Source organism: Mirounga leonina, unplaced genomic scaffold, assembly GCF_011800145.1.
Source record: "Mirounga leonina isolate KUSES-001 unplaced genomic scaffold, KU_Mleo_1.0 Mir_126, whole genome shotgun sequence".
Classification (NCBI taxonomy): Eukaryota; Metazoa; Chordata; class Mammalia; order Carnivora; family Phocidae; genus Mirounga; species Mirounga leonina.
The window spans coordinates 23,704,739-23,765,686 of NW_023270314.1; the positions used below are offsets into that span (position 1 = coordinate 23,704,739).

A 60,948-nucleotide genomic window follows, 5' to 3' on the forward strand; every position below is an offset into this window, starting at 1 on the left:
TCCCTCCTCTCACCCATCTTTCCAGGACCCTCCCTCCTGCTGCCTCCACCCCTTCCCTTTCATCCTCCTGGCTCTGCCTCCTGAATCACTCTGCTTTTTCTGTCTTTATGTGGCCTCTCTGTCCACCCCTTTGCTCCTTTCTATCCCCATCATAGCCCGATGCCCCCTCCTCCTTCTTCTCCCTTCTTATTCCCCCCAGCATGGCCCACTGAACTTTGTACATAGTTAGCACTCAAAATGTACACTGATGTGGGTCAACCATACTTCTATGTGTCTTGCATGGTTCTCAGCACTTTTCAAGTAGACAGATCTCTACTGGTTAAAAGGCTGGAGCCATGGAAGGTTTTGAGGGAGGGGCGAAGTAGCATCATCAGAGCTTTGGTTTAAGATTAATTTGCCTGCAGTGAGTAGGGCAAATTGCAGGGGAAATGAGACCCGCTTTTCTCCTTTCCCCTCTCCCTCTCCAACTGTTTCCTTCTGACTCTTCCTCATCTTCACAGGCTTCCTCATGTGACCACAATGTCTCCCTCTCTCCCTTCCATGAATCTCCCCTCCTTTCTTCAGTTTTCCTTCCCTGCACCCCCATCCACCCAAGCTCCTTCCACCACCCCCCCTTTCGTGGCACATCTGTAAGCAATTGGCTTGTGGAGGGGGGGTAGGGTTGTGATCTTTTCCCCACCAGCTGTGGGGGTGTGGCCAGCTGTGCCGTGGCAGGCTGGGTGTGAGGGTGTGGTCTGAGGAAAGGGTTGATCTCCCTGAGGTGAAAGCTTAGAGCTCCATCCCACCTTTCCCTCCCCCAGCCACTCAGCCACCTACCAAACCCCATTTCCCTTCTTCCCAGGTCAATCTCCATCACATATCCCTCTATCTTAGAGACCTGAGGGCCTTAGCCTTACCCCCCACCCCACAGTTCTGTCTGCTGGGACCCCCTAGCCAAGCCTAGATCAGAGATGGGGACAGGGAGGTCTCTGGTGCCCAGCCTCTGAGCTGCTGGATAGCTATTGAAAGGGATCTGAGCCAATAGGTTGGGGAACTCCTCCTCTTGGCTTCTCCCCTGGGGCTTTGAAGTCCAGTCAAGGGTTGAGGCCAGAGGTGAGAAGGGATGGAGGCTCAAAGGGCAAAGCCCATTCAATCTTTGCTGCAGGTAAGGCAGGAAGACCCCCATATATTTTTGCACTCATAAATTGTATACAACACTATCTTCTATTATATTATTATCTCAACTCAATAAGCCACAACCTTAGAGTCCAGAGGCTGTTTAAGAATCTTTCCAGGGGGTGCCTGGGTGGCTCAGTCGTTAAGCGTCTGCCTTCGGCTCAGGTCATGATCCCAGGATCCTGGGATCGAGTCCCACATCGGGCTCCCTGCTCGGCGGGAAGCCTGCTTCTCCCTCTCCCACTCCCCCTGCTTGTGTTCCCTCTCTCGCTGTGTCTCTCTCTGTCAAATAAATAAGTAAAATCTTTAAAAAAAAAAAAAAAAGAATCTCTCCAGGTTTGGTTCCCCATCAAGCTGTAGGAGAAAGGGAGAGGGCTCTACTCCCCAGGAGTGCTCCGTATCACTGAACTCCTGAGTCTTGGCCCCAGAGACTTTCCATTTTACCCTTAGGGGCTGGCTGCTGGCAACACCTGGACCCCTTGCCAAGGTCACTGTACACCCCTTTTACCCCCAAATTCAACCCCAACAGGTTAGCTCTCCCTGAGGGGAAGGGCAAGGGGATAGACCTATTCTTAGCCCTGTACGTGATCCCTGGAAAACAAATGTGCTCATTACAAGGTGACGATGGACAGGGAGGAATTTGCAGCCAAGGAAGGAGTGTGTGTGTGTTTGTTTGAGGGTGGAGAGGTGAGGAGTGCAAAAGGTCCAGAGACTCATGGGCAGGACTTCTGTCCTTTCATGAGAAGCAAGCAGGGGGGACACGCTGGCCCCCATCCCCAACCTCATGCCAGGGCAAATTTATTATTTTGTCAAGAACAAATGGCATACCTATGCTATACAGACACACACACAAACCCTGATTCCTTCCTGATCAGAGATGTCATCTCTATACAGCCAGAAGGAGCTGAAGCTAATGAAACAGTCTGTCTGGGTTTGGGTGCAATCCCTGCGATCTCTTGCCTTGCTCCCAGCCCCTTCCAATGCCCTAACTTCCTGTCTGGGATTGGTAATCCTTCCCAGGAGAGGGCTAGAAATGGCAGGCAAACTTAGGGGGGTGGGAGGGAATGCCTGGCTCATCTTCAGCCCCGCACAGCCCCAGTCGGATGTGTATTGGGAATCCTGGTGTTCCAGGTCCCTCCCTGATGGGCTCCAGATGTGCTTACATCTGGGAAGGCCATCCCAGGAAACTGATGCTCCCGCCCACAGCTCCCACCCCGGATGGATCTCTCCTCCAGCCCCCAGGTTTTTGAGCACAGAAGCTTCAGGCACTCCTTTGCTCTCCAGAGGTAGTTCCAAGGCAGCAAGGGGGAGAAAAAGGATGGAAAGTAATGGGGGTGGGGTGGGTGAGCAAATAAAATGAGGTCAACATTTAGAACACCCCAGAGAATCATATTTCCCTTTTAACTTCCTATCTGGGGTTGTTACATTTTGCTGTAGAATTCTGTTCCAGAAAAAAAGAACAGAAAAACTGAAGAGGTTTTGGAAGCAAAGACTCTAGCTGGGATGGAGGAAATTCCTTCCCATTGATCTGCTTGTTTTGCACCCCTGGGTCTTATATTTTTTTCACCCCAGTGTCTCCTTAGCCCTGCCCCTCTCCCATCAGTGTCCTTCCCCTAATTCTTGTCCCTCTGTCTCTCCCTTACCTAGCCCAGCTTGGGAAATCTCCCAGTTTGGTTCCTTCCAGAGCTATCTGGTCACAGTCTCAACCCCTAGGTTCAGAGCCCTGGAGCACCAAGAGAACTCAAGCATCCTATCCCCCAGGACTGGTCTTGTCACCCTAGCAAACATCATCCACCCCTTCTGTGCTCTGAGCAAAGTGGGTGTGGAAAGGGGAGGGTAGTCTGGGTTTACTTTAGGTCTAGGGCATGGGGGAGGGGGTTCTTCCCACCAGACAGGGAGTGGGGGTGGTGGGTGGTGACTCACAGATGATGGAGCCATCAGTTCCTCTAGGCTGAGACCTGAGTCAGGGCAGTGACAGAGCCCAAGGGTTCAGATGGCTTGCTCCTGTACTTTCCAATTACTCTCTCTTAGATACATACACTCAGAGCAATGTCTCAGTGTTAGCAGGCTCTGGACCCAGACTCCTGGGATAACTGGGCTCCTACTCTATTTCCAGAGATCCACCCCCCACCCCGCCGCAGCTCCCCTTCTTTCCCTCTCTGAGAAGGACTCCCACTCATCACCCCACCACAGGGCAGAGGGATTGGGACCCCCAGGCCAAAGCCAGGAGCCACAGACCACCTAACCCCTCTGGCCCCTTTGTCCAGCAAGCTTTTCCCAGTCTTGCTTGTATCAAGTGACATTAAGAACATGGTATTTGCACAGTCCCCCACAGTAAGCGAGAGCCACCAGTCTGGGGTTTCTGGCAGTTCCAGGTCTCTCTAGACTACAAGGGTTGAGGGGATCAGTATCTGTCTCAGCACATCTACAACCACCAGTGAGGAAGTTTTATTTCATGAAGAGCTCACTCAGCCCAAACCACCCAACCAGGCTTCTTACAGACCTGACAAGGCTTGAGTCTATTCCTTGAAATCAGGACATCCAGCTTCAGTGTTCGTAGAATTTCCAGGCATTTGAGACTCTAAAAGAAACAACCGGGTCTCACCCCAGAGAAATCACATGCATACACACAAGAACTTCCATCCAGTTTCAGAGGACTAATGGATTGTGCACCCAGTGTTCCCACCACCCCACCCTGCAGACAGTGGACCTAGGTTAAGGATCCCTGCTCCAGAATCTTCCCCCTATAGAAACCCAGCCCAGTTTAGAGGGCTAAACTGACAGTACAGTGGGAAAAGCAGTGACTTTGTTATCAGTTGGGATTGAATTTGGATTCTACCTTGGCCCCTTTCTTTCTTTCTTTTTTTTTTTTTTTTTTAAGATTTTACTGATTTATTTGACAGAGACACAGCGAGAGAGGGAACACAGGCAGGGAGAGTGGGGGAGGGAGAAGCAGTCTTCCCACTGAGCAGGGAGCCCCACGCAGGGCTCGATCCTGAGATCATGACCTGAGCCGAAGGCAGATGCTTACCGGCTGAGCCACCCAGGCGCCCCTCAGCCCCTTTCTTTCTGTTGATCTTGGCTCAGTCGCTTCACTCGTTGGGCCTCAGTTTCTTCACAGTAAAATGAGGAATATGGTACATTCAAATGCTGGATAGCTGGGAAGATTAAATGGGATAAAGGCAGGTTAAAGGTCAAGTGCAGGACCAGACACATAGCACATGGGAAATAAACCATTAATACTCCTCATCCCTCTCCCACCCTATTGAAACTAAGCATGGTCCCTGGCTTTAGAACTTGCACCTCTACCCTGACCATCTCTGAGAATTTCCTCTTCTTGTTTTAAGGCTTCAGCCTTCAGGGCGGGCAGGCTGGTGACAGCAGGAGCCTGGTGAGTGTCCTGCCCTTGCCCTTCACTCCTTCTGCCCCACCGTCAAGCAGACTGTGATTAATAATAGTCAGTCATCACAGCAAATCATTCCTACTGAGCGTTGAAGGGACAGAGGGTACCAGAGAGGTCAGATCTGAGAGACAAAACAGAGACACTTGGAGACATACAGGCTGGGCCAGACAAGCTGAGAGATACACAGAAGAGAGAAAGCTGAGAGGAGACAGAGCATTCAGAGGTCAGCTGGCTGAGAAGAAAGGGCATTGGGTTTAGAGTCAAAACACTTAAGTTCTAGACTCACCACTGACTGCCTAGCCCTGTGACCTTGGATAAGTCACTTCATCTGTCTACACCCATTTCCTCTTCTGAAAGAGAGGGTTGGGCTGATAACCTCTAGATTAACCCCCCTCCTGGCAGACCTTTTAGGCCCCTCCTAGGCTGACCTTCCAGACCTGGAGGGCTATACAGAAGCAGCTCCAACTAGGAGGGAACCCTAAGCCAGGCCTGACCCGGAAGCAGAGGAAAGCAGAGCCAGGCAAAGGCAGACATGGTGAGAGGAAAGGCAGGAGGTGTTGGGGCCACTGGGAGAGGACTTATAAGGGCAGAGAGAGCCAAGAGAGGAGGGATATTGGGGAGAGTAGAAAAGCCAGCCAGAGAATGACTAAGGGGCTCCCGGTATAAACAGGAGCGGGGAATGGACAGGGAGGGGGCCTGTTTGAGTTGGCCAAGGCTGGGGGTGTGGAGTGAGGAGGAGGACTGGGGCAGGACACTCTGTCCCCTGTCCCCCACCAAGGCTCCTGGGAGGAGCTGAGTCACACACCTCCCTCCCCTATGCCCCTCCCCACCCCCCACCCCAAGCTCCCAAATCCTGGGAAAATCTGAGTTTATGCCTGGGCTGAAAAAAAAACGAGAGAGCTGGGTTCATACACTTGTGCTTTGCTGGGCTGTACAGCAGTCAGGCCACAGCCCCTCTCCTGCCAAAAGGGGTTCTCAGCCCTTGGTTCGAGCAGTTTTCACCTAGAGGTTACCTCGGAGGCAGTGGCATGCTTAGATTCTGACCCAGAGATTCCTTGGGTTCCTCGCCTAAGAAAGGCTCAGGACCCACAGATGTGAGAGTGGGATGGGGGCCAGCATCACCCCACAGTCTGACCACCTGGCCTCTCCCCTGGGCTGCAGCTGGCTCTGGAGAGGCGCTTTTAAAAAAACAGCTGGGTGATTTGGGACAGGAAGGAGAGTAGCAGAATGAGGAGGAAGACTCTGTGTGGAAGGAAAAAGCATTGATTCTGGGCACTTCCATTCTGAGTCCCCCAGGCCAGAGTGGGGCAGGGGCCTGGGGAAGAGAGGGGGCAGGGTTTGATTTGGGGGATTATTATTCTGGAAGGGGAGAAGTCCTGGGGGAAAAAAAGGCAGGAAGGGGGCTGGGAAGGAAAGGTTAGGAGAGAATCTAGGCCCCTTGGTCCCCCTCCCCCAGACTAAGATAAAGACTAGAATCCTGAAAGGTGATCTCATCACACAGAGCCAGAGCTGGGGGAAGGGGTGGGCAGGGGGTCACTGCCTTCCCTTGCTAAAGAGTCCTTTCCTCTACATCCACAGGGGATCAGGGGATAACGGGGTCCTGGGTTCCAGCTCCCAGAACTTAAAGGTTGGGTCCCTTTGCAAGACACCACCACCACCCTACCCCACTCTACAAATCTTCAGGTTTGTAGGAATCTGGCCAGTTTGATCAAGAAGACACTGAGGGGCCAAAGCACCCCCCTCCCAACCACTCCCAGGCTCTTGGTCAAATGCCAGATTCTAGGGAGGGTCTCAACAGAGGTTTCCATACCCTACAACCAAGAAGGGGGTGACCTGGAGCAGAATCACCTGGTGAGTGATCCCAAACTCCTGGGTTTTCAATTCTAGCAGCTTGGAGGGAGGGGGTGAGGGGGCAGGAGAACTCGAGGAGCCCCAGGCAGGTCCTCCATCAGATCAGGCTGCCTGGGAGCGCTCTGTACCTCAACTCCTGAATCCCAAATCCAGCTGGCCGGAACCCAGGCACCCAGTGGCCCCGGAAGGCAAGGGGGAATCCCAGTTGGCTAGATGCCAGAGATGTCTCCTATCTTTTTAGACCCCAAAATCTCCTTCCCGAAGGAATGAGGGAGACCCCCACACACATATACAGGCTCCCTTCTCCCTCCAGAGGTGATTCCTTTCCTCATTAGGAAATTCTCCGCTCCCTTTTTCCGACTCCTTTTCCGAGCGTTTACGTTGTACATCTGGAAAGGAGGGGGAGGAAGGAGGGGAAAGCAGAGAGGAGGGGGAAGAGCCCAAACCCGCTCCGTCTGACCCAGTCCAGACAACCGGCCTCCAGCTGGGGCTAGGGAGAGGGGAGTGGAGAGGTGCGGGGGCCCCCCCACGCCCCTTCGGGGTGGGGGGCGCGGGCTCAGCGTTCCAAGGACCCAGGAATGCCCCCCCGCCCGCCCCCCCGGCAGGCGGGGCGAGGGCTCAGCCGGGAGTTTGGCAAACTCCTCCCCGCGTTGAGTCATTCGCCTCTGGGAGGTTTAGGAAGCGGCTCCGGGTCGGTGGCCCCAGGACAGGGAAGAGCGGGCGCTATGGGGAGCCGGGCACCAGCGTTCCCTCTCCACGCCGTGCAGCTGCGCTGGGGCCCCCGGCGCCGACCCCCGCTGCTGCTGCTGCTGCTGCCGCCGCTGCTGCTGCTGCCGCCGCCACCCAGGGTCGGGGGCTTCAACTTAGACGCCGAGGCCCCAGCTGTGCTCTCTGGGCCCCCGGGCTCCTTCTTCGGCTTCTCGGTGGAGTTTTACCGGCCGGGATCAGACGGGTGAGCGAGGAGAGCTGGCGGTGGGATGGGGGGTGGGGGCTGAGACGGGGGGCGCGGCTGGAGTATGGAGGGGACCAAGGCTTGAGTTTGGGAGGCGGAGTTTGGAAGGACTAGGGCTGGAGTTGGGGGCCCACGCTAGAGTTGGGGGCCCGCGCGGGAGTAGGGAGGGGACAGTGGCCGGCGCGGAGTGGGCGCCTGGAGTTTGAGATCAGTGGGGAGACATGTGTGGGGTGGGGAGCGGACACGAAGCTGGAAGCTGGAGAGGTCTGGGCAAGGGTCTCGGGGCCAAGGGAAAGGAGGACGCGCGAACCGAGAGCAGCGGGTCTCTGGCTGAGATCTGTGAGCTGCGGGGACCCGAGGCGGATGCTGGCGAGAGGGGGCGCGGAGGCCGGGAAGGGCTTTTTGGAGCCCCGGGGGACCTCGGGACCCCTGAGGGCCATTGTGCGGAGGGAAGACGGGTCGAAGCAGAATGAGCTGTGTGTAGCAAGAGGGAAGTCGGACTCTGAGGGGGTCCGGAGGTTAAAGGGGGACCAGCTTCATCCTCCCCTCCCCCGCCTCCGCTCAGACTGGGAAAGACCCGGGAGGGGGATGGCGGCTCCCTCCCCTTTCTCCTCGGGCTCCTACTCCGCCCTCCACCCCCAGTCTCCGTTCGGACGAGGGGACCCGAGAAGTTGGGGAGAGTCCCGGGACACGGGCCCTGGGGGCGCCGGCGCTGGGGCGGGCTTGGCCAAGGGCGGGTGCTCGGATGTGTCGGGAGGGGTGTGTGTGTGCGCGCGTGAAGGGGGGTGGGCGGTTTCCCTCTTCCTCTAGCTCTTGGGAGGAAGAGAAATGCCGATTTCCTGTAGCTTGTAGGCTGGAGCTGAACTGAGACCGGACTCCAGGGCTGGGGTCGGAAGCTGGGGAGACGCGGGCTCGCTGGGCCCAAGAGCGTCATAACATAGGACATCAAGGACTGGGGAAGTCTCAAAGGAGGGTCCTTATTCCCAGCTCAGCAGGGTGACAAGCAGACCCGACCCTGAGTGCCTGGATAGGGGGGGAGCCCACAGACTTGGGGAAACCGGAGTTAGAGCTGAGGCAACATTGGAACAAGGGTATTTGTTTAAATGTGGGGGGTTGGGAAGCAAGAGAAGAAGGTAGCTGCTCCTGGGCCAAGCCAGGGACTCCCAGCTGCCAGATTCCTGATCCTCCACAATAACTGGGAAATCCTCCTTCTCCTTGTCTCTGGGCTCTGAGCTTCCCACTGGTGCCGACCACCACCACCCCAACCCCTAGTGTCTCGGGGTTTGATAGGACCTCTGTCAGAGGTGAGCTGTTTTTATACATGATACAGTTAACTTAGCTCTACTCATTTTCTTTAGTTTTTGGAGAAAAGGGGTTAATCTAGCTAATTCAATGGGGGGGGGGGCAGCAAATTTCTCCTTTGTCTGAAATGGGAAGAAAGAAAGATGGTTAGGCCCCAGCTGTTGGTTCTGCGCTATTCAAGGTCCCCACCCAACCCCCACCCCACCCCCCTGGCCTCCTGCCCAAACCCCATTGCATCACCCTGGCCTGGAGCCTCTGCCAGGCCTGGCCTCCCCCAGGCCCCCTCAAACTGCTTACCACAACCCTAATGGAGTAGAGAAGAGGGAGGCAGGGAGGGGATGGGATCTTGCCCCATATCAGGGTAAATCCAGTGGTCTGGCTCTTAACCTTCCTCACAGCCCACCCCCACCCCCACCTAGCCAAAGTGTCATCTCCCTTTTAAAAGACTCCTTTAAAACATCTGGATTTTCACACACTCCCATTCCCTAGGTGTCTGGCCCCTGGGCTGATCCTATAGTCCCTAAAGCAGTCTTCTCAACCAGGACCCAGCCTTCTCATCCCTCCTCCTCCCCCTCTGCTCATCTCTCCTCCCAAGAGAACCCAGGTGTCCAGCTTGCACTCCTCCCCTCTCATCTTCTCTTACAATACACCCTTAGAGTAGGACTCTGAACAATCCGCCTCGCGAGTGACCTCCCTCCCACCACAGCTGGGCCTTCAACCCCCTCCTGCCCACAGGGGACAAAAGTAGCTCCCAACCTGGGGCCATCTGTGGAGAGGGCAGGCCTCAGTGTTCTTGTTGTCCCTGAAACATCTCTCACAGGGGCACTGAGACAGCATCAAAGGGCAGGGTGAGGCCGAGAGGGGTTACATGGTAAGACAGGGCCACGCTTTGAGTCAGACAGCGCTGGGGGTGCATCCTGGCCCCACCATTTTGTTCTTTGTGTGACCTGGGGCGAGTTACTTTTGCTCCGTGTTTCACGGTGTTTCATGAAAATCAGACACCTAATGGATGAGACTGTTCTGAGGACTGAGTGAGACAATAGATACAAAAAGCACCTGGTCCATAGAGGGTGATCAGTACATGGGAGGCATGATTTTTCCAGGGTAGCTGTTTTCTATTTCTGGTTTTCTCCTCCCTGGATATCACCTGGTTCTTTGTCTACCTTATTCCCCATTTCTTACTTGCTTTTAGTATTTGTTTAGAGTAGTGATAATGGTCCTTCACATTCCTTAGCGCTGTCCTATCAATTTTTCCATTGGATTGTTAACAAAAACCCTTGCGTTGGGTATATAGGAAACACTATCGTGTCGTTTTATATATACATATAAACGGAAACTTCAGGAATCATAGAAATTGGCTTAGGGACCATTCAAGGGCAACCCGTCATTTTATGGGGAGAGAATCCAGAGCTTGGAGAGAAGTGACTTGGCCCAGGTCACAAGCTGGAAAGGCATCCAGACTTCTTAGCCCGGCTCCTCCTTCCCTTCTGGTACCGGCGCTGCCCCAAGTGGAGCCGACTCTTCCCCACCAGCCAGCCGGGCATTTCTCTTGGGAATACACTGGGGGATCTAGAATGTCCTCTTCTGACCTGGCCAGGGCAGCTGTAGGATCTGCAGGAGCTGGGCCCTGGTCCACTTGCTACTCCCCACCCCCGACCTTGCCAGGCCAACAGAGTCAAACAGTAACCATGTATTGAACAGGAATTTGGTTAATCAGAAGCCTGGCTGGGGAGATAGTAGAGGGGAGAGAAGGGGATATGTTGGCAGCAGGGTAGACCAGAACACTGGCCTAGGAAAGAGGGTTCTTAGCTTCTGGTCCTCATGTTGGGAAGGATTCTGAGTGACCTTGGACATGTTACTTAACCTCTCTGGGACTTAGTTTTCCCATCTGTAAAATGAGAACATGGGACTAGGTCAGCAATTTTTTAAGTAAAGCTTTTTCTTTATTTCCTTTATTTTGGTTTAAATTCAAAGGATGGCTTACCAGGGCATTCTATATAAAACCGGGAAAAGAAGTTGCTCTAAAAGAAGATGGGGAGGACTGTCAGGACCAAATGGGCCTCCCCAAACGTCCATGTGGCTGGCCTGAGGCATCTACGGGACAGTCGTCAAACTAGTGGCGCCTCGAAGCTGGGGTAGCCTGTGTCTCCACGAGCCAACTCTAGAATTTCGGGGAGCTGAGGCTTCAAAAGTAATTATGGCAATTATTTCTTCCCGTGAACTCCACATTTTAGAAGAGTTTATCTGCCAAACTGCATTTAGTAAGGCATAATTAATTCCTTTTCCCTGTTTTTTATCAACTAGAAGTTAGAACAAGAAGACAGCTATAGCTGCCAATCAGAGCTTCTGACCAATACGTGATAACCAGCTTCCCCAAATGTTGATATCATTTTAGCCAAAAGCAAATACACTTGAGGTTTTAATTAGCCCAGCCACCTTATCAGGTGAATGCATGATTTCCATTAGGCTTTCTGAAATACTGAAAATAGCCCAAGGTCCCTCCATTGTTACCTTCGTGGACCCCTAAGAGGGCCCAACTGCTGCAGGATTTAGGAAGCAAGAACTAGGAGTGGGGGAACAAGGATAAACTATGTGATGGGGCTACCCTGACACCAGGCACTTTGCTTGGCACATGGGGGAGGGTGCTATTTATTGGGATGCAAGGGCCACTGCAACCGCAGGTATCAGTCACGGGGTGGGGGTCTGGGTCTGGGTCCCTTGCCTGCTTGCCAGATCTCCTGATCTCTCGCACAGCCACAACGTATTTGCCCCCCAGCCCATGAGTCTGTGGGCTTCACAGGCTTTGTAAGGCCTCACTCACCTTCCAACCCTGCCAAACTCCAAGCTTCTTCTCCAAGCCATCCTAAGAGCCCTCGGGCTCAGTTCGTCATCCAGAGCAGGGGGTGTTGGAAAACTGGGAGTGGGAGCAGGGTCTCTTGGCTGCCGCCTTGTGCTCTCCTGGAAATGGAATATCAGAGCTCCAGGAGACTTTCAGGTAAACTGTTCAACCTCTTCACCTAGAGAGAGAGGGAAAGGGTATATCGCCCAAGTCCACACTGAGCTAGAGCCTGACCCGGAGCTCCTGACTCCTAGTCCAGTGCTCTTTTCACTGCCTCCTGTTCCACAGCTATTGTCTGGAGCTGCGCCTGCTAAGGGATGCTTGCACCCCGCTCTCCTCACCCAGTCCTGGGACAGTGCAACCTCTGCCCCCCCACCAGCCTCACCTACTGGGCCTGGCAACTGACTGTCACTGTGCCTTCCAAGTAGCCAGCTCCCACCCCCCAACTGGATGTAATGCCTGAGTGAGAGGGGTGGGGCCCGGCCAGCGGGTGGGAGACAAACGGAGAAGTGAGAGGTTGGAAACAGACAGGAAGCCACAGGCAGTAAACATTTCCTGTCCCCAGGGTAACCAGGGCTCACACCCCACCCCCCTTCACTCCAGGAACTCTCCCTCCCTGGCCCCCTCCTATTCCTCTGGACCCTGCCTTCTCCCTCCTCTGTTCTCATCCTCCGGCCCTCCCTGCCCACTCCACACTCCCCACTTCAGTCCCGTGACCCTGCCACCTTATTCTCCCCATCTCCTGTTCCTCTTGAACCCCACCCCTCTCACCCCTGCCCCACCTGGTCCTCTTGGAAGACATCCCTAGCTTTTGGGACCTCTACCATACTTACCCACTTGGGCTCTTTCCTGGTAAGGAAGGCTAGGGAACATACCCAAATATCAGGGAAGAGATGGTACAGGGAATGTTGAAAGCTAAAAGAGGCCAGAAACCAGTAGAGATGGAAGAGCCCAAGATCTGAGATGGAGAGAGAGACAGAGGACTCAAAAAACCGAAACGAAGAAGGCGAGTAGTCACAGGGGCAAAGAGACAGAGAGATTGAGAAGCAGTGCCAGAGCAGATATGGGAGGAGAATAGAGGCCAGGCTGGCAGGGACACTGGCCCAGGGGCTGGGTCCAGTTGCCCCAGGCTGCCAGATGCAGTCCTTGTGGGAGACCCTGGAGGAGAAAACCAACAGGGCTGATGGCTACACAGAGGCCTTGGAGCCAAGGGACCTCAAAGACTGTGGTAGAGGCAGAGCCAAAGGCAGGAAAGATTGCCCGGGACCTTCATCATGACCACCCCGTTACATAGGACCCCCAGCAAAGGCAACTTTCTCCTCATTGTCTCAAAGCAACATGTTCGGAATCAAGACCCAGTAGAGCAAGATCTGAATTCAGACTCCTAGGAATGGTGTGTGGGGAAGGGGTTGGGGGCTGAGCAGAAACCTAGCCAAGACGGGGAGGTCTACCCCAGAGCCCAGGGGCGGGCAGGCCCAGGGGAATCTGTCTTCACCATCCTCCAAGCTCCTCTCTCCACTTCTACTGACTGATTTCCAAGACTCACATTTTCCTCCTACACGCCCCAAGGCTGGGCGGCCGGGTGCCTGGGTCTTGGCCCAGAGAAGGGCTTTGGCTTGGGACAAGAGGGTAGAGGCTAGGTGAGAGGACCCTGGAGCTCCAGGGGCTGTGTGTCCAATCCCGGCAATCCACAGGGGAGACGGAGAAGCTGGGGTCCAGGCCCTCTGGCTCCTGTTCCCTTCCCAGAACGGACCCTGGTTCCGCCTCTCTAGAAACAGGGGAAGGTGGTGGAGGGGGGTGGTTGTGTTAGTGACAGCGGCACATGGGGACCACCTGACTCCAGCCTGTGCCTCTGGCATCTGTGGCATCTTCTGGGATCTAAATACAGCCCAGGGGGCATCTACCCCACCCCCCGCCAGCCCCTGGCCCAGAAGCCCGGGGGAGACTGGAGGAGAGCCAGCAGTCCTTCCGAACCACCTCTCCTTTCCCCTCCACAGGGTCAGCGTGCTGGTGGGAGCGCCCAAGGCTAACACGAGCCAGCCGGGAGTGCTGCAGGGTGGTGCTGTCTACCTCTGTCCCTGGGGCGCCAGCCCGGTACGCTGCACACCCATTGAATTTGACAGTAAAGGTAACCCCCTCGGGTGGGCGGGGCAGCTCAGAGAGGGCCCGGGGGTGGTGCGGCGGCGTGGGGGCGGGCCGAGCGGCGCCCGGAGCGAGGGGTGGAGCCGGCCCGGGTTCCGTGGCCACGTGCCGTCCCGGCGCTCCGGGCTCCGGCGCTCTGGGCTCCAGCGCCGCGCGGTAGCGGCGCAGCGGCTCCCCGTGGCACTCACACCGCGTTCCCAGTGCAGCCCAGCCCAAGGAGGGCGGGCGTGATTCAGAAACATGTGGCTCTCATTTCCCCTGAATCACCCACGACTCTGGGAGGCCGGGGCAGTAACGCAGACAAAGACCGCGAGAGTCACACAGACTTTTCAGTGCGTCCAGCTAAGCACTGACTAGGTGACAGACAGTGCACGGCACGCACTGTGCTGGTGCTGCGGGGACTGCGGCGCGATGAAACTACTGCCCGCAAGGAGCTCCAGGTCTGGAGTAGATGCAGAGGTGGATGGCAGCGAGGCACAGGGAGCCGGACGGACAGATAGACAGAAGTAACGGCTGACACATTCAGAGCACTTGCTCACTGTTGTGAGCACTTTGCGTACTTTAACTTGCTTAATCTTTTCAACCCCAGGGTGAGGTATTATCCCCATTTCATAGATGAGGAAACGGAGGTCAAGTAACTTGTCCGAGGTCATGCAGCTAGTAGTATATGGTGGATAAGGGACATGAACTTGAACAGTCTGGCTCCAGAGATAAAGACTGGGGTGAGGAGACAAAAAGAGGAGAGATAAAAAGATGGAGACAATGGCAGGGGCAGGGAGAAGATCATGAAACAGACTGCCTTTTTTTTTTTTTTTTAACCTGAAAGATGAGAATCAAAGGAAAGAAAAAAACCGTCCCATAGAGGGCAGAGATAAGACTTGGGGAGACAGACAAATGAAGGGAGAGAGAGAGAGAGAGAGAGACATAAGGGGACAGAAACCCAGATAAGAAAGGGGATGGAACAAGGTGCTTGCTGTTAAAGACACAGACCCAGGTACAGAGAAGTGGAGCCAGAGGACTACCCTCGAGGGAAATAGCCTTTCTTCCCCACCACCCTCCTGCCTCCCCCTTACCGCAGGCATCCCTGTCCCAGCTGGGTGAGGAGGCACGGGGATGAGGGGAAGGCAGCTCTAGAAAGCCTAGGTTCTGTGCGTGTGTGTGCGCGTGCGCGCGCGCATACCTGTGTCTGGGGAAGGGGTGAGTCAGGCTGCACAAAGGAGACTCTAAAGACCCTTCCCCACTCCTCCCAGTGAGTCATGGGGCTCGAGCTTTGCAAGCGCCTGGGAGCTCCCAGGCCGAGGGCGAGGGCCGCTCGAGGGCTCAGCCATCCACAGCCCAGCATGACTGCCTCTCTCACTTCTCCAAGGCTCTCGGATCCTGGAGTCCTTAGCGTCCAGCCCAGAGGGACAGGAGCCTGTGGAGTACAAGTCCTTGCAATGGTTCGGAGCAACAGTTCGAGCCCACGGCTCCTCCATCTTGGTGAGGGCCTGGCAGGCTCAGTGGTGTGGCGACTAGGGGATGGGCAGTGGTTGAATACAGTGCAGCACAGGCCCTCTCCCACAGAGGGAGAGAGGAGAGGCCCCGTTGGACTGACCTGAAGCCCCCTCCTCCCGGGCCCTGCCAGGCCTGTGCTCCTCTATACAGCTGGCGCACAGAGAAGGAGCCGCTGAGTGACCCCGTGGGCACCTGCTACCTCTCCACAGGCAATTTCACCCGAATTCTGGAGTATGCACCTTGCCGCTCAGGTAGGGCAAGAGGGGGCATGCGCCCCATGTCTGCCTTCGCTCTGTGAGTCCCCACCCCACCCCAGTTAGCCTTTCTGATCACTGTCAGGTCCAGGGTGGTCCTTTCTCTGATGCCCCCTCCCTCCTCCCTCCCCAAGCTCGCTCTCCTTTCCTGCGAGACCCATCTGTGCTGGGCTCCTTCCCACCACCTTCTCCCCCTCACAGATTTCAGCTGGGCAGCAGGACAGGGTTACTGCCAAGGGGGCTTCAGTGCTGAGTTCACCAAGGTGAGAGGGTGGTCTGGGAGGGAAGTGGCTGTGGGTGGCGTCACACGGGAGTCGGGACCAGATGTGGACTCCTCTCCTTCCCCCTATAGACTGGGCGTGTGGTCCTGGGTGGACCAGGGAGCTATTTCTGGCAAGGTAAGTCCTTCCTCTGCTGTCTTTGTCCCCTGGCACACAGCCCCTCATCCCTCTTCCCGCCTGAGATCACCTTCCCTCTTCTGCCCCCATCCCGATTCTCCGCTCCCTTCCTTAGATGTATATATCCTTTTCCTCCACCCTCCACAAGCTTCTCTTCCCTGAACCAGACTTCTGCAATGCCACCCCGTCGGCTCCCAGTGCCCCCCTCCCTGCCACCTCCTCCTCCATCCATCCAACTCCTCGTCCCCTTCCCCAGGCCAGATCCTGTCTGCCACCCAGGAACAGATTGCAGAATCCTATTACCCTGAGTACCTGATCAACCTGGTGCAGGGGCAGCTGCAGACCCGCCAGGCCAGTTCCATTTACGATGACAGCTACCTGGGTGAGTGAGCGATGGGGAGGGGTCTACAGGGAGAGAACCTCAGGTACTCTTGCCCCAACTCCCCCCACTTCTCTTCTCCCACTCAGGCATCCCCAGTCCCTCTGCCATACTTGTGTGCAGGCTGCATATGAAGGCCCAGTAGGGGTGGGGAAGAAACTGGAGGATGGGCCACAGCAGAGGGGTCCCCACAGGAATACTAATATCCACTCACCCTGTCCCCAGGATACTCTGTGGCTGTGGGTGAATTCAGTGGTGACGACACAGAAGGTGAGTGTGTCCCCCAGGCTGGGGCCAAGGGAGAGGGATGGATGGAGGAGACCCAGGACCTGGGGCCACAGGAACCGAGACCCCATTCTGGTCTGATGCCCCTTTCCCCATGCTTAACCCACAACTTTCTCTTCTCTTTGCAGACTTTATTGCTGGCGTGCCCAAAGGGAACCTCACCTATGGTTATGTAAGACGAAGCTTGACCCTCCATCCCTCCCTTCCCTTCTCTTCCCCTGGCTAATCACAAAGAACCATGCACAGCAGTTTGTGAGGGTTCAAAAAGTGGATCAGAACACAGGCTTGGGAGGCAGACCTGGGTTCAAGTACTGGCGCTTACTCTGGATGAATCATTCTGTTATTTATTCATACCCCACTTCATTCCATAAAATCCTTAAACCTACTTAGCCTCTCTGAGCCTCATTCTTCTCTGTATAATGGGATAATAATAGTTCTGACCTCACAAGGCTCTTGTAAGGATGAAATGAAATAATGCCGGTGAAAGTACTTAGTGAACTCTTTTTTTTTTTTTAAAGATTTTATTTATTTATTTGAGACAGAGAGAATGAGAGACAGAGAGCATGAGAGGGAGGAGGGTCAGAGGGAGAAGCAGACTCCCTGCCGAGCAGGGAGCCCGATGCGGGACTCAATCCCGGGACTCCAGGATCATGACCTGAGCCGAAGGCAGTCGCTTAACCAACTGAGCCACCCAGGCGCCCTACTTAGTGAACTCTTAGGCAGTGTACAACTGGTAGCTATTATTATTAGACCCTGACAAGTGCTTTAAAAAGGACATAGATAAGAATGCCACAAGAGTTCATTCAACTGACAGCGTTTATTAAGGCAAGGTAAGAGATGAGAAGATGAATAAGACACTGTACCCCATCTCATAAGGTGCTTCTAATCGAAGATGTAAGATAAGACACAGGTACAGTTATAATCTCAGGTGCGGCAACTTCCTGTACCCCTCGGTGCAGTAGGCTCTGCCCATTCATGATCCCACGGTCTTGGGATCGAGCCCCGCATCGGGTTCCCTGCTTGGCGGGGAGCCTGCTTCTCCCTCTCCCTCTGCTGCTCCCCCAGCTTGTGCTCTCTCTCTCTCAAATAAATAAATAAATTCCTAAAAAAAAAAAAAAAAAAAGGATATAGCAGATTAGTGGAGGAACGAACGGATCAGAGAAGGTTCTATGAAGGATCCTTGGAGACGAGGCAAGAGGGCATCTGGGACAGGAGCATGAAAATCATGGAAGAAGAGGAAAGTCAGGCCATTGTAGCAGACTTGTGGGCTGATTGAGGATGAGGAGAATAAGGAAAGGTTGAAGAAAAACAGGTTGGGGCCAGATTCTCCAGGGCCTCAGAAGAGGCCAGGAAGTTGAGAATTTGGGCAATGGCTCCAGGGAATCCCTGTGGATTTCCAAGCCAGAAGTGTCCCTCCTGGATCCGCTCTGGGATCATCAGTCCATCTGCTGCAGTAGAGGCAGGGTGCCGAGAGGCGGCGGGGGCGGGAGGGCAGCCAGGGGTCCCTCCCGCAGTCCTGGGAGAGGACTCACACCAGAGTAATAGCGAGAGTGAGGAAGAGGGCAAGGAGTCAAGGGCCAGTGGCTAAGGGCGGACAGGGGGGAGCCAGGAGTGTTGGTTTGGGAGGGCTGGGGGATGAGGAATGACTGAGGTCTCAGCGTGCATTCATCATTCAACTAATGCTCTGCTTCAGGCTCTGGGGCAAGAGCAAAGAAAACCCAAACTCCTGCCCGCACTGATCTTACATTCTAGTGGGTAGAGATGAACAATGGACAGATAAATATAAAATCCGTCAGTAGTTGATCAGTGATACGGAGAAAACCAGTGACGTTGCCATGTAGTGGAGCCACCTGGCATAGAGATGGGAACACGAAAGCAAAGTCTGGAGGGAATCAGGAGACAAGTGGTCTGTCTCTAACAAATGCTTCCCCCCGGGGAATCCCATACCCATTTGTCCTCCACCCATGGGATGGTCTGGGAGTCCACGACCAATGGGTGTTACCTCGTCATCCCCAGGTCACCATCCTTAATGGCTCAGACATCCGATCCCTCTACAACTTCTCAGGGGAACAGGTGAGGACACCCCCCACACACGACCCAGCTTGGCCCTCTGCCAACCAAGTCCCAGCCCTAACCCAGTAAGCTCAGCCCAACTTCTCAGGCTCCCTGGAGTCTCTGACCTCCCCCAACAGTCCCTGTTGATCCCGTTGAGTGACCCCCTAGTTCTGACCCAGTGCTGACTTTGTCGCCCCCCACCTCAGATGGCCTCCTACTTCGGCTATGCAGTGGCTGCCACAGACATCAACGGGGACGGGTGAGTAGTGGGAAAGAGGCACAACGCGATGCCCTTCCCAGATACAGGACTGAACAGTGGGAGTGGGACCGATAAATACAAGGAAGGTTTTTCTCCAGGCTTTTTCTCTGGATTCTCCCCCAGTGCCTGCCTTCCCCTTGCTCAGAAGCAAGGAGAGAGCTGAGAGCTAAAGACCTCAAGTCTTCTCGGTTGGGTGGGAGGGAGCCTGGGATCCAGGATGCCTGGGATTTCCTGGCAGTGGGACTGGGGAGGGGAGGTGGCAAGGCAGGGTATCAGGACACCTAGGTTTTCCCCCCTCCCCTCAGGCTGGATGACTTGCTGGTGGGGGCACCTCTGCTCATGGAGCGGACCGCTGATGGGCGGCCTCAGGAGGTGGGCAGGGTCTATGTCTACCTGCAGCACCCAACTGGCATGGAGCCCACACCGGCCCTGACCCTCACCGGCCAGGATGAGTTTGGCCGATTTGGCAGCTCCTTGACCCCCCTGGGGGACTTGGACCAGGATGGCTACAATGGTAAGTGCCATGGGCCCCAGGAGCTGAGGAGGACTCTGGGGCTGAGTCAGAAGGAATTTGGGGAGACGGTGGCTGTCAGCGAAGATACCCAGACCCCCAGTGACTCCCCAAGGAGGTTGTGTAAACTTTAATCCTGATGTTTAGGTCTTGGGACTTGAAGAGATTAGAAAACTGGGAATGACAGATGGGAAAGAGAGGATCCTGGGTTCTGGGATCTGGTGGTAGAGATTCAGACTCCTGCATTCCCGGCCCTCTGACTGGTGTGGGTTGTGTGTCTTGCAGATGTAGCCATTGGAGCTCCCTTTGGTGGAGAGACCCAGCAGGGAGTAGTGTTTATATTCCCTGGAGGTCCAGGGGGGCTGGGCTCTAAGCCGTCCCAGGTTCTGCTGCCCCTGTGGGCAGCTGGCCACACGCCGGACTTCTTTGGCTCTGCGCTTCGAGGAGGCCGAGACCTGGATGGCAACGGATACCCTGGTGAGTAGTGGCTGAGGCCCCTTTCACCTTAGAATTCTCCAGGTCACAGACCCCTCCCCCCTCCTCTGCACTTTCCGGAGCTCCTGGGTACAGTTCTAGAATAATGCCACCAGATGGCGCTGTTCCCTCACTTTTGCCTCCTTTGCGCAATGACCTAGAAGAGGTTTAGGAAGGAATGATCTTGATTTGGGGCTTGCTGTAAGGGGTAGTTTCTTGACTTCTTGCAGATCTGATTGTGGGGTCCTTCGGTGTGGACAAGGCTGTGGTGTACAGGTATGAATTCGAGGGGGGCAGCCTGGGAAAAGAAAAGGAGGAACTGGGGAATTTCTCAATAGGGCTGAGGCTGGGAAAGTGTGCAAAGGACACTGGCTTCCTGGGGCTTGCACATCAGCTTCCTGTGCCCGGATTCCAGCAAAGTCTTAGTTCTGTTGACCCCATATCCACTCTTGGCAGGGGCCGCCCCATTGTCTCTACCAGTGCCTCCCTCACCATCTTCCCTGCCATGTTCAACCCAGAGGAGCGCAGCTGCAGCTTGGAGGGGAACCCTGTGGCTTGGTGAGCTGGGGCCCAGGAGATGACAGGGAAGGAGTCTGAAATACCTCAGTCTGTGCCTGGGAGTGGGCAGAGAAACCAGGTCTGTGGTAGGGGACAAATGCGGGTGTCCCAGTCCGGGTCTGTCTGGGAGGTAGGTAGAGGATAGGATGCCTGTTCATTGGATACACCAGCTTTCCTCTTGGTCTTCCTCCAGCATCAACCTTAGCTTCTGCCTCAATGCTTCTGGAAAACACGTTCCTGACTCCATTGGTGAGGGAGACTGCCTGAATCTCATAGGCCTTGGGATAGGGGATGGAGGGGCCGGGGACTTTGGCACCTCCCTTCTCTCTGAATAGGTTAGGAGGGAGAGACAGATTCTCCTGAACATATGTTCCTGGCTGCAGGCTTCACAGTGGAGCTCCAGTTGGACTGGCAGAAGCAGAAGGGGGGCGTACGGCGGGCGCTGTTCCTGGCCTCCAGACAGGCGACCCTGACCCAGACCCTGCTCATCCAGAATGGGGCTCGGGAGGACTGCAGAGAGATGAAGATCTACCTCAGGGTATGGCCCCAAGGGCGGAGAACAGACTGGCCTAGGGAGGGTGTCACATAGAACTGGGGCCCGTCTTGAAAGAAAAGAGATTGGGAGATCCCAGAGAGAGGCTTGGGACCTTGTGGGCTGAGGAAAGGGGCCCTTCTGTCTGAGGAACTGGGAACCAGGCTGTTGGGGCCTCGGAAGTAAAGAGAATGGTCAAATTTGGGCACCTGGATTCTTGAGGGCCCTGAGTGGACAAAGAGAGATGTGTCCCCTGACACAGAGAACTCTCTCCCCCACCCCCCAGAATGAGTCAGAGTTCCGAGACAAGCTCTCCCCAATTCATATCGCCCTCAACTTCTCCCTGGACCCTCAATCCCCTGTGGACAGCCATGGCCTCCGGCCAGTCTTACATTACCAGAGCAAGAGCCGCATAGAGGACAAGGTGAGGAGAGGGGTGGGAGATGAGACCCGGGAGAAGAGAACCCTGGGCACCCAGGGCAGGGCCCTGGAGGGGGGACCCTTCAGCCCAGGAGGAGGTCTAAACTCCCCCTCTCAAAGCTATCTTGCTCCCCAGGCTCAGATCTTGCTGGACTGTGGAGAAGACAACATCTGTGTGCCGGATCTACAGCTGGAAGTGTTTGGGTAAGTGTAGGCCAACGTCAAGCTGGGGGATTCCAGATGCTAAGATCTCAGCAGGACATGTGGAGTTTGGAAGCACCTGGCACCTGAAAAGATAGACTAGGGACATACTAGCAAGCTGTGTGACCTTAGGAAGTTATTCAGCTTCTCTGAGCTTCATCTTCATCTGTAGAGTAGGAATGATAGCATCAATTTCTCAGCCTTTTTGGAAGGACTAAGTGAAATAATCTACATAAAGCATCTGGCTAGGGGGGCGCCTGGGTGGCTCAGTCGGTTAAGCATCTGCCTTCGGCTCAGTTCATGATCCTAGGGTCCTAGAATCAAGTCCCACCTTGGGCTCCTTGCTCAGCAGGGAGCCTGTTTCTCCCTCTGCCTGCTGCACCCTCTGCTGGTGCTCTTTCTCTCTCTCTCTCTAACAAATAAATTAAAATCTTAAAAAAATAAAAAATAAAATAAAAATTTGGGGCGCCTGGATGGCTCCGTTGGTTAAGCATCTGCCTTTGGCTCAGGTCATGATCCCAGGGTCCTAGAATCAAGTCCCACATCGGGCTCCTTCCTCAGCAGGGAGTCTGCTTCTCCTTCTGCCTGCCACTCCCCCTGGTTGTGCTCTCTCTCTCTCTCTGACAAATAAACAAATAAAATATTAAAAAAAATAAATCGGGGCACCTGGGTGGCTCAGCCATTAAGCGTCTGCCTTTGGCTCAGATCATGATCCCAGAGTCCTGGAGGATCGAGCCCCGCATCAGGCTCCCCGCTCCCACGCTCCACCGGAAGCCTGCTTCTCCCTCTCCTACTCCCCCTGCTGTCTTCCCTCTCTCGCTGTCTCTCTGTCAAATAAATGAAATCTTTAAAAAATAAAATAAAATAAAATAAATCATCTGGCCTAGTTATCCATAGAGTTGGAACTCAGTAAATGGTACCTATTATTATTGTATTATTATTATGGCTCATTGTCCTGGTTTGGGGATTAATTTCCCAGTGTCCCTTACCCTGTGTTTCCCCTCCAGGGAGCAGAACCACGTGTACCTGGGTGACAAGAACTCCCTGAACCTAACTTTCCATGCCCAGAATGTGGGTGAGGGTGGTGCCTATGAGGCCGAGCTTCGGGTCACAGCCCCTGCAGAGGCTGAGTACTCCGGACTCGTCAGAAACCCAGGGGTGAGAGGGGACTCTCAGGCTTGGCTTGGGAGGGGACCCGCCAGAGGGGCACCAAAACCTTACCCATACCCACCCCACCTCCAGAACTTCTCCAGCCTGAGTTGTGACTACTCTGCTGTGAACCAGAGCCGCCTGCTGGTGTGTGACCTGGGCAACCCCATGAAGGCAGGAGCGAGTGTAAGTCTGGCACAGGAGAGAGGAGCCGAGAGGGCAGTGACCAGCCTGTCCAGAGCACAGCTGTGGAATAGGGAAGGGGGCTGGAATTGGGGTAAGGCAAATGCCCAGTCTAAGAGGCTCCTTTGTCCTCCCTCCTTGCCCCACAGATCTGGGGTGGACTTCGGTTCACAGTCCCTCACCTCCGGGACACAAAGAAAACCATCCAGTTTGACTTCCAGATTCTCAGGTAGGGAGTTGGGGGCGGGGGGGAGGCTGGGTGGGGTGGAGCCTGGTGCAGGGGGGCATTCTCCCTGCCTGGGCTCCAGCACTGCCTCAGTCTCTCCTCCATCCTTCAGTAAGAATCTCAACAACTCACAAAGCGAAGTGGTTTCCTTCCGGCTCTCAGTGGAGGCTCACGCCCAGGTCTCCCTTAATGGGTAAGTGCCCAGGCAAACTGGGGCCTTTCTGGGAGGGGAGACACTTCTAGGAAAGGATGCATAGAGGATCCCTTCCACTGTCCTCTAAACCACCTTCCTCCTTAGTGTCTCCAAACCTGAGGCAGTGCTATTCCCAGTGAGCGACTGGCATCCCCGAGACCAACCTCAGGAGGAGGGAGACGTGGGCCCTGCTGTCCACCATGTCTATGAGGTGAGGAATGGTAGACGGGCTAGGTTCAGGGCAGGCTGCTGGGAGTGGAGGGGCTAGAGAGGATTTCATCTCCGCCTATTGATTTCCTCCTTCGCCTCTGAGATAGGAGACGTGCAGCAGGGGATATTGGGCCATGGTGACCCATGGTCTCAGGAGGGCAGAAGCCCTCCCTCCTTCTCAGGATGGTTGTGTTCCCCTCTCCTCAGCTCATCAACCAGGGCCCCAGCTCCATTAGCCAGGGCATGCTGGAGCTCAGCTGTCCCCGGACTCTGGAAGGTCAGCAGCTTTTCTACATGACCAGGGTGACAGGACTTGGCAACTGCACCACCAGTCACCCCCCTAACCCACAGAACCTGGAGGTGAGAGGCCTGGAGACTGATATGGGAGGAGGGCCCACAGCTGGGGAGGTTAGGGAAGGTCACTGGAGGCCTGGAAGAGCCCGAAGGATGTGCCTGAAGCTAAGACTGGAAGAGGGGCAGAAGAACCACAGACACCTCTAGGCCGTGGAAGGAAAAAGACTCTTTTATACACTGCCTGAAATATCCTTCCCTTACTTCTTGCCCTGGCATACTTCTAGGGCCCATCTCTGTCCCACCTTCTCTGGGAAGCCATCTTCAGACCTGTTTCTCTGGGCCCTAATGCCTGGTTTAAAGTTTGTTTACTCACTGGCAACATTTAAGCAAATGAGTGTCCTACGTTGAACACTGTTATAGGCTCAGGAAATATCTCACTGAACCAAACTAACAAGGTCCCCACTCTCATGGAGCTTACATTTTAGTAGAGAATAATAGACAATTAAAATTGAAAGAGGAGGGGCGCCTGGGTAGCTCAAGTCAGTTAAGCGTCTGCCTTCAGTTTAGGTCATGATCCCGGGTCCTGGGATCTAGCCCCAGAGCCCCACATCGGGCTCCCTGCTCAGCGGGGACCCTGCTTCTCCCTCTCCCTCTGTGCCGCTCCCCCTGCTTGTGCTTTCTCTCCCTCTGTCAAATAAATAAATAAAATCTTTAGAAAAAAGAAAAAGAGAGAGGGAACAGGTTGGAGCTGCTCTGGAACCCAGTTGCTGGCTGACTTGGATGCTGTGATGAGGTGGGAGAGGCAGCTAATGGTCTCTTCCTTCTTCCAGTTGGATCCAGAGGGTTCCCAGCATCACCGGCTACAAAGACGGGAAGCTTCAGGCCGGAGTCCGGCCTCCTCAGGACCTCAGATCCTGGTAAGTCATACTGGGACTTGGGTTGTTAGAGTCTCCAGAAGGGCAGAACTCCGGGTTCAAGCCTCTTCTTTCTTCCCAGACATGCCCCGAGGTGGAGTGTTTCAGGCTGCGTTGTGAGCTCGGGCCACTGCACCGGCAAGAAAGCCGAAGTCTGCAACTGCATTTCCGAGTCTGGGCCAAGACCTTCCTGCAAGTGAGGGAGCCTTACCTCCACCCTGACCCTTGACTTTCAGTCCGGCCTGATCATACCCTCCCTTTCCCTACTGCCCCAGCCACCTTCTTTGGTGAATGGGACCCAGACACTCCAGCTCCCCTCCTTCACCCTTGTTTAGACCAGGCTGTGTGTCCTTTGTGCCACCTAGTGGCCACTCTGGGAGTGACAGCTTCCCTCTCCAGGCCCATGCAGAAGAGGGAGAACTGGAGGGAGACCAGCATGCAGAGAATGATAAAAAAACAGATGGAAGATGAATCCATAGTGGAGAGGCAAGCAGATGTAGGAATAGTAAAGAGCAGTCATTTATTGAGCCAACGCTGTGGGCCAGGCAGTGTCCTGGGTGCTTGACCCACATTAGTGACTCAAAAAATTTTTTTTACTGAACTTGTAGCCATCTAGTTATACATTATTTAGTTATAAGTATTTAATTGCACATTTGTTATCTCATATAAGGAATACATATATTCAGGAGAGAATGAGTCCAGAATAGGGAAAGATCACAACCTGAGCCAGATCGCGGGAAGCCCTCTGTCCTCTAGATCCCAAGAGGGGCTGCCCTGAGCACCTCTTCCCCACCCACAGCGGGAACACCAGCCATTTAGCCTGCAGTGTGACGCTGTATATGAAGCCTTGAAGATGCCCTACCGAATCCTGCCCCAGCAGCTTCCCCGAAAGGAACTTCAGGTGAACCTGGGCCAGAGGTCTGGGCCAAGGAAGCTAAGGCTCAGAGTACTGGGCCTGGCACTAGGACTGGGACACGGGTGGGGGCTGGACTTGTTATTGTAAAAAATATGTATTGAGCATTCCTGTGTGCCAGGGCCTGTGCTGGGTCCTGGGGATATAACAATAAGCAAGATGAACAGTCTCTTCACTTTTGGAGTTCACAGGCTAGCGGGCAATGAGAACACAGTGTGACAAGTGCCAGGATATTTATGGGAACACATCAGAGGGACACTTAAACTCAGTCTTGCAGTGTCAGGAAAGGCTGCCTGGAAGAAGTGATGTTTCAGCTGAGACCTGAAGAATAAATAGGAACTAACTACGGGGCTAATCAGTCAGGAAAGGTATATTCTCTGGGGAGAGGAAATTAGCAGGTGTGAAGACTCAAAAGTACAAGATAATAATGCACATCTTGGGAATTTAAATTTTGAAGTTCAGAATTCTGTTAGCCCAACGTGGGAGGTGAGAGGTGGTCTAGGTCCGATAGCAAGTGGGAGCCAAGTGGTGGGTGGGGAGTACTAATGGCTTTTCAGTGACCTCTCCTGACTTGCTCCCTAGGTGGCCACGGCTGTGCAGTGGACCAAGGCAGAAGGCAGCCACGGCGTCCCACTGTGGATCATTATCCTAGCCATCCTCATTGGCCTCCTGCTCCTAGGGCTGCTCATCTATATCCTCTACAAGGTCAGCCACATCCTACCTGTGACTTGGCCACTCCCTCATCAGGTTCTGCCCTTAACCCAACATAGTCCCACGCATCTATCTCCAGACCAGGTCTCCAGCCTCAGGCCCCCTCCTCTGCCCTGGCCACGTGCATGCCATCCTGACCCTGCCTGTAGGATCCTTCCCTTCATTCCACAGCCCCTAGCTTAGAAAGAGTCTCTTGACTCAAGCTGAGAAGTTTGCCTAGACTTGCAAAATCAGTGACACTCACAAGTGGCAAATATGTGGCATTTGTGCCATTATCACTTCCCCCCAAAACTAATGGCAGCCATCACTAATTGGCCGTATCCTGGAAGTGGCCTCAGAATCCTTCTCAAGAGGCAGCCACTACTAAGCATTCAGACGTAGACCTTGAATTCAAACCTGTTTGCCATCCCTGGCCTAACTGGGGGCAATTTACAGCACTGATGAAAGAACCCCTTATACCAAAAGCACTCCCAGCTTTAGCCCTCCTGGCCCATTGGACCTATTGGAGAGGTAGTCTTAACAGCCAGGATTTAGGCCACTTTTGCAAAATGGGAAGATTGGAAGCACTAGAATCCTCTTCATTTCCTCTTGGGATAAGATATGGGGAGAAATGGAAGCCAGAATATCTAAACTCTCCCTCCTTACCCCCTCAATTAGCTCGGATTCTTCAAACGCTCCCTCCCATACGGCACGGCCATGGAAAAAGCTCAACTTAAGCCACCAGCCACCTCTGATGCCTGACTCCTCCCGATTCCAGACTCCCAATCCTCAAGGCCCAGTAACCCCACCCTCAGTCTACTGACAGGGAGGGGACTGGGCACTTCCTGAAGGTGCTGAGGGCCAGGGAGAAGCTCCTCTCCCCAGCCTAGAGACATACTTGAAGGGCCAGAGCCGGGAGGTGAGGAGCTGGGGATCCCCTCCCCCCATGCACTGTGAAGGACCCTCGTTTACACATGCCCTCCTCATGGATAGGGGAACTCATATCCAGGGATAGAGGCCCCAGCCTCCCTGTAGCCTTTGCATTTTGGAGAAAGTTTCCTGAAAACAACTTGGAACCAGCCCTGGGAAATCCGATCCCAGTTCTCTGGGCCAGATGTGCCACCAGGACTTCCTGTCCAGCTCCAGCCTGCAAAGATCTATCCTCAGTCTTGCCAGAGATCCACAGGAAGCCCCCAGTAAGAACCTGGAACCCGGGGAGTGAGACCTGGAAGCTCTGGACAGCCCCCACCCTGGTGGGCCAACAAGGAACACTAACTGTGGATGGTGCCCCAGGCCCAGCTCAGGACAGATCCCAAACAAGGATCATGCTGGCTCAGAACCAGCTCCAAGGGGATTCAGAACTTCAATGGGGCCAGATCGAACCTGGGGCCTGGGGTTGATCTGGGACCCAGACTCAGACGTTGGTAACCTAACCAGGCAGATCCCGGACTACATTTGAGCCTGTTCCAGACCTGGGCCTGGAGGCCCAGTCCACCTCTGACTAGGGAGAAGTCAGGAATTGCCCAGGACCCTGAAGGGGCCATGATGGTAACAGATCTGGAACCTCATCCTGGCCAGGAGCAGGCCCTCCCAGTCCCCAAGAAAAAGGGGAGCCCACTGTCCTGGGCCTGCAGGATTTGGGTCTGCCCACTAGCTGCACTGATGCTGCCCCTTTCTCCTGCCCAACCTCCCCTCACCTCAGCTCCGGACATCCGGGACTTATTTAAACTCTGTTGCAAGTGCAATAAACCCGGCCCGGTGCCCCCACTGACCAGAGCTGGAATTTGTGTCCTAACCTACTCTTTCCAAACCCATCCTGGAACCAGATGGCTTGATGCATAGGAAATGTCTGTTTTTCACAGCTTCTTTCCTTGGGAGTCAAGAGTATGACCCCCAGGAACTATGGAACTACTTTTTGGGTTTTAGATGAAAGAGGTGATGGAAGGGGTGAAAGGAGGACTTGACTCCTTCCCATCACCCAGCCCCCCACCAGATCTGGTTCCCAGCACCTCCCAGAGAGAAGAAAAAGAATCCCTTCTCCTTGGGTTTAAGCATTAAGGGAAGAATGAAAAGCAGGAGGTCCAAGTTGAAGGTGGGGGAAGATGGTCCAGAAGACTCACCTTGGCCTTCTCTAAATCAGAGTAATGAAATGGCTTGAGAGAAAAAGCCACAAAATGAAATCAGAAGAAAGCCAGTTAGGTTTTTGTTTTGTTTTTATTGCTCATTATACACTGGTAGGTAGAGAGGGTGTTAAATAGTTCACATACGTTATCATTTAATTTCTCTATCAATAATCCTGTGAAGTAGGTACAATTAACCCCATTGACACAAGGGAAGATTGAGGTCCAGAAAGGTTATATAACTTGCCCAAGGTCACCCAGTGAGTGCCGGAGCAGAGTCGAATCCAGCCTTGTCTGACCGTGAAAGTCCTCATTCTTAAACAACATGCCCCTAGGGTTTAGGTCTTTGAAAAGAAATCGAAGTGAGGGAGCCCCTCGGGGTCCTCTGTCTTTTCAAGGCCAGTCCTAATGCGCCACAAGAGGAAGGAGAGGGTGCTGAAATTCTAACGGATTGTTGGAGGCAAAGATGGCCATGTCATGCTAGACCAGAATTCAGCCACCAGAGGGCAGCATAGCCACAAATTTACGGGAATTTTGGGCGGGGGAGTGCTTGAAGTCCATCTCCTCTTTCCCCCACCACCCAGGCTATTCTTTTTTTTTTTTTTTTTAAAGATTTTATTTATTTATTTGAGAGAGAGAGAATGAGAGACAGCATGAGAGGGAAGAGGGCAGAGGGAGAAGCAGACCCCCTGCTGAGCAGGGAGCCCGATGTGGGACTCGATCCCGGGACTCCAGGATCATGACCTGAGCCGAAGGCAGTCGCTTAACCAACTGAGCCACCCAGGCACCCCACCCAGGCTATTCTTATTAACTTAGGCTTCTGCCTAGCAGTGCCTGCATCACCTTAAACATATCTCTTTCCTGGGAGATCAAGGCTGCTGCACACTCCCATCTATGACTTCTTGATAATTGTACCTCAGACCTTTCCAGAACCTATAAATGAAGAGGGACTGATAAGGAGGAAGAGACCTAGTAAGGCCAAGAGCCACCCAGTATTTCCAAGGATGGCAGCTGATGCATAACAAGGCACTGGGAATTCTCAAGGAAGGAAATCTCATATTCCCCTGCTTGGGGGAGGGGTGGGATTGGCCTCAGCCAAACTCCAGGGGCCAGATCTGAGATTTCTTACAGGGGCAGGAAGAAATGAGGAAGGGAAGTGAGCTGTGTGGGGTATTGGGCTGGTGTCATGGGTGTGTCTGTATAGTGCCTGTAACTGATTCTCAGAGAGTGACAAGGTCTCTCCTGAGGGTATACAATATGAGAAAGGCCACAGTTGCATCTAGCACCTGCCTTCCTGCCCCTGAACTGTACTCAGGCTCTGGTCTGTTTCCCCTTCCAAATCTCCCAGCCCCTCCAGAGGATGTCTGCCTCTCATCCTGAGACTTGAGCCATCCAGAGGGACAGGAGGGTAGGGGGCTAGGAGGCCTGAGCCCTTTCCTCATCTGTTTGTACAGAGATGGGAAGGAGGCCCAGGGAAGGGAACAGAGCAGCTGGGGGTGCAGGGAGGGGGAGGGGGCTCAGGAGAGGCAGCTGGCAGGCGGGAAGCTGATCTGGGGGTCTCAAGTTTCTTGACATCAATTAGAGCAACCGGCCTGGGCTCATTAGTAGCCCGGGGTGCAGGGCTCATCAATAATGAATTCACCCTGCACACTGCCCCCCCACCCCCTGCCCCTGGCTGCCTGCAAAGTCACCCCGCCCTCCAGCCAGCTGCCTCACCTTGGTAAGTTATGCAACCCCTCTTCTGAGATCTCCCTAACTCAGAGTCCCTGGGGGCAGTGTGGGAGGGTTGACAAGGCGGAGGGCAAAGGGGTCTCTATCACCAATCAACCACACCTACTGTTGATTCTTGTTTGTTCTGAGTCCACCAAGGAGGGGAAATGGGAAGAGGCAAAAAAGTTGGTGGGGGGGCAGTGCAGGAGGTAGGATGGATAACAGGGCCTGGGGAGAAGCAGGCTCTGTGATACTAGGGTTGAACAACACAATAGCAGGGTGGAGCTGGAGTAAGAGGACCTCCTCTGACTGGCTAGGAGGACCCCCTACATTCTCTCCCAAGGCCAGATTTGGGCAGCAAGGTCACAGTCCCCTGAGATCTCTGGGCCTCTGTATCAGAACAAGACCAAGGCATTGAAACCCCCAGCATTCTCTTGCCATTGACCTGGGACATCTTTTCTTCAAACCAGATCAGTGGGGTAAAGGCAAGAGACTGCTGAAGTCCAGAATCAGGAACTTGAACTTCTGGTACCTTAATTAGTCATCTAGTCCCACTTCCCTGCTGAACCCAGGAATGCCAGGCCTCAATCCCCCTTCCCCAAATGTTCCAAGACTCCAGTCCTGCCACCCTTCCACCAACCTCTTCCTCCCTGCCTCCACCCTCCTTAAATCCCAAGCGTTCTAGTTCCCAGTCACACCTTCTTTCCCTCTGGCTGGGACTGGCCTGAAGCTGGCTGCATGGCATTCTGGGAAGTCCTCCTGCCGCCCTCCCTCTTGGGGCAGGTATAGACAGGTCCAGGCTGTAGCAGCTGCATCTTCCCCAGACACTTCACAGACTCCCAGACTCCAGCCTCATGCTGGGGTCCCAGTTGCTCATCTCTAATCAAGTCCCCCTGTTAGTCCTTAAAATACATCCAATGTCCTGCACAGCCCCCTGACACTCTCCGCAGCCCATACATTCTGTCGTATTCCCCATTTTCCCCTCCACCTCACCAAACACCCCCACTAGTCCTCTTCAATCCAAGGTCACCTTAATGGGGAAGGCCCCGGGTTTGGGCCCTGATGCCTGATGGATGCTCCTATCCCCACCCCAGTTCAGGTCATTTGTATAGAATTGAGCCTCAGTTCTGGATTTTGTATCATCTTCTGGTTGCCCTAATGATCACAGTTGCAAGCTTCTTTTTCCACCTCATTGATTGCAATCTCTTCACTCAGACCTTCCCTAAGGACCTAGGCATTTGAACCCCAGCCAGAGATCAACCTGGGATCCATCTTCAGCCCCACATTTACCTCTGAAACCCAGCGCCCAAACATCTTGCTCCAAAGTCGGAGAAACAAAGGACCTTAACATTCTCTGCACTCCTCCACACGGACCCTGCCCAGCCTATCACTCTGAAGAGGACCCAGGTGTCCCACCCAACCCAGGACCCATCCCTCCCCAGAGTACTTAGGCATCCCTCACCCCATATCAGCTCATGACCAGACTTCCTGCCCTCAGACTCAGCCCTTCCCGGGAACCCAGGCATCTTAGTTCCCAGCTTCCTCCATCACTTCACACCGCCTTGTAGATGTGTTCCCCCAGCCCTGGCTGCAGTGACACCGTAAATCCAGGAGACCCAGGGCAGCAAGTGGGAGAGAAAGTGGGAGGGGCAAGGAGCCGCCAAGACGTCCCCTCATTGAGCCCAGGGTGCCCGGGTTCCCCCCTCCTCCCGTCTTCACCTGCTGCGGGCTCCGCCCCCGCTCCGCCTGGGCCGGCCTCTGCTCCTCCCCCGACTCCTCCCCCCGCACCCCCAGCCCGGCCAGAACGGCCCCCGGGACAGAGCGACGCGGAACCCCGGGCGCCTGGGTCCCCAGCATGATCCTCGGTGAGTGGGCTCTGCGGCTCGGGGCTCCGGGGCTCCTGGGTCCCTCTCAGTAGGTCACCCCCCCAACCTCCCGGCACCGCGGTGACTGCGGCCGCCCGTCAGCAACCGGTTCCCCCTCCCCCTTCATCTGGCTTCACATCTGGGGGTCCCCTCTTCCCCTTTTCCCCAAGCGGCCGCTTCTCTGGGTAATTTAGGGATCGGTGAATGGGAAAGCAGAGCCGAGTGAGACCCCCGCCCCATAATGAGGACATTGCGTATTCATGAGGCTCATGAATATTATATGACGGTCTACGAGAGGCTGGGGGAGAGGGCTGATCTTGGCCTGGTGGAGTTGAGGGAAAGGTTCTGACCCGTCCCCCCCCACACACACACACGCCCTCCCCCCACCCTTAGCTCAGACACTCCGACATCCTTCTGGGCCCAGGATAAGGGAAAGGAGGAAGTGGGGGGCGGGCGGGGAAAAGATGGTGGGTGTAGCTTCGAGGTGTGTGTGGTGGGAGGTGGGAACCTGAGGGCCGGAGATAAGGGGGCTGGGGAGAAGCAGGGGTGGGAAGCTGTCCATCCCAGGGCCCTGCGGCTCCGATCCTGCCTCCGCAGCCATCCTGCCCCAACACGCCGGGACCTGCCCCGCTCTCTCCTTGCTCTGGCTGCCTGGGCCCTTCCTTCCCGGCTTCCTTCTTCTTTCTTCTCCCACCCCCACCCCTGCCTTGGGCCAGGGGCACCAGGGGACAAGGGGCAATGGAGAGAGTAAGGAGGGGAAGGGGAGCCCCCGCGGGACTCTGACAACCCTTCAGCCACAGCCACCCCATCCTCATGACCTACATCGGAAGGGAGCCCCGGGGTGGGGGAGGAGAGGGACTAGCTGTGCGCCTGGACTCCTCCTCAGCTCCAGGGGCTCCAGGCCCCTGCCTCCACAATAGTCTCAGGCCTGCTCTGTCCTCTGACCTCTGACCTCTGCCCTGGTTAGGCCGGTTCCTGGGCCCTGCTTATGGTGGGAGACCCCCCACCCCCACCCACACCAGGCCCTCACACTCCTTACCTCCCACTGGGGACACCTGGCTCCATGCTGGTGCCGCAGGGCTTGCCTGGCTCCTGCTTCAGCCCTCTGCTGGGTCCCTCTGCTGTTTGCCTCCTTGGCTCTTTTGCTTCCCTTCTTTCCTTTGACCCCTGTTGACTTCCCACTAGTGATCTTTCTCCCCTTCTGCCCTCCTTTCTCCATCTCTTTCTCTCCCCTTCCTGTATCTCATCCCTCTCTTATCATGTTACACACTCCATCATAGTTACTCAATGAACGAGGGAACAGAGGATGAATGACTGGTTGCCTGCCTCCCTCCCACGAGTATCTCCAGCAAAGAAAAGACTCCTCACCCAAGTCTGAAGACTATCCCCACCCTAAAGTGATCCTCACCCACACATCTTGGACTCAGGCCCCCAGAGCATGGGCTCCACATTCCTCCAACCTGTGCAATCCCTGCATGTGGGCTCCATCCTGGGCTCCGGCCCCACCCTGGGCCTGGGCCCCAGGGGCAGCATCATGCTTATCCAGAATAGGCCAGTGTGAGCAGCACTTCCCTTGGTCTGTAGGCTCGAAAGACCACCTCAGGGACCTGCTCAAACCTGACCAAGACCCCACCACAGGAAAAATGCCTGGGTCCACCAATTTCACCCCCACCGTATCTCCTGGAGGACCCTGTAGTTAACTCCCTCCTTGTGCCCACCTACAGAGGGGCGGGAAGGGAAGCCTGCCAGCCAGGGCTCAGGCCCCACCCCCAGGGCCCATAGTAAGGTTTTCTGTTCCAAATGCTGAGGTCTACTGAGTCCATGTGCATGGTGGCCCTGACCAGCAGGTGGGGCCCCGCCTACCTGCTCAAGATCTAGACCATGGGCCTAGGTTTAAGCAGATGGTGGTTCTGGGCTCAATTCCCTGTTCCGGGCCTTTCTTACTGTCCTCTCCAACTAGGCCCTTGTGGGGAGGGGGCATTGAAGGAGGCCCTTTCCTGTCAGATAGGGAAGATTTCCCAAGGATCTTCTCTCTCTTCCCTTTCTGGCCACCTCCTCCCTTTAGCCCTGCCCCGCCTACATCCACCCTAGGGTTATTAAGGATGATGTTTTTAAGTAGTTGTTCATAATCATCCCCTGTTGCTTTCATCTTTGACTTCAAAGCTTTTCCAGCCCTCAGCCTGCCTCCTGTCCAGATGGGAGAAGTTGAGGCAGAAGGGAACAGATACATGGAATTTGGTCAAGAAGTCAAGATGCAGGGGTTCAAGGTCTCCCCTCAATACCCAATTTTAGGCATTGCTGGGGCTGGGGAGGGAGAAGAGGCCCAAAGTCCTAAAGAGAAAGTTGTATTAGAGATGATAACCCAGTCCAGACCCCAATCTAGCTCCTCCCTTGGCCCCAGAGTTTAATTCCCATCTTAACCCAGTGCTCACCTCATGCTTTTCACCACCTTAGGTTAGGGCCCTAATACTACTTGCAACCCTAATCCCAATACCTCTCTCTCATCTCACTCTCATCCTGGCACAACCTTCAGAACCAACACTAACGCACAGCCCTACCCTAACACCTTTCCTGACTCCTGTTCCTACCAGACATGACCACTCCCTGAGCCAGCTCATGGCAGACACTCCCATTCTTTACCACAAGGGCTTGAGGCCCCAGGCCTGACCTAAGACAGCCAAGGGGCTGGGACTCGGACCTGGCCAGAATTTCTGGGGCAGGGAGGAAGGAAAAGACCAGACCTCAGTGGGATGGAAGGAGTTAGATGTGGCTTGGTTATTGCTCGGTGCTAGAGAGGAAACCTGAGCAGGATCAAAGTGCCTAGGGCTAGGTAGGACAGAGAAAAGGACAGATGGACATCCACCCAAGGGTCTGAGAGTTCACCCCCTCTAAAGTGCATTGGCAACTGTCTTTAATAAAGCATTTGGCAATTCCCACAGAGCTGGGTGGGGCTCTATCTGTTGGAGGTAATTACTCTAACGAGCTTCCCTCTGGAGTGGCCTGCCCCAGCCAGACCCCAGCTCCTCCCTGCCCAGCCTGACTTGTGTGCTATGCATGCACACACTCCAGTTTGCTCTCCTCCCCCCTCCAAACCTGCCTAAAGCCCTCACCTAGCCAGATGTCAGAAGCCCTGGATTTCCTACCTCATTTCCTGCTTCCCCAGCCCTATGTTCCTGCCCTTCCCCACCCCCATACCCCATCCCTAGTCTACCCACAAAAGTGTGGTGCTTGAAAGCTCTGTCTCTGGAGCCAGACAGACAGGTTCAAGTCCCTCACTAGCTGTGTGACCTTGGTCAAGTAACTCCCCTTCTCAGAGCTGATTGTCATCATCGATAAGATGAGGACTCATTTATTTAGCATTTATTGAGCTCCCTTTGTAGCATGCCAGCAATTTCCACGGATTCGTTCAATCCTCTCAACAACTCCTTGAGGCAGTACTGTTGTTCTCTTTTGCCAAATGAGCTAGTCACCCAGCTCCTGAGCATTGGAGCCAACCTCAGGGAGATCATGTAGGTCCAGTGCCTGGCATATAGTAAGCCCTCAAAGAGTGGCCACTATTATTATTCCCAGAGAAGGGAAGAGGGGACTGAGGCTTGGGCCACCTGAAACGCCAGCCCTGCTTCTGCCCACTCTGCCCATGGGCTGCCATCAGTCCCTCTCCCCATCTCATAGCGCAGTAGACCCAAAAATCGGGAAGGAGACAGATGAATCTCTAGTTGCCCACTTTGCCTCCTTGCCTCACTCCATCCTCATTTCAGCCCTTGCTCCCACTTCCCTCTCCTGCCTCCTTCCCTCCAGGGCTCCTGTCAGTGGAAAAGATGAGTTGCTGGCCATAGGGAACTGAATCACTGCTGTTTGTTTTCCTCCAACCCCAGGAAGTGCAGGGATCTTGCTCTCCCCCTTTCTCTCCTTGAACAAGTTGGAAGCCTGTGCTTGGATCTCCAAGTGAGACTAGAGTCCTCCGGGGGTTATGTAGCTGCCAAAGAATTTGCTACAGAGTGCGACAGATCTTGGTTTAAATCCCAGCCCTGATACTTACAGGCTATGTAACATCAGCCAAGGTTTTTAAGTTCTCTGAGCCTCAGTTTCCTCATATGTCAAATGGGGAAAATAGTATCAGCTACCTCCAGAGAATCATAGCTGCCCCAGAGATTAAATGTGATAATACTCAGAACGCATTGCCTGGCACATAGTGGCTCCACATTACCTTTTTTTTTTCTACTGCCTTTTCCAGAACTCATCTCTGTCTTCTGAGATGGGTGTTTGAGTGGTGGGGGCTTCAGAGAGTCTAGAGTTGGGGAGAGGGTCAAGGAGCTGAGCTGCTCTGGGGCAGGGCAGTGCCAGCCCCAAACCAGCTGCTAGGGGTGGGTGCTGGGTGCCTGGGACTCTGGGAGCACTCAGGTTTCTCTCACCATTCCTGATGCTGCCTGGGGCTCGTTAAGGCTGCCCTGGTCTGGTGGGCCAGGCTTGGGGCGGGGGGAGGGGTGTGCACACAGAGGGGAACAGCCCTGAGGGGACAGACCAGGAAGGGGAGGTAGTCAAACTGCCCCTCAGATGTCTGTCTGTCACTTCTCTCTCCCATTCTTGCTCTCCCTGCTCTCCTTCAGTCTTTCTACCCTGGTCTCTAGCTCTGTGTCCAGTTTTTCAGCAGAGTCTCTTTTTTTCTCTCTCATTTCACTCTCCTCTCTCTGTTGTTCACTATCCTTTTCTCTCTCAGTGTCTGTCTTTTTTCTCAATCACTTACTCCTGCTTCTGTCACTCTTTCCCATTCTCTCTCATTTGCTTTTGTCTGTCTATCTGTCTGTCTCTTTCTCCTCTCCCCCTGTCCCATCCCAACTCTGAGGTGGCAGAGGAGGGAATACACACAGGGTTTACAGACCCCCAGCTGCCCAAGGGCCAAAGCCAAGCATCCTGCCATTTCCTTCAACCCTTAGCCATCTAGAGCCCAAGCTCCCAGCAGCCTTGACCTCAGGTACCCTGGCCACCCACCCTGGCAGAAGAGACAGACCCCTCCAGACCTTTCTGGACCAGCTCCCTGCCCCCAGCTGTGCCTGAGCCCTCCCCACCCCCTCCCTCTCGCCTCTGATTCCCTAATCCCTGCTCCCCCGCCCTCCCCTCTGCCCCACTTTTCCAGGACTCTGATTGGCTGATTCTACTGACTGGACTGGGGGGGAGGGGGCTGGCAAGGGAGGGGGCAGGGGGCAGAACCAAGGGAAGGGGACGCTGTCAGGCCCAGGCCCCTGGGGGGCCAGGGCCAGGCCACTGCCTGGGGGCAGCAGGCACCAGAAACTGAAGGTATGCAAAGGGGCAAGTCTCTATGGAGGGAGCAGGAAAGGATCCCGGGGTACCCTCTGCCCCAGTAAGGTCAAGGGAGGACGGGGCCAAGCTTGCAGGCTCCTAGCTTTGCCTTTGTTCCTGGGAACCCCTGTTGTTGGCAGGGGGTTGCTAGAGCAGTGAAGGGCAGACAGAATTCCCTGACTGGTGGACAGCTAGGTTGCAGAAGGGAGCTGGGCTAGCGGAAGCCCAGAGAGGTCCTGAGGGCCTTTGGCCCACCCCCTTTGGAGACTGGCAAGGTTCCTCCCATGGCTCTGGAGGGAGGAGAAAAAGGTTTCAGGGGTGGGTGGGTGGTGGAGTGGCTAGCCTGGACTTTCATTTCCCCCTTGGGTTCAGACCCAGGCATTCCCCTCCCAGAGGCCAGGGTGGCTGTTCCTCCTGCCGAGCTGGAGCTGAACACTCCCAGTGAGACAAAGGGGCACGGGGGAAGACAGGAAGGTTGGGGAAAAGGGGCTCTGAGAATAGACCCAGGCAGTCCACCTCCCAGAGCAAATGCCACTCACCTATTACCTACCCCCAGAGATGTCAACAATTAACTAGGATTTATGACTGGGACAAATCATAGCTCTTCAGGCAGCCTGACTCAGTAGCCCTCCTCCAAATCTAGGCCTCAATATTCCCCTCTGGGCAGTGGGATGAATCACCCACCTGACTCTCTTCTCCCTGGGGTGAGACCTAGCCTTTGGGATTCCTTGGGGGAAAACAAAACCAGAAGAAGGGAGTGACCAGAGCCATGGGGTTCTCGAGTCCTGCTGATCCAGCAGAGAAGGTCTGTGCTCTTCCTGGGTCTGTAAAATGCCTAAAGGTCTTGGGGGAGGGAGGCTGGAGAAGGGGGAAGTGAAAAACACCCAGAAGGAAAGGACTGGTCTGCACCCTCCCCTGGGCCCACAGGGCACTGTGCTCCATTGCTCCGGAGACAGCAAGCAGGGGAAGTGTGTGTGTACCACGGGGGTCACACTTCTGAGTGTGGGGGCCCCAGCTGGGGAGTGGGACGACAGGTTTGGGTGGGGCTCCCAAGCTTCAATCTTCCTGCCCCACGTAATGTTTTCTCTGCCCTTCAGGCAGCCTGAGCCGGGCAGGGCCCCTCCCTCTGCTTCGGCAGCCCCCCATCATGCAGCCCCCACTGGACCTCAAGCAGATCCTGCCCTTCCCACTGGAGCCGGCCCCCACCCTGGGCCTCTTCAGCAACTACAACACTGTGAGTAGCAGCCGGCCTACCTGCCCTACCCTCCTGAGACCCTGGCTCCTTCTTTCCCTCCGACTCACCCTTGCCCTCTTCTCTTGTATCTAATTCCTTCTCTCCTCTTAGGACCCCATCTCCCTGACTTCTAGCTGGTTATGAGCATTGTTGGCTATCTGGTAGACTATTAACAACAATAACAACAATAACTAATATCTGCTGAGGTCTCACTATCTATGAGCCAGACCCTGTGCTACATGTTTTATATGAATCCTCTCATTGAGCCCACCATCTAGAGAAGAAATGAGACCTAGAGTGGTGACTGTGACTACAGGGAGGTGGAAGGGGGGACAGGTGCTGAATCCAGAAGGAGGGAATAAGCAGGGCCACAAGCCTGCCTGTTTGTAAATTCTAGCTCTCTGGAACCCACACCTGGGTGGGTAAGGTCAATGGGGTAGGGCTTAGAGGGCTAGCAAATTTGACTAAATTTAATACAGCATGAAATAGGGAGCCATTATGCATTCCTGAGCAGGAAAGTGACTTGGTAAGAGCAGTGTTTGAGGAAGGTGGGTGGGACAGCTGGATGAAAGGAAGCAGAGCCTAGAGGAGGCTATCCCACCAAGTCGGGCCTGCAGGGAAGCCTGGAAGTCCAGACTTGGCCAGTGGTAGGGGCAGTGTGAGTGTATAGGAAGGCGGAGAGGCAAGGTGTTTCTAAGGAAGTATTCATAGGCCATGGTGACCAACTGGTATTTGGGGGTGGGGGAGAAGAGAGAGGATGAATAAAGGCTAACTCCAGGATTCAAACCTCTGTGACTGGAAGAAGTCACCTTGACGGGGGCAGGGGTTTGGAGGAGGAAGCTGGTCTGGGGTGAGGCTACTGAGCTCACTTTAGGACATGGTGAGTTGGTATACGAGTGGGACATTGAGCCAGAAATGTCCAGCAGACAGTTGGAATTTGGGTCCTGGAGAGTGGGCTCGAGCTAAAGGTTTGGGGGAAGTCAGCTTTATTCAGCTCCAATAACCCACCATCAAATCATATTCAGCTACAAACATGGACTGCGCATCAACTACGTGCCGGGCGCTGCACTAGGTGTTTCTATACCTGATCTCACTGCATCTTCACCACAACCCAACAAAGAGGACAGTATTATTCCTGTTTCACATATGGCAAGGCAGAAACTAAAGCTCAGAAGGGTTTAGTAATTTACCTCAGTTGACACAGTATGTGCTGAAGGTATGATTCAACCCTATAGGGAAGCTGTTGTTGTTGTTGTTGTTGTTGTTGTTGTTTAAGATTTTATTTATTTGTGAGAGAGAGAATGAGAGACAGAGAACATGAGAGGGAGGAGGGTCAGAGGGAGAAGCAGGTTCCCTGCCGAGCAGGGAGCCCGATATGGGACTCGATCCCAGGACTCCAGGATCATGACCTGAGCCAAAGGCAGTCGCTTAACCAACTGAGCCACCCAGGCGCCCGGGAAGCTGTTGTTTTATCCCTGTTCTACAGATGAGAAAATTGAGTACTGGCTATAAGCAAGGCACTGTTCTAGATATAATGGAGACGTGAGGGTAAACATGATAAGGTCCAATCTTGGAAGACCTGATATACAGGGGAGAAATATCAACATCTATGCAGCAATCTATAACACAAAACAGAGCAAGAGTTATAAAGATTGTGACAGAGAAACTGACAATGGTTCAAGTGAACAAAAAAAATTTTTTGAGCAGCTACCATGTGCTGGGCACTGTACCAGGCGTCAGGGATACGGGATTCAGTCTGTGCCCTTGGGGAGCCCACGCTTAGTAGGAAAGATAACAAGTTAGAGAGGTTAAGTGACTTGCCCAAGGTCACAAAGCTAGTCAATTCACATGGATAGTTCAGGCTTTCTGACTCCCACAGGGTTCATGGCTCCACTGCCTCTAGCAGGGACTAGCTATTTAAAGCCATGAGTGCTGATAAGCTTGGAGAGTGCAGCAGAGTGTTGAGCAGCACCAACTTTGACTGGCAGGATTCGAATTGACATTCCAAAAGTACTGGCTGTGTGACCTCAGGCAAATTGCTTCACTTCTCTGAACCTGAATTTTACCAGCTGTAAAACAAGATAGTAATAGTACCAACACACAAGGCTGTTGTGAGAATTGTATTGCATAATCATAATGCCTAGCCAAAGTAAGTGTTCAGTGTTAGCTGCTATGATTATTATGTTATTGCTCTTATTTTTATTTAAGAGAGGATCAGAGAGAGAAGGGTAGTATGGCCAAGGCCTCAGCCTTTTGGAATAAGCAGAATTAGGCAGCAGGAACAGGAGGAGGTGCCAGCAAAGGAAATGGAGGAGCCACTGGAGGGGGTGGGGATGCAACCTGGTTCCTGTAGAGTTAGAGAAGCCAAGGGAGAGAGTGTCGCGGGCTGCACCAATAGTGTCAAATTCTGCAGGGAAATGAGGACTGCAGAAAAGCTGCAGACAGGCCTTTGGCAGTAACTGTGCAGCAGTTAAGTACATGGCTTTAGAGTCAGGCTGCCCAGGTTTAAAATTCAAATCCCAGTTCAGCCACTTACTAGCTTATGACCTTGGGCAAATTATTTAACCTCTCTAAACCTCAGTTCCCTCATCTATAAAATGAAGATAATAATAGTACTTATTTTGAATAGTGGTTGTGAAGATTAAATTAGATAATCCATGCAAAGAGCTCAGTACCGAGGGTGGCACATTCCAAGGGCTCAGTCAACATTAGGTGGTGGTGGTGGTTTTATTATTCATCGCAGAGTCTCCCCTTCCCTGGACTAAGACCTCCAGATCTCTTTCCTACTGGGGCAGTTCCTACCTCTTAGACCCCTTGCCACATTATGCTTTCCTCTGCCCTTGGACATCCCTCATTGTCTCCCAAAGACAACCTCTACCTCCAGTCCCCTGCTTCACTCATCTCTCTGTCCTAGGTGGAATGAGAGAGGGTGAGATCCAGAGATGAGAGAGCGGGAAACCTAAGACCTGTCCAGAGAGGATGAGAAGGTGTCGGGGGGCAGTGGGTTGCTCTGCCCTCCTGCCCCTCAGCCCCAGTGCTGCCCCTACTTGACCGCCAGAGGGCAGCAAGTGCACGAAACATAAGCTCTTTGGGAACCTGGTTGTCCAGCAGGTGGCGGGCGAGGGGAGGAGGTGGGAAGAGGTTAGGGACGATGTCCCCAATCTGAGGTCGCTTATGCTCTGGGCGCCCCCGAGCTCCACCGTTCAGAGGAGTCGCTGAGAGAGCAGTGCCTGACACCTAGGTGCCTGGGCTCGATTTCCCCTCCCTAGTAGGGGAAGTGACATGTAAAAAGGGCAAAGGGGTCGTGTGCAGAGGGAAGAGGAGAAGGGTCGTCTGGGGACCTGGAAGAGAGGCTGTGAGCAAAGGAGCGAGGGCCAGGGCGGAGGGGATGGAAGAAAGGAGAAACGTCCGAGCTAGAGAAACAGAGTCGTCCATAGGATTGATGGGGACACTGGACCCAGCAAGGGTCCTCAGTGGAGGAAGCCGAGGTCACTTGGTCAACACCCGGTCGCCGGGCCGAGCGACCCCTCGCCAGGACAAGGTATACCCTGCAACGAGTATCTGGATACGGACTCCCCTCCTCTTTTCACCCTAGCCCCGCTTCATCTCTCGCTGGCTCCCTAGCCCCGCCCCCGTCTGCGGCCCGCCCTCGGCCCCGCCTCCGGGGCGGGCTCCAGTCCCGGCCGGCACCGCCTCCCCTTCTCGGGCCGGCCCGGCCGCACAGCCCGAGCCACCCGGGCAACGAGCGCCGCGTCCCCGGCCTGCCCGGCCCGGCCAGGCTCGGGTGCCCCGCCCGGGTCCGCCGCCCCGGGCCATGGAGTCGCGGCCCCCGGGGTCCCGCAGGGTAAGCCACCCGGCCCCTCCTCTCTCCCTGGCTCCCGCCGCTGTCGCAGCGCCCCCCCACCCCATCCCCGCCCGCCTCTGGCGGGCGGGCTACCTCTCCTTTCGCTTGGTCCTCGGGTTATCTGGCCCATCCCCCATAACAGGCGCGGTCCCAACCAATCTCTGGATCCCAGCTGGCACCCCCAGACTACTGCCACCACACTGGATACCCCCACCTCTGCTTCTCAGATCCTTGGAGTCCCCCAGATCTTCAGACTTCCCATCAGGACTTACATGTACCCTCAGATTACCACCCCGCTTAGATCCCTCATCCCATCCCGGCATCTCTCCCCTTCCCAGCATCCCTCCCCCACCAGCTTCCACCTGCTCTTTAGATACCGCTAGCTCGCTCTCTTTCCTATTTCAGTTCTTCCTGTCCCTCAGGTCTTCCCATCCCTGAGATTCCACCCTCCTTCCCTTTTCACCTTTATGTGGGGGGGGGGGAGGAGGGGGAAGTGGGGTGGCCAAACAAGGGGCAGCGGTTTCCATCAGATAAAGGGCAATGGAAGGAAATATAATCATGCCCCCCCGCGTGTTCCTGATCTGGTTTCCTCCCTTCCCTCCCCCTTGCCCTTCCTGATTCATTTTGCCCCAGCTTCAGGGAGCGATTCCCCTTCATGTCTGCTGTTGGAGGGCAGGTGGGAGAGGAATGTTTTGTGGACCTTTCCAGGCAGTGTCTAGGCCAAAATCCCAGGGAAGGGGCTCTGGAGTGGAATGGACTGTGGGAGATGTTGGCCTCCACCCCTCCCCAGAGAGCCCTCATCTAGGTCACTAGGGCCTCTTGACCTTGGCCTGGAGCGGCACTTCAGTGGCTCACATTCCACCTGCGCAGGGATTGGGCCCAGGAGCCTTCACCTTCAGCCTGGTGTCTCCTCAGTTCCTGGAGGAGGGGGTGGGAAGGACCCACCGCCCCAGGTTGGTGCCCTCTTCCCGGTGCCCCCCACCCCTAGTCGGTGTTTATGGACTTAAACCTGAGGAGGGGTGTGTACAAGAGAAAAGGCTCTCACCCCAGAGGAGGGACACAAGTGGGGCAGGGACCATTCTCCTGGGATGGATGTTGGGATGGTCAGCCCATAGGTCGTCCTCAGGGCACTCTGGGGAGCAGGCTGGGACAGAGACAGAACTGGGGTCTCTGCTGTCCCCTCTCCATCCCACTCCTCTCTCCCTACTGCTGTCATCGACTTAGGTTTCCTGGCCCAGATTGGGTTTCTGTTTGGGCTGAATTCCATTCCCCACCCAGCATGTGAGGAAGCCCAGGGGCTGAGGAGAACCCTGGGGCAGGGGGCGGCGGGTTGTCGCTGGATAGGGAGGACTGACGCCTAGAGACTGGGAGCTGAGAGCAGTCGTCTGTCTCCCCTTTCTGATTAAAGCCTGTCTCCAACTTGGTCTGTCTTTCTTTCTGCCAAACACATCATACATTCACACAGATAAACACACAGCTGAAGATTACACAACCTGACCATTCATGGCGTTGGCAAAGCCCCCAACACAGAAATGTTGATACATAAATGATGTACACACAGCACATGACACTCCTTCACACTCCACCCATGCACAGATTGATCACAGCCTGCCGAGACACACAGTCACACCCATTCTTCCCTTGTTTGGCTTTTCTTTGAATAGGACCTGGGTTTCCAGGAGGTGAAAAGTGAGCTACTGAAAGGGGCTGCTTCCAGCCAAGGACAGACCAAGTGATGGGACACTTGTCAGTCAGACCAGTCATCTGAACTTGGTCATGACTCCTGCCTCTACTACTATCAAATGAGGCAGCCCATTTCACAGGGATCTAAAGCCCCCTTCCTGACATTACCCCCAACCAGCCAGTGAGACTACTGGGGAGAGCGAGGATATGTGGACTTTGCAGATTCCAACCACCTTCTTCCCCTTGCTTCATGTTCCTGTCTCTCACTGATGTCTTACTGGGAACCATGAAGACCTGGGCACAGGAAAGGGACTCAGCTAAGGAGCTAAGGAACCCCAAGTCCCAGCAACCATTTTTTACTTGATCCTTCCACCTAGAAGACAAGGCTTCAACTTGAATTTGGTTCCGTCCTTATGAGAGGTCCCAGCCATCACTCAGTCCCCCTCAGCCTCGGCTACATTACAGTCTTGCCTCTCCCTGGCCGCCTCCTGAGAGGAGGACTGTGCAGGGAGGCAGTTTTCATGCCTCTAGGCCCCTGACTTCATCCCCTGATAGCTAAAGGCCTCAGAGAGAAACTCCCATCGTCTCCCCTCCTCATATGAACTCTTGGCAGGAGACTGCAAAGACATCTGCTGACCCAGGGTGGGGGCAGATACTGTTCCTAATCACGCCCAGCCCCACAGCCCTGCCCCAGAGAAAGAGTTCAGATCTCTCGGCTGCCTCAGGCCAACCCAGCTTCTTAGTTTCTCCCCACTAATTCCCCTTGATTCACTACAGCCACATACTCTCTCCTGAGTTCTATTACTACCTTTTAGACCTGCTGCCTTAAAGAGGTAGTCTAGGGAGTGTGTTAGGGCAACCCGGGGCCCAATGGGAAGCTGGGAATATCTGTCTCCTGGGACCAGAAGCTTGGCTTGGTAGACATCTTGACCCAGAGTGGGGCCAAAAGAGTTCAAAGGCCTCAGCTGAAGGCCCTAGGATCTGGGGTGCTTTGGGACTTCCCATCAGTGGGCTTCTGGTGGACTGGCCTAACTGTAGGTCAAAAAGAGAGATGGATCATCATGGTGTGATGAACTGAGACAGCAGTTCATGTGCAAGTACCAGCTCTGCTATTAACTCATCGTGTGACCTTGGGCAAACCACTTCTACTTTCTGTCAGATGGGAGCATGGGGCCAGTTGATCCCTCAGGTCCCTTCAAGTGCTGTGAAGATTGGGCTGGGAGGGAATCAGGGGACTGAGGCTCAGAGCCCTCAAGCAAACTGAGGGATAGAGAGGAGGTTCTGGGGATTTGGGTTCAACCCAGCTGCTACCAATGTGGGGGATGATGGACATGAGCTTGTGCTGGGGTTCCTGGCTCACCCCAGCCTGCCTCCATAGATGGACCCTGTGCAGAAGGCTGTACTCTCCCACACTTTCGGGGGACCCTTGCTCAAGACCAAGCGGCCCATCATTTCCTGTAATGTCTGTCAGATCCGCTTCAATTCTCAGGTAAGAAGCCTAACTGCTCAAGTGATTGGGGCAGCAATAGCCGGGGGATCTCAGGGGAGGGCAGAGGCTGGGAGCTCTGGTGGGGGGCAAAGATTAAGGGGATATCGGAAAGAGCAAAGAATGGGGATGCTGCAGGAGGGGCAGGGGCGGATGGAAGGCACTTGAGAGGGAAGAGCTGTATATTTCAACATGAAGTAGGCCAGTCCTCTATGGTTGACCCCTCCCTCCCTTGGCAACGGAGGCCTCCCTGGTTCAGAACTTCTTAGAACACAGATAGCCATCATGTCTGGGTGGGAGAGTGGCCTCTGGCCCCACTAGTCCTTGGGCACTGGGCTGAGTTAGGTCATTGACTCCCCTGCAGAGCCTGTGCCCTCCATGGCCTCTGCTAAACTCCTCCCCTGGCCCACCCAGTTCACTCTAACCTCCTGGCTTCCTCCCTGTCTACCCTTTCCCATGGGACTTTCCCATGGAGAGAAGCCACCCCAAACGCAGAACCTAGGTGTCAGGCCTCCCAGCTGTCCTCCCTCTGTGGCTCCCCTGGGACTTCTGTGTGGGTCTAGAGGGGACTTTGTGGGGTGCAAGTTCTGAGACTTTTGGAGAAAAACAGCATAGCCTCATTTTGCTGAGTAGGGGGAAATAAAGCATGTTCTGTTTCTCTACCCAGTCCACACACACACACACACACATACACACACACACACCATGATGCCAGGCTCCACACACCACTGCCCCACCCCTGGGCTGTCAGTCTTCTTCTCCTGCCCATCCACACTTTTTATTTCTACTCTATCCCTGTCTGGGTGGCCTTGTGGCTCCAGGATTGTATGTTCTTAGCAGGAGGTGCACATGGGAGTGGGGGTAGAGCCAGGACCAACCCCGCTTTAGGTCTTTCCTTTACCTTAATCCCAGGCATCCCCTCTCCCAACCCTGGCTCCACTCACTGGTGGAGGGTAGAGGACTAGAGGGGCAGGGGGCCAATAGTAGACAGCCCTCCCCTCTTTTGCCCTCCCCTTCCCTCCCCCACCAAGTGGCTCTGTTTTGACAGCTGTCTCTGCTGCTGTCTCTATCTCCAGAGCTGGGCTTGGGGCCAGGGTCCTCTAGGGTGTCCACAGAGGCTTCAGGAAAAATGAGGACCAGGGGTGAGTAGTCAGGATAGAGCCCAGACCTCAGAGCTCTTTGGAACTCCCAGCCTGAGTGTAGAAGGAGTGAAGGCTGGATCCCAGGGCCAGGAGACATAGGCAAAGAAGGCCAGGGGGCCAAGAGATTGCTGGCTGGATGAATTGCTAGGGCCCTCCCATTTAGGATTCTATTATAGGTTGGGGTAACCCTCCCTCACCCAGAACTAGGTGAGAAGCCTGAGTCAGCAGCCAGGCCCTGCGTGTGGTGGTAGGGGGCCGCCTGGGCTAGGTGAGGATCCAGGTTTCCATCTACTCAAGCTTGAGAAGCTAGTCTGAACCCCAGGAATAACCAGCACTCCTTGGCATGGGGCTTTACATCTCACTGGTACAGTGAGAGATTCACTGCAGCCTGCTGAGACCACCCCAGGACCTGAAGGAGCTCTGTGGGGAGAATGGTCAGATGAAAGGTGATCTCAGATTCCATTTTCTTCCTTCATCCCTAAAGAGCCAGGCTGAGGCACACTACAAGGGTAATCGCCATGCCCGAAGAGTCAAAGGCATCGAGGCTGCCAAGACCCGAGGCAGGGAGCCTGGCGTCCGGGAACCTGGAGACCCAGCTCCCCCAGGCAGCACCCCCCAAAATGGGGATGGTGTGGCCCCCCGTCCAGGTGTGTCTGAATCCCCCCCCCCTGCCACATTGTTCAACTGATCTTGTCTCCTCTGTTCTTTCCCCACTTCTTAGAAATCTCCTCTGCTTTCATCTCTCTCTTCCTCAGCCCCTACCCCACCCTGACCCAAGGTGAATCCTGGAGCCAAGCACAGTGATACAAAATTCCCATCCTGTCACCCCCACTCCCACCCCAGCTCCTCTTGACAGAGTACCCACTGTCTGTCCTCCCCACTGCCCAGTGACTCAGAGAGGGGCTAGGGTGAGGCCACCTGGCAAACTTCCTCAAGAAAAAAGGAACCATCAAATCCAGGGAGAGCCTCCTTCGTCTTGGGGAGAGGGGTAGGGAGGGAATCAGGACACCTCAGGGCCTGCCCACTGGGGTTCCCCTGAGGGAGGACTGAGAGCTCAGGAAACTCAAGCAACTCCCTGGGTGATCTTGGTTGATCTTTTGACCTCACTGGGCCAGAGTTTTCTTTCCTGGGAGTGAGACTTAAGATGTTTGAGGTCTTTTCCAGGTTCACAAAAAGCAGCTCTGAGATTCTTTCTCCCTCATGGCTGGTGGCCATCTTCAATCATACTCCCAAGAAATTGGAAGGAAGGAATATCAAGAAAGGAAGATATGAGCCACCCCCATCCTGGGATTACCACATCAGATAGCAGTCATGACCAACTCCAGAGAGACTGAATATCCCCATTTCCTCTTATCCTTGCCTGTCCTTTCTGTTCCACCCCAAGTAGAATGAGAACCAGGCATCTGCATCACCAGCTTGGGAACCAGGACCCCACTCTCAACACACACACACCCCTCAGGGAGGCACAGATAGGGCGGGCAGGTGAGCTGAGTTATAATTATGCTCTGGCTGCTTCTTAGCCTGATACCGTTTTTTAACTTGGCAACATCTCTGTAAAATGGGGATGATGATGATGGTGGTGGTGGTAGCTAGTATTTCTTGAATATCACTGTTCTAGGTGCTTTATGTATATCTCCTCATTTAATTAGTTCCAATGGTTTATCTCTAAGATCATGATACCTGCCCTACTTTTATAAATCATGAAGCCCTGTCCAGATTGAGAGGTGAGTGTGCTATCTGGATTGAAATGGAGGTAATGGATGACAAAAATGAGCGAGAGAAATAAAGGGAAAGATCCCAAAATGGACAAGCAGATGCACACCCTCAGGGGTCAGGAGGTCCCTTCTTACCAATGCCCCACCCCCACTGCCAGCCTCCCCATGACCCGGAAACTGGATCGGCCTCTGGAGCAAGAATGGGAGTGCTAGAGTTTCCCCTGTACAGAGGCCAGAACCCAGCGCTGAGGCCTGGGGCCTGTGCATCTTTAATCAAGCCATGAATTATAGAGCAGCCTGCATCCCTGTTCCCTCTCCGGTTCTGCTGTTTCTGTTTCCCTTCTGCCATGTCTGTAACTGTTTCTCCCGACCTCTCCTCGTGCTGCCTCTTCCCCTTCCTAAAGCTCTTTGGCATGCCTCCCTGGAGACTGGGCAGGACTCTGGGAAGGGGCTGGCCAGGCAGGAAGCCCAGGCTGGCTGGTAGGCCTTTGAGGGGTGAATCCTTGTTCCATGCCTCTCCCCATGGCTAGGCTGGGTGCCAGCTTCACCCTGAAGAGGAGGCTATTGGGGCTGGACCCCTCAACTATTCCCAGCTTCTGGAGAATGAGCCAGGCATTGGAGCCTCACACCCAGACTACAGCAGCTAGACCACATCTGGCTCTGGCCCAGGGCATGAGAGCATGCATGTTGTCACAGGGTGGGGACTCCTGGGCCCTTGCCCTCCAGGAAATGGGGGTGGGTTTCCTCCACATAAAGAATCTTCTCCAAAAACCATCTGGGGTGACCCCTATGTTTCTCTCCTAACAACAGTTTCCATGGAGAATGGACTGGGTCCAGCTCCAGGATCCCCAGAGAAACAGCCTGGCTCCCCATCCCCTCCCAGCATTCCGGAGACTGGTCAGGGTACAACCAAGGTTGAAGGGGGAACTCCAGCCCCAGCTTCCCTGCCTGGGGGCAGCAAGGAAGAGGAGGAAAAGGCCAAGCGGCTGCTCTACTGTGCTCTGTGCAAGGTGGCAGTGAACTCCCTGTCCCAGCTTGAGGCTCATAACAAAGGTATGGACTCTCCTACCCCCACCCCTACCCCTGTCCTCAGCCCACTCCTGCTCCCTACCTCCTAATTCCCCTGGTTTCCAACACGCTGGACGGTCCAGGACTTATCAGCCTATCTCCCTCCCAAATCATCTCCCCCCTTCCTTAGCCACTTACTTCCTCAGTTTCCCCTCCACCTAACTTCTTCACCTGTGACTCTCCCCAGACCCACCTTGTGTCTGGGGGCATCCCAAGGGGCTTGGAAAACCCCCACACTTGATGCTCCCCCATATTTTAATTGAGAGTGTATTTGTCACCTACTGGGCCTGGAAAATTTTTCCTCCACCCCTTACCTCTGCCCTCTCTGGGCTCCAGGTACTAAGCACAAGACAATTCTGGAGGCCCGAAGTGGGCTGGGCCCCATCAAAGCTTACCCTCGTCTGGGGCCTCCCACTCCTGGGGAACCAGAGGCCCCTGCCCAGGACCGAACCTTCCACTGTGAGATCTGCAATGTCAAGGTCAACTCGGAGGTCCAACTGAAACAGGTGGGTCCAAGGCCTTTCCCAGGAACTCTAGGGAGCTCTACTCACTAAGTGGGGAAGAGAACAGGGAGCTTGGGTGAGGGCGCTTCTTTCAGGGTCTGTCCTTGGTGCCACAGAAAGGGCGGAGCCAGGTGGTTGGGGCGTGCCTACCGGCTTGTCGGTTGCCCCTTTCCCCGTGGCTCACAGCCCCCTATCCACTCGCCCCCACAGCACATTTCCAGCCGGCGGCACCGAGACGGCGTGGCCGGGAAGCCCAACCCGCTACTGAGCCGTCACAAGAAGCCTAGGGGCTCCGGGGAGCTAGCGGTGAGGCCCGGGCGCTGGAGAATTCGGCCACGGGGAGACCGGAACTGGGAGGGGGAGGGGACGCGGGCTGGCCCGGGGAGAGGTGGGGTTTGTGGGCCGCAGAATGACTTCTCTCTTTCCCCGCCCCTCTCCCCCCCGCAGGGCACGCTGACTTTCTCCAAGGAGCTGCCCAAGTCCCTGGCCGGTGGCCTGCTCCCCAGCCCCCTGGCGGTGGCTGCGGTGATGGCAGCGGCAGCAGGCTCCCCGCTGTCCCTGCGCCCGGCCCCAGCCGCACCTCTTCTCCAGGGACCGCCCATCGCCCACCCTTTGCTCCACCCGGCCCCCGGGCCCATCCGAACTGCGCACGGACCCATCCTTTTCTCCCCCTACTGACCTGAACCCCAAACCCCCTCCCATTCAACCCCCCCCTCCACCTCCAGCCGGGACCCAGGCCTCCAGGCTCCAAGCCTGCCCCTACTCCCGGCACTCCCTGAATGATCTCTCTCCTTCCCCCCCACCCCGAGGTACGGGGTTCCAGGAAAGGGGAGGGGTAGCGGGGGAGGGGGGCTTCAGAAGGGGGGGAACACCCCAGATCTCAGGGAACCCCGCCCCCTGCCCTTCCCTCTCCCCTAGAAAAGGGGGGGCCGTCTCACCCCCGAGCCCCCTTGGAGACACCCCCCTCCCAAAAGCCATGTCCATTCAGCCCTTCCCCCCCAAACCTAGCACAAAACGGGGTTCACAAGCCATGGTCGGAGTCCGGGGGGCAGAAATGGATTTTCTTGGCAATAAGCGGACTCTGGGACTCCGGCCCCCTGTCTCCAAACTGAAGCGCTTCCGTGAACACCCCCGTCCTCCGCAGGGGGAGGGGAGCAGGCGGGATCCTGGGTCCCTCAAAAGCACTTTGGTTTTACCGCCTGCAACCTCACTGTGCCCGCCCCGCACCATGCCCCAGCCCCAGGTCTAGCTGGGCCCATCGCAGGGGGCAGCACTTGGGGGCATCTCTGGCACTTGGGTGGGACCAAGTAGATGCCCCTACAGACCCTTCCCTCACTTTCTTCCTCCCCAGTCTGGATTCCATTCTTTTCACCAGCACCCATCGCCCAAGGGGTACCGAGGGGGGCAAGGGGTGTCCAGTTCAAGCCCACCCCCGCCTCGCCTTCCGCAAAACTGTGAGCAAAAAGCAATAGAAGCCTCGCCCCCGCCCCTCCCCTTTCCGCAGGATTCGCTGAGTCTGTAGCCTCCCCCGTCCCAGCTCCTAGACCTCATGGCTGTCCCTCCCACCAAACACCTCGACTGCACAACTCGGGCGGGGGCGTGACCTCCCTCCCTCCTCTGTGGTTTCCGTATCGTCAGCCCTTACAGCAGCCGACCGGGAGGGGGACGGGCCCCCACTGGCCTTCCCGTCCCCATCAACTCTCAATGCTTGACGATGTAGCAACCCCGGCCCCCCACCCACGTCTTCCCTTTTCCCTCTCCCTGACAATAAAGTCTGGATTCGTTGCCCTCTGTCCCCCAGACTCAGACTCTCAATCTTGGCTCCCTGATATGGGAGCTCTTCCAACGCGAGATGGATCTGTATGGTGAGGGGGACCGGCACACGGGAAAGGGGGCCAGGAGGAGGGGGACGGAAAGATCTCAGGCTTGTAGAAAGCGAGCAGAGGCTCCCAATCCCACTCACCCCCACTCCCGCCCGCCCAAATGTAAACTTGGCCCTGGGGAACCATTTCTGAGTCCAGGTCTCGGATTGTAGACGCAGCTGTTGAGAATTCTCCGCAACTCCACCAGGCGGCGCCAACGACATGGAAAAGGAGTCCCCCTAAGTGTGTGTCACGATTCTGGGAAACAGGTCTAGATCCAGTCTCAGACAAAGGAAAGAATCCAGGCTTTTGTGCCTCTCTCTGGTGGGAAACCCACGCCAGCAACACGCAAGGAATGGAGAGAAGTCGGGGCAGGGACTAGGAATCTCAACTCCAGGCACTGCTGGGCCTCATATAAATAGTGACCTTGAGTTAGTCCTTCCCCTCTGGACCTCAGTTTCTCCGTATGCAAAATGAGCAGATTTGGGTCTCTTAAAAGTTCACTGAGACTTAATGTTCCAAGACTAAAGAACTGGGACTGTGCCATTTACAGATATGCAGATACACTAGAATACCTTCTCTTCTGGTCCCCTAAATGGTCTGTGGGACAGAGAAGCACACTCTGTTCAGCTGCCTCCCACATGATGTGGGGGAAGGCACTCCTCATTATCTCCAGAATTCAGTTCAACCACACACTCCCAAGAGCAGTATTGACTCTGTGACCCCGTCCCTCTAGCCCTGCTGAGTGGCAAGAAAGTAAAACAAAAAAGGCCAGACCAGAACCCAGCATCTCCCCGTGTCCCCCTGAATTGTATCCGCTTTGCTCACTTCCCCCTCTCCACCCACTTCACAGTTTTTCAGAGGAAAGGGGGAGGGAAGGTGAGATGATGATTGTTAAAGAGGAAGGAGAGGGAAATAGAGGCCTCCTGGGTTTGTCAATTATGAATTTGGGGGTAGGAGTTCACTGCGGGTTTAGAAATGGAACGCAACAAGGAGTTTGGGAGTGGCTGGATTTTTGTTTTTCGTTTTTTCAGACCTAGCTCAAAAAAATGCAGAGACTGGAGATCCAGAATTCTGAGGAGCAAGAGTGGCCCTCTAGGAGAGAGGGTGGTGAAAAGCAGGGGCTGGGTCACATGTGGGGACAGAGATAGCAGCTAGAAGAAACTGGAGTGAGAGGGGCTGGGATACATACCTCCAACCTGGTTTAAAAAGGAATTCATGATATACCCCATTCCCTAAGCCTGCTGCTCTGACCATTCCCTATCTTATTGATGCAGAACACCACCATCCACTGGGAAAACTGGGAGTCATCCTAGTCGTCCCTCTTCCTAAAACTTCATCCAGGGGCGCCTGGGTGGCTCAGATGGTTGAACATCTGCCTTCGGCTCGGGTCATGGTCCCAGAGTCCTGGGATCAAGTCCCGCATTGGGCTCCCTGCTCCGCGGGAAGTCTGCTTCTCCCTCTGCCTCTCTCTCTCTCTGTCTCTCATGAATAAATAAATAAAATCTTAAAAAATAAATAAATAAAACTTCATCCAATGCATCATTAGATAAATACTATTTCTTTTTTTTTTTTTTTAAGATTTTATTCATTTATTTGACAGCGAGAGACACAGTGAGAGAGGAAACACAAGCGGGGGGAGTGGGAGAAGGAGAAGCAGGCTTCCCGTGGAGCAGGGAGCCTGATGCGAGGCTCAATGTGGGGCTCAATGTGGGGCTAGATCCCAGGGCTCTGGGATCATGACCTGAGCCGAAGGCAGACACTTAACGACTGAGCCACCCAGGCGCCCCTAGATAAATACTATTTCACTTCTTAATGACCCATGCTTCCTGATCGTTGCTCTCTATTCCCACAACCATTGCCCTAACCAGGACTGGCTACATAGTTTGTGGGCCCAGTGCAAATGAAAAAGCAGGGCCACTTGTTCAAAATGGATCTTAAGACGGTGTGGAGTGTTAAAACAACCCCAGCCCCATGTAAGTGTAGGGCCCTGTGTGATTACACATACGGCACGAAGCTAGTCCTGGCCCCAGCTCAGGCCCTTCCTCACTCTTGTCTGAACGGGTACCTCTTTACTGGTCTCTCTCACTTTTTTTTTTTTTAAGATTTTATTTATTTGTCAGAGAGAGAGCATATAAGCAGGGGGAGCGGCAGGCAGAGGGAGAAGCAGGCTCCTCAATGAGCAGGGAACCCGATGCAGGGCCAACCTCAGGACCCTGGGATCATGACCTGAGCCCAAGACAGATGCTTAACCGACTGAGCCACCCGGGTGTCCCCAGTCTCTCTCACTTTTAGCCTGCATACTTTCACTCCTTACTCACAGCTACTAGAGTGCAAATCTTCCCATGGCCTTCCGGATAAAACCCCAGCTCCTTAGCATGATACACAAGGACTTCCTCGATTACTGCCCTGCTCACTGTTGCTCCCTACCTCCCAGTCTTTGTTCACCTCTACCTAAACCTCTGTGACACTATGCTTCCTGTTGCCTTTGCCTAGAATGTCTTTCTTCTTACCTCCTCCCAAAAAACTGTTCATCACTCAAAACCCAGCTCAGATATCTCTCTGTGAACCCTTTCCTGACCTCTTCCTTAGCAATCTCGCTCCTTTTCTCTAAGCCCCTGATACGCTGTAGAGTAAGGGTCAGCAAATTTTTCTTGAACGGCCAGATGGTAACCATTTTAGGTTGTGTTGGCCAAGAGGCAAAACTGAGGGAGGGAGGAAGTTGGGTAACTAGGGGATTTCTTATTCAGTCTAGTATAAGACCATGTCTTGAAGCCTGACTGTCCACCAGAAAGAAAAGCCTGCTCTTCAAGTGAGTTGGACTTCTTTCCACTGGAGTGAGAATTGAAGACTGGGAGACCCAGGTGAGTACTTTTTGTGGTAGGTGTAGGTACTTTTTTTTTTTTTTTTTTTTAAGATTTTATTTATTTGACAGAGAGAGATACAGCGAGAGAAGGAACACAAGCAGCGGGAGTGGGAGAGGGAGAAGCAGGCTTCCCGCTGAGCAGGGAGCCCGATGCGGGGCTGGATCCCAGGACCCTGGGATCATGACCTGAGCCGAAGGCAGACGTTTAATGACTGAGCCACCCAGGCGCCCCTAGGTGTAGGTACTTATATAACCATTTTAAAATGGAAAAAAACCTTCTTGTCTCATGGCCCATACGAAAACAGATGGGCATGGGCAAAGGATGGGGGTGCCTGGCTGGCTCAGTTGGTAGAGCATGCAACTCTTAATCTCAGGGGTCATTGGCTGAAGCCCCATGTTGGGCGTAGAGCTTACTTTAAAAAACAAAACAAGGGCGCCTGGGTGGCTCAGTCGGTTGCTCCTTTGCCTTCGGCTCAGGTTGTGGTCCCAGAGTCCCAGGATCAAGTCCTGAGTCGGGCTCCCTGCTCAGCGGGGAGTCTGCTTCTCCCTCTGCCCTTCACCCCATTTGTGCTCTCTCTCTCTCTCAAATAAATAAAGTATTTAAAAGTAAGTTAATTAATAAAAATAAAAAATAAAAAACAAAACAAAACTGATGGCGGCCCCAGATTTGGTCCATAAGCCAAAGTTTGCTGACCCCTACTTTAGAGAATCAATTAAATGTGTATATATTTACATATCTTATATTTACATATCTATGTCCCCTGCTAGACTATGTGCAAGCCCATGTACATTACCTTCTTGTATCCCCAGTGTCTAGCTCAGAGTCCAGTGCATAGTAGGCACTCAACACGTGTTAGTTGAGTGAACAGATGAATGAATGTTTGAACAGTGGCCTGTGCCCCTGTGTGGAGTGAAGCCAGAATCCTGGATGCTTTTTTTCCCACCTTTCTTCATCTGGCTCCTTTTATCAGATGTGTTAGGGTATCACATGCCCCCCACCCCCGATTTGAACCATCTCTGAGTCCCAGAGAGAGAAAAAAGGCAGTGCTCCCTCCTAACAAACTCAAGGCTTCTAGGGTGTCCACAGCTGCTCCTGAAACTTGGTTTTCTCTTTGGTCCCTAGAGAAGTGGCCCAGATATTCTGATGGTCTGTCTCCATGTCTGGACAATTCTTGGTAATGAACTTATAAGTGTCCTGCTATGCAAAGAGGGGAAGGAAACAGAGCTTAGGTCTTTAGGAAGGAGTGAAACAGCCTTGGTGTTAGTAGCAAGGGATTTTCGACAGAGAGGCCCAGATTGCACTAGCCAAAGCAAAGGGAGGTAAGGGAGGAAGTTGGGTAACTGGGGGATTTCTTATTCAGTCTAGTATAAGACCATGTCTTGAAGCCTGACTGTCCACCAGAAAGAAAAGCCTGCTCTTCAAGTGAGTTGGACTTCTTTCCACTGGAGTGAGAATTGAAGACTGGGAGACCCAGGTGAGTACTTTTTGTGGTGGGTGTACTTTTACTTTCTCTGTCTCCTCTTCTCCCAGGTGATAAAAATAGGAAAACAAAACAAAATACCTGAGGCCTGTGTGTGTGTAACAGACAAGGGCAGGGGGTCCTATAGTAGCATCCTGAATAGAGAGGGGGGACTCCTGGGTGGTCTTAGGGGAAAGGGAAAAGATTAGAAAGTCAGAGGGTGTTAGGGTTACTGAGAATATCTGGATGGATATTGAAGAGGCCTGGAGTTTGGAGTGGACAGACACTGAGAGATATTTAGATAAGAATTTGGGGAAATTAGAGAGAATCTTTGAGAATGGGAAAGGACTAAGAGAGCCTAAGGAGAGGGTTGGGAATCTCAGGAAGGGTTGAGGATGCAGAGGCCTGTCAATGGCTCAGGAGGCTGGTGAGCTTCTAAAACAGTTCAGGTGTCCAGGGGCCCAGAGCTGTTCAAGAGATCTAAGTCCAAGGCCAGGTTCTGACTCCTTCTTCCCCTTACTCCTTCCGCCTCTTTAGCCTCCATGATGCAGAACAACTCCGTCACCAACTTCTCCTGCTACCATGAGTCTGTACTGGGCTATCGTTATGTTGCAGTTAGCTGGGGGGTGGTGGTAGCTGTGACAGGCACCGTGGGCAACGGGCTCACCCTGCTGACCTTGGCCATCCAGCCCAAGCTCCGTACCCGCTTCAACCTGCTCATCGCCAACCTCACAGTGGCCGATCTGCTGTACTGCACCCTTCTCCAGCCCTTCTCTGTGGACACCTACCTCCACCTGCAGTGGCGCACTGGCGCCACCTTCTGCAGAGTCTTTGGGCTCCTCCTCTTTGCATCCAATGCTGTCTCCATCCTCACCCTCTGCCTTATTGCCCTGGCACGCTACCTCCTTATTGCCCACCCTATGCTCTTTCCCCAAGTTTTCAGTGCCAAGGGGATACTGCTGGCATTGGTGAGCACCTGGGTGGTGGGCGTGGGCAGCTTTGCCCCTCTCTGGCCTATCTATAACTTGGTGCCTGTAGTCTGCACCTGCAGTTTTGACCGCAGCCAAGGCCGGCCCTACACCACCATCCTCATGGGCATCTACTTTGTGCTGGGGCTCGGCAGTGTTGGCATCTTCTATTGCCTCATCCACCGCCAGGTGAAGCGAGTAGCACAGGCGCTGGATCAGTACAAGCAGTCAGGTGTCCAGTCCAACCACGAGGCTGGGACAGAGGCTATACCTGGTCATTTCCAGGAGCTGGACAACAAGCTGGCATCAGAAAGGCCCAGTGAGGGGATTTCGTCAGAGCCAGTTAGTTCTGCCACCACCCAGACCATGGAATGGGACTCATCAGAAGTGGGGAACCAGCGCAGCAGGGAGGTAGCTAAGCAGATGGCAGAGCAAAGCCATCCAGAAGCACCAGCCAAGACCAGGCCAACTACAAGAGCCCAAAGAACTCAGGAACCCCCATCAGAGTTTGGGAAGGTGACTCGGATGTGTTTTGCTGTGTTCCTCTGTTTTGCCCTGAGCTACATCCCCTTCTTGCTGCTCAACATCCTGGACGCCAACGCCACTGCTCCTCGTGTTGTCCACATGCTCGCTGCCAATCTCACCTGGCTCAATGGTTGCATCAACCCCGTGCTCTATGCAGCCATGAACCGTCAGTTCCGCCAAGCCTATGGCTCCCTCCTAAAACGAAGGCCCCAGAGTTTCTGTAGGCTCCATTAGAACTGTGTCCCCAGTCATCAGAATCCAAGACTGACTCTTCCAGAACTAAAATGGCCAGCTGGTAGGGAGTAGGTGAAAGTAAGACCCGTGGGCATTTTCACAGACAACTTTCCCCCCACCCTCAAACCAGGCTTCTCCCTCTTTTGATCAATGTTTCAGCTCTAGACTGCCCAAGGTGCATTATTATTAATAAATGAATTCTATCCTTTTAATGCTCAGGTGTGGTCTTTGGGGAATAATAGGTCAGGACTGGTTGCAGCTGGAACCTAACAGTTGAGAGTTTGTGGGGGACCTAGGTCATAGCAGGGTTAGGAAGCAGTAGGCCTAGGACACAGCCTTCAACTGAGGGGTTTCCAAGTATAAAACATGAGTTGGTTTAAGAGGATCCACCTGTCTTTTTGTTTAACTTCCCAGAAATGGCCCCTGCCCCTAACTACTGCTGCCAGGATCACCTCATCCACACAAACAGTTTTATTGAACTCAGAAAAGTTTTGTAATCCAGCTTTGATAGCCACTCCAATGAGTCCAGCCCCCTGGCCCTTGCCCTATCCAAAGAGATGGTCTTGGAAGAGGACTCCTTGCTCTGTGGAAATGAACTGAGCTAAGCTGAAGCAATGGCAGACAGGGAGGGGTTCCAGCTACCCTAGCATTCACAATGGTCAGAGCTAAATCAGCTGAAGTCCTGGCCCCTCACTTTCCCCAGACTTGCCCTTGTCATCCTGGGTTATGAGAGCAGAACGGAGACTCTAGTTAAGAGAGTTCAGGGGTCCAGCTGAGGGGAGACCATATCATTCCCTTCCTCTAGGATGACCAACATCCTGTCAGCCCAGCCACGCATGTGTGAACTTAAAGAAAGTACCTGTGGCCACCAGGTGACGCTGGTTCTCTGTGTTTCCTTTTTGGTGTCCCTGTTGAGTACAGAAGGTGTCAAAGGGACAGGGAGCCCACAGACCACCTCCCATCCAGCCAGCAACGGTGATGACCCAGAGATCCACACCTCTCTCTTTTCCCCAAAGCTTAGGGGAAAAAGTAATGAATTAGACATTTATTATTCATGAGATATTTATTGTCTATTTAGTTGGGGTTGGGGGAGCAGGGTGGGCACTGTGCAGGCACTGAAATGTGAGAGTCATCATGACAGTATTGCTGCTCTGGCCAAATGCTATCCCCTCCCTGCTCCCGAGTCCATGGTTTGAGGGAAACAAAGTGAAGACCAGAGAGATTCAGACAAGGACAGAAACATGCAGAGTCGGGGTGGACAGATCAATGTCTTCACATTCAACACACTTCCAAGTCCCAGGAATCCTAATTGGTGGGTGTCCTAATCCAGAACATGTATTTCTGAGAGTTCTTCCACAAAAATCACAGCAGCCTAAACTGAGTCAAGTTCAGGCTGCTGAGGCAGGGGCCCAGACAGGTGGGGTGAACAGCAGAACCAATAAAGAACATTAGCCAGAGAGTGTAGAGACAAGGATTCTGGTCAAGGCCTTCTGATAATTAGCTCTGTGAATCTGAGCAGGATCCTGGACCATCTGGGCCACAGGTTTTATCATATGTACAAAGTTCGGGGTGCGGTGCAGTCTTACCATGTGCCCAGTGCTGTCCTAAAACCTATAAATATATTATTTCATGTAATTCTTACAAAATTTACCATGAAGTATTTATTTATTTATTTATTTATTTATTTATTTATTTTTAAGATTTTATTTATTTATTTGACAGAGAGAGACACAGCGAGAGAGGGAACACAAGCAGGGGGAATGGGAGAGGGAGAAGCAGGCTTCCCCGCGGAGCAGGGAGCCCGAGGTGGGGCTCGATCCCAGGACCCCGGGATCACGACCTGAGCCGAAGGCAGACACTTAACGACTGAGCCACCCAGGCGCCCCCATGAAGTATTTATTATAATCACATTTCTACAAATGAAAACATTGAAGCACAGAGAGGTCAAGTAGTTTGTCCAAAGTGGAAGAACTAATAAATGGTATGACCATGATTTGAGGGCAGAGTATCACTTCAGCCCACATGTCTAACCACCACAGGACAGCTGCCTTTCTAAAACTAGAATCAAGTTAACAGATAATCTCTAAAAGTCCTTCCTGCTTAGCCTTTCTTAGATTCTGAAAGTTGACAATTCTCTGAGGGGCTGTAAAAGGGTTCACTTTTCATAATCCTTGGAGGCAAGTAGAAAGGAGCAGCAATAGAGATTGAAGTTAGACCTAAGGGGGGACTTCCCAATTATCGATCGCTGGAAAAAATGACTCACGGGACACAGGAGGAAACTCTGGAGTCTGAGACCAGAGAGGCCAGATCTTAGCAAGAAAACAACCCCCTCCCCTCTCACCCTCGACGGCCCACGCACACACACCCGCCTCTAATTTCGATAAAAACCTAGGAAAAAGCGGAAGAAAAGCAAGGTTCTCTCTCAGGCTTTCTCTCTCCTGTGCGTGTGCATGGCGCGTCTGTGTCCACGCACGAGGTCCCTCACGGTACGGCGCTCACGCGCGTCTCGGGGAAGTGTCTGTATTTGGGGGCCCTCGTGTGAGTCAGTGTCTCTCCCTCTTTGTCTCTTTATCTCTGTCAGTCTCCCGCGCGAGCCCGAGCTCTATCGCTGACTTTCTGACGCTATCTCTCACAGCTTCTCTTTGTCTCCATCTGTCCGTCTCTCCTGTAAGCTGTCTTCATCTCTTGTACCTCTGTTTTCGCCTTTTTTCCCCTAAACTCCTCTCTCCCTCCTCCCCACCTCCCCTCCCCGCTCTCCCCGCGTCCCCTCCCCAGTCCCCCGCCCCGGCCGTTCTTGCTCGCTCGCACGCTCTCTCTCTTTCGCTGTCTCTCACAGGCAGATTTATGGTCAGCCCAGGGCTTCTCATTGGTCAAACGCTGACAGCACTTGATTTAACGCCTCCTCTCATTGGCTGAGCTTGACAGACCGATTTACGAGTCACTCTACCATTGGCCAAACAGCCTTGGCCCTGATTTATGGCTCAGTGGCTGCGGGGAGGGGGGGGCGCAGCTGGGGAGTGAGGATGCCCCTCCCCTCGCCACCGCTTCCGTCTCCTTCTCCCCTGCTTTCTCCTCTTTCTCTCCCTCCCTTCAAGGAACCGCACTCACTGTACCTGTTCCTCAGCCCCG

The 60,948-nt window shown here is 54.2% G+C and overlaps 3 protein-coding genes across 10 annotated transcripts; all 3 read left to right on the forward strand.

The window, feature by feature from the left end:
- The first annotated feature begins 7,074 nt into the window (after positions 1 to 7,074).
- Positions 7,075 to 28,012, forward strand: ITGA5 (integrin subunit alpha 5). 2 transcript variants are annotated; one of them, XM_035002471.1, is made up of 30 exons: positions 7,075 to 7,361; positions 13,500 to 13,630; positions 15,011 to 15,123; positions 15,269 to 15,389; positions 15,594 to 15,655; positions 15,745 to 15,790; positions 16,047 to 16,172; positions 16,395 to 16,439; positions 16,583 to 16,626; positions 18,471 to 18,527; positions 18,716 to 18,768; positions 19,074 to 19,282; positions 19,565 to 19,756; positions 19,984 to 20,029; positions 20,210 to 20,311; positions 20,505 to 20,560; positions 20,695 to 20,849; positions 21,130 to 21,267; positions 21,400 to 21,467; positions 22,472 to 22,622; positions 22,707 to 22,799; positions 22,946 to 23,025; positions 23,135 to 23,215; positions 23,321 to 23,426; positions 23,633 to 23,785; positions 24,550 to 24,636; positions 24,716 to 24,829; positions 25,433 to 25,534; positions 26,129 to 26,251; positions 26,915 to 28,012. In XM_035002471.1, the coding sequence occupies exons 1-30, from the start codon at positions 7,135 to 7,137 to the stop codon at positions 26,996 to 26,998; spliced, it is 3,165 nt and encodes a 1,054-aa protein (XP_034858362.1). In that variant the 5' UTR covers positions 7,075 to 7,134; the 3' UTR covers positions 26,999 to 28,012. The 2 variants fall into 2 exon arrangements, with proteins under 2 accessions (XP_034858362.1, XP_034858363.1); XM_035002472.1 differs by lacking the exon at positions 18,471 to 18,527.
- A 3,849-nt stretch (positions 28,013 to 31,861) lies between these two features.
- On the forward strand, positions 31,862 to 51,699 carry ZNF385A (zinc finger protein 385A). Of its 5 annotated transcripts, none has more exons than XM_035002473.1 (8): positions 31,862 to 31,931; positions 38,327 to 38,463; positions 45,369 to 45,479; positions 47,103 to 47,265; positions 49,144 to 49,386; positions 49,738 to 49,907; positions 50,115 to 50,210; positions 50,352 to 51,699. In XM_035002473.1, the coding sequence occupies exons 1-8, from the start codon at positions 31,922 to 31,924 to the stop codon at positions 50,580 to 50,582; spliced, it is 1,161 nt and encodes a 386-aa protein (XP_034858364.1). In that variant the 5' UTR covers positions 31,862 to 31,921; the 3' UTR covers positions 50,583 to 51,699. The 5 variants fall into 5 exon arrangements, with proteins under 5 accessions (XP_034858364.1, XP_034858365.1, XP_034858366.1 ...); XM_035002474.1 differs by lacking the exon at positions 31,862 to 31,931 and adding an exon at positions 37,149 to 37,226; XM_035002475.1 differs by lacking the exon at positions 31,862 to 31,931 and adding an exon at positions 37,609 to 38,034.
- Positions 51,700 to 54,515: 2,816 nt separating this feature from the next.
- On the forward strand, positions 54,516 to 58,014 carry GPR84 (G protein-coupled receptor 84). Of its 3 annotated transcripts, none has more exons than XM_035002004.1 (3): positions 54,516 to 54,630; positions 55,994 to 56,107; positions 56,630 to 58,014. In XM_035002004.1, exon 3 carries the CDS (start codon positions 56,635 to 56,637, stop codon positions 57,817 to 57,819), a length of 1,185 nt encoding a protein of 394 aa, XP_034857895.1. In that variant the 5' UTR covers positions 54,516 to 54,630; positions 55,994 to 56,107; positions 56,630 to 56,634; the 3' UTR covers positions 57,820 to 58,014. The 3 variants fall into 3 exon arrangements, with proteins under 3 accessions (XP_034857895.1, XP_034857896.1, XP_034857897.1); XM_035002005.1 differs by having other exon boundaries at positions 56,035 to 56,107; XM_035002006.1 differs by lacking the exon at positions 55,994 to 56,107 and having other exon boundaries at positions 54,622 to 54,630.
- The last annotated feature ends 2,934 nt before the right edge of the window (positions 58,015 to 60,948 follow it).

Coding starts and splice junctions, on each gene's coding strand:
- ITGA5 (XM_035002471.1), top strand. CDS start 7,135: ATGGGGAGCCGGGCACCAGCGTTCCCTCTCCACGCCGTGCAGCTGCGC. Junction 18,528..18,715: donor ACAACTTCTCAGGGGAACAG/GTGAGGACACCC, acceptor CCCCCACCTCAG/ATGGCCTCCTACTTCGGCTA. Junction 23,026..23,134: donor TTTGACTTCCAGATTCTCAG/GTAGGGAGTTGG, acceptor TCCATCCTTCAG/TAAGAATCTCAACAACTCAC.
- ZNF385A (XM_035002473.1), top strand. Junction 49,908..50,114: donor CGGAGGTCCAACTGAAACAG/GTGGGTCCAAGG, acceptor TCGCCCCCACAG/CACATTTCCAGCCGGCGGCA. Junction 50,211..50,351: donor GGGGCTCCGGGGAGCTAGCG/GTGAGGCCCGGG, acceptor TCCCCCCCGCAG/GGCACGCTGACTTTCTCCAA.
- GPR84 (XM_035002004.1), top strand. CDS start 56,635: ATGATGCAGAACAACTCCGTCACCAACTTCTCCTGCTACCATGAGTCT.